This window comes from Peromyscus leucopus, chromosome 8b, assembly GCF_004664715.2.
Source record: "Peromyscus leucopus breed LL Stock chromosome 8b, UCI_PerLeu_2.1, whole genome shotgun sequence".
NCBI classification, from domain to species: Eukaryota; Metazoa; Chordata; class Mammalia; order Rodentia; family Cricetidae; genus Peromyscus; species Peromyscus leucopus.
Genome location: NC_051086.1, coordinates 98987389 through 99058371, shown reverse-complemented (window position 1 = coordinate 99058371; position 70983 = coordinate 98987389). Strand labels below are relative to the sequence as shown.

The following is a 70983-nucleotide window of genomic DNA, read 5'->3' as shown; positions in this document are numbered from 1 at the left end:
TAGCTGCTGAGCCATGTTTCTAGGCCCTTTTTGGATTTTTTTCTATAATAAATATTCCTCTATAGTTTTGAACATTAAAAATAAATTCCCAGTGTCTTCAGAATGGCTTACAAATAAAACTCTAAGCAGGTTCACGCCACCCCAGCTGACCTGAGAGCTGGTCTTCACTCTCTTCTAATTTCTCAGCAACCCCACTTCCTGTGTTCTGAGAGTAGCTGGCCCACACCCCCTCCTCCATGAATACACAGACTTCAATTCTTTTCTTAGGTTGCTGGACTCAGGTCCTCTTTTATAAGACTGCTCACCACACAAGGTCGCTTTCAAGAAGCCACCATGACACCTCCACCTCGGCAGGAGACCTGTCCCTCTGTTCACTGGCTCCTCAGCTCATTATGTAGCCAAGAGTAAGTTTAAACTCCTGATTCCAAGTGCTGGGATTACAGGCACGGGCCACCACAGCACCTGGGTGTCCTTATCTTTGAAATGTGTTATGTCCTCATATAGTTTTGACATTCATGTATAAGCTGGTCTCCAGGTTCCTCTGAGAATGTGTCACCACTTAAAACTACATGTGTATTTACTAACAGGGAGAAGGAAGGGCTGGGTGGAAGGGAAGAGGGAGGGAAGTCACTCACATACACAGAGGATGGTTTTGGTCCACGAGCCCTCTTGATGGCTCCACTGAACTGTGTCCAGAGTCTGCCATTCCCACCCAGCACTTTCCTTCCAGACAGGGGAGAACAGGTTTGGAAGTTGTGTGCTTCAGAAGCATGTTGTGGGCTCTGCTGAGCCAGGTGGTCCAGATCTGCAGGGTCTGATTCAGAGGAAGCGGGGGAGAGCCTCGGACAGGAAGCAAGGGAACTGCACACGAGTGAGTCCAGGTCCGGAAGAGAGTCTGGGTGACAGCAAGAACCAACTCGGGAGCACTGGGCATTGTGTGTGACAACAAAGCAGGACACTGGGCATTGTGTGTGACGACAATGAGGGGACACTGGGCATGGTGTTCCAGGCCTGACACTCAGATGGCCTTGAATGACAGAGTTCCTCCTTTATGTGTAGGAAGCTGTGGCTTCTATCCCAGCACCACATAAAGCTGGGTGTGATGGCACACACCTGTATCACATTTGGAAGGTGAGAGCAGGAAGATCAGGAGTTCAAGGCCACCCTTTGTTATCTGGCAAGTTTGAGGCCAGAACATGAGATCCTGGATCAAAAAATTGAAACAAACCAGATGACAGCGGCGGCGGCGGCGGCGGCGGCGGCGGTGGCACACGCCTTTAATCCCAGCACTCCAGAGGCAGAGCAGGCGGATCTCTGTGAGCTCAGCCTGGTCTAGAGTTCCAGGACAGTCAGGGCAACACAGGGAAATCCTGTCTCAAAAAACAAACAAAAAATTCAAAGTAAAAGATTTGTGTGTCTCCTTGCCTCGCTATCTACCAGTCTGTCCCCACATTTTCTATGCCCACTGCAGGGGGTGGGCAGGCTGCAATCAATGGAAAACTTAGAGAATCAGGACTGCGTGATTGGGCATGACAAAGGAAACTCATGATCGGGAAGTTTTGGGTTCTCTTTCTACATCAAGGGAAAGGCAGGGAGTGGAGTGCTCAGCAAGGGTTTTCTGTCCTTCCCTTGACTCAAGCTCTTCCCCTTCTCAGCTGTAGGGCCCAGAAAATAAGAAATTCACAGAATTGGCTGGCCAGTCAGAGCAAGACACATGTAGTTCTAGCCACAACCACAGGATGGAGACATATGACTGTCTGATTCCTATGTTTGGTCACAGGTGGAATTAGCTTACAAACCAATGCTGGAGGTGGTTCACTGAATTACTGAAGTGCAAAGTCAAAAAACAAAGAAATATGTTCCTTAAGCCTTCCTTCCCTCCCTTCCTCCATCCCTCCCTTTCTTCTTTCTTTCTCTTGGACAAGGTCTATCTATATCAGTGGTTCTCAACCTATGAGTTTATGACCTCCTTGGTAAACCTCAATCTAAAAAAATATTTACATTTCAATTTATAACAGTAGCAAACTTATACTCATGAAGAAGCAACAAAAAAATTTATGGTTGGGGGTCACCACGTGAGGAACTGTATTAAAGGGTCACAGCATTATGAAGGTTGAAAATAATTGGTCTATATAGTTTAGGCTAACCTTGAACTTGCCATCTTGCCTTAAGGTCATGATTTAACACTTTGGATCCGTCATCCTTCTCTCTCCTTTGGACAGATGGATGAAGACTAACTTAGAATACCTTCCACCAGGCTGAGGAGTTAGCTCAATTGGTAAAGGGTTTGGCTTATAAGCATGAAGACCCAAGTTCCATTCCTAGAACTCACATTTTAAAAAAACTGGGCATTTTAGCACCCATTTGTAGTCCCAGTGTTGGGGAGGTGGACACAGGTGGGTCCTGGGGCTTGCTGGACAGCCAGCCTCACCTACTCAAGAAGCAGGTGGATGGTACCTGAGGAATCATGCCTGAAGATGGCCTCTGGCCTCCACACATAAATGCACATATGTGTGTGTTCCCATGTGTGTATACATGCACATAAATACGTAAGTAAAGTTAGCTCCAACACTTGGGAGGCAGAGACAGGCAGATCTCTGAGTTTGGGGCCAGCCTGGTCTACATAGTGAGTTCCAGGTCAGGCAAGGTTACATGGTGAAACCCTGTCTCTCATAGAAAAGAAAAGGAAAAAGAAAGAAAGAAAACCACAAAATGTAGGGTTTGTTCCTGTTAAGTGCTAAGACTCAAGAGCTCTGGAGTAACTTCTCTGGTTAGTATTCTTCGTAAAAACAAGGATTATGATCTTTTGTGACTGCTAAAGCTTTCCACAGTGTGACTAAAGCTCATCCCCAAAGGAGCAAGTGAAACAGATTTTGATGGTACATCTTGGGCCAGGAAAGACGTCACACACCTGTAATCCCAGCACCAGGGTAGCAGGAAGATCAAGCACTCAAGTCCAGCCTGGGCTATAGAGCATTTATATGTGTGTGTGTGTGTGTGTGTGTGTGTGTGTGTGTGTGTGTGTGTGTGTGTGTATGCACACACGTACTATATATATATATATATGTATGTATATATATATATATATATAACAATATAACAAATATAATTATTTTTTTTACTCTTTGCTCTTTAGGGGCCCACCATCTAGCTCCCAAATAAATACATGGAGACTTATTCTTACTCATGAATGCCTGGCCTTAGCTTGACTTGTTTCTAAGCTTTCCTTAACTTAAATTATCCTGTCTACCTTTTGCCTCTGGGCTTTTACCATCCTCTATTCTATATACCTTTCTTTTTTTTCTTACTCTGTGGCTGGCTGTGTGGCTAGGTGACTGGCATCTTCCTCTCCTCCTTTTCTCATGCCTCCCTCTTCTCTTCTATTTATTCTCTCTGCCTGCCAGCCCAACCTGTTTCTCTTTCCTGCCTAACTATTGACCATTTTGCTCTTTATTAGACCAATCAGGTGTTTTAGGCAGGCAAAGTAACACAGCTTTACAGAATTAAACAAATGCAACAATTTTGCATCATTAAGCAAATATTACATAGCATAAATGAATGAAACATCTTAAGTTAAAATACGGTCATTTCTGCACATACCATTTCATTACACTACCAGTGAGTATTCAGCACTCATTCATTGGTGCCAATCTTAGACCTGAAGCCCATGTGAGTTCTGACTGGCTCATTTCAAGTGCCCTTGCTCACCTCCAAATGTGGCACTCTCATTCCCTAGAGCAGGTCCTTGAGCTGGGGCTCTTATCTACTCATAAGTTGGGGTGCACCTCTGAACCCCACCAATGCTCTTCCTATGAGCCACTCTAGATCATTTCCCTAGCTGAGTCTGGGAGTTTCTCTCTCTTCTCCAGTCCTTCTATGTGCACACTGTATTCTCTTACACAATGGCTGCAGGGTTTGAAACCACAGAAGGGAATTTACCTTGTGGCTCTGTTGTCTCCCCTATGAGCCGTGATTGCAGTAGGCTGAGGGGACTGGCTTAGAAAGGCACCTCAGAACGACAAAAACACATCAGTTGGCATTTCAAAATAGTTTCCCATCACAGAGTGTTTTAATTGCACTGTGCGTGCATGCGTGCGTGCATGCGTGCGTATGTGCAGGTGACGGTCTAGGGTTAGCAGATCTTTCTTTCTTGGCTTGTGCTCTGACTGTACCGTATCTTCAGAGTCAATGTGAGAAGAATCAACAGAGATGAGTTGGGTGGTGGAGACAGGTTTTCTGGAAGCACTGGGGACCAAGGACAAAGGACAGCTGACTGAACTCTGTAGAAGTAGTATTTTATGAGTTATGTTTATTTTTTCTGTAATGTAACTTCCAGATGTTATACTTTATACTGTGTGAATATATGTTGTAATGATTGGTTTAGTAAAGAAGCTGACTGGCCAATAGCTGAACAGGATAAGGTTAGGCAGGAGAGCCAAACTGAGAATGATGAGAGGAAGAAGGGTGGAATCAGGAGTCACCAGCAGATGCAGAGAGAAGCAAGATGAGCATGCCATACTGAGAAAAGGTACCAAGCTACATAGCAAAGTGTAGACAAGAAATATGAGTTAATTTAAATGTAAGAGTTAGCTAGTAACAAGCCTGAGCTATTGGTCAAGCATTTATAATTAAGTTTCTGAATAGTTATTTGAGAGTGGAGAGTCAGGACAGAAAAACTCCACCTACATCCAGACTTCGCTATCTGCAAACATATGAAAAGTTATAGGGGACCCCCCCCCCATGAAGGCCAGGCACCCTGTGACTTGTTCCACTTCGGACCCAAGACAGCTCTTAAGAAGCCAAGAGAAAGGCTTTTCCTGAATTGTAAAGAAAAAGAGAAGAGGGCTGGAGAGATGGCTCAGCAGTTAAGAGCACTGACTGCTCTTCCAGAGGACCAAGGTTTGACTCCTAACACAAATGTCAGTTCACAACCATCTGCAACTCCAGTCCCAGAGGATCCTATGCCCTCTTCTGGACTCCCTGGGCACCAGGCATGTGGTTCAGAGACATATACGCACGCAAAATACCCATGTAAATTAATTAATCTTTTTTCAGGCAGTATAAATGGCCTTGCAACTGTCCTTCCTGGAGTCTTACCCACCACTGAGCCTGGTCCGGGAATTCCTGAATTTAGCTAAGGATTTAAAGTAAGACGTAGCTATAAAGTAACTGTGGCTTACTTTAAATGTAGCTCAGTGGTGGAACACTTACCTAGCATAGCCTGTGCAGTAGAATATTATGGGATGGTGCTGACATACTTACATGAGAATGTAAAATGATCTCTGAGGTTGTTGCTGCATGAAAACACTAAGGGACAGGGAGGGGAGCTGGAGATGGGGAGACTGACATCCACGTGACTGGAGGAGCTTGAACGTGTGGACCACATCTATATGTATCCGTGCTAAATGACCTGGTGCAGTCACAAGCCACATAACCACATCTAGTCAATGACAGACCACATATGCAATGTTGGACCTAAAAGAATGTATCGAGATGAACAATTATCCCCTAGTGACGCCAGAGCTGTCTAACATTGCTGCACATGTCATTACTTGTGGGTTTACAGTATGCTATCAACGTACTTACAGCCCTTGGCCAGAATTGGAAAACCATAGCACGTATGGGGCTGGAGATGTGGCTCTGTGGTTAGAGTGTTTGCCTAGCATGCTCCAAGCCCTGGGTTTGGTCCCAATGCTGAAAAAAACCAATAAACCAACAAATCTGGTCAAGGTGGGGGTGTCGCTTGAATTTCTAAAGGTCTTATATAATAAAAAAAACCAATACCAGGGGCTGGAGAGATGGCTCAGAGGTTAAGATCACTGCTTACTCTTCCAAAGGTCCTGAGTTCAATTCCCAGCAACCACATGGTGGCTCAAAACCATCTGTAATGAGATCTGGTGTCCTCTTCTGCCCTGTGGGGATATGTGCAGACAGAACACTGTATACATAATAAATAAAATCTTTAAAAAAAAAAAAAACAATACCAGATATTGGGGTAAATGCTGAAAGGTCAGACAGACAAAGGAATAAGCCACTGCCACCTCTTACCTCTAGGACTCCTCAGCCTGAAAAGCATTAGTTTCTGTCTCCTCCCACCTTATATACCTTTCTGTTCACCATATCACTTCCTTCTTAGTGCTAGGATTAAAGACATGTGACTCCCAAGTGCTGGGATTAAAGGTGTGTGCCACCACTGCCTGGATCTGTTTCTCTCCTAGACTGAGTCAATCTCATGGAGTCCAGGGCAGCCTTGAACTCACAGAGATCCAGATGGATCTCTGCCTCCTGAGTCCTAGGATTAAAGGTGTGTGCCACCACTGCCCAGCCTCTATGTTTAATCTAGTGGCTTGTTCTGTTCTCTGATCTTCAGGTAAATTTATTAGGGTACAGAATATATCAACACATGGGGGGTCATGTGGAGGCAAAGGATCAGAAGGTCAAGGTTATCCTTAGCTCCATAGCAAGTTTGAGGCTAGCCTGTACTATGTGAGATGCTGTCTTAAATGTATACATGTGTATATGTGTTTATATATGTATATATAAATGTGCTTTACATTATTTTAAAGTGTACTGTCTACTTACTAAAAAAAACCTTCCTGCAAAATGGTTATGCAGCAGACTTATATAGTTCTAATTTATCACATCTTTTTTATTTGTGTGTTTGTGTGTGTGTGTGTGTACAGCATGAGGAGCACACACGTGCCACAGCACACATGTGGAGGTCAGAGGGTAACTCTGGAGTCGGTTCTCTCCTTCTATCTTCACGTGGTTCCAGGATCACATTTCCACAGCAGGCGCCTCGCCCGCTGAGCCTCCTCACTGGTCCCATCATGTCCTTTGAGTGCATTACTCTCTCTTGTGCGTAATCTAATCTCACATTGTCTTGTTCACAGTGGCTCTGGGAGCATTTCTCTCTCTCTCTCTCTCTCTCTCTCTCTCTCTCTCTCTCTCTCTCTCTCTCTCTCTCACTCTTTCTCTCTCTCTCTCTCACTCTCTCTCTCTCTCTCTCTCTCTCTCTCTGTGTGTGTGTGTGTGTGTGTGTGTGTGTGTGTGTGTAACAGGAAGTCTACTACATAGGTGTACACACTATAACCATTCACACAACGATGAAACTGACCACAAGCTCGTTTCTCAGAACATGTCCTCACTGTTGAGTGACATAACACTGTAGCTTCCTGTGGTTTGGATGTCCTCTCTCAAACTCACACTGAAATTGGTTTTGCTGTTTCGTTTGCTTCTGGAGACAAGGTCCCACTCTGTAGCCCAGCTGTCCTGCAACTCACTATGTAGCCCAGGATAACCCTGGACCCTCTGTGGTCCTTCTGCCTGGGATTACAGGTGTGAGCCACCACAGTTGGACTCAGGTTGAATTTAATTGACCCCGTGATGGCATTGGGAGGTAGGACCTCACAGGGGTGATTAGAAGTGGATGTGGTGGCACACGCCGGTTGTCCTGTGGTGAGACGGTGCAGCGTGGTGGGAGTGTGTGGCCGAGCTGCACACCCGATGACTATGAGAAGCAGAAAGAACGAGAGGAAGGGGTTGGGTCCCATCTCTTGAAGGTCTACCGCCTTCCAACATTCTACAAGCTGACAGCCAAGCCTTCAATGCCCAGGCCTTGAGGAGACATGGCTTCTCTCTGAGTGCTTCTCTTGCCTCCTCATTGTTGAGGTGAGCTCTTCCTGTGGTCATTTCTGTCCCCGCTCCGTTCAGGGGCTGCACTGGCACCTCTGGCCACAGGGTAAGTAAGCCCTGTAAGTAGGCTCATTGACCAGCAGCATATCTACTCAAGCTCTTCGCTTGTAGTTGCAGTCACAGTTCAGAGGTTAAGAGCACTGGCTGATCTTCCAGAGGTGCAGAGTTCAATTCCCAGCAACCATAGGGTGGCTCAGAACCATCTATAAAGAGATCGGGTGCCCTCTTCTGGCATGGAAGTGTATGTGCATGCAGTCAGAACATCATGCATAATAAATAAATAAATAAATCTTTAAAAACAAAACAAAAACTCTGGGTCAAAATTCCTAAACCAAGGTATTGGCAGGCTGTGTTCCTCCTGCGGCCTCTAGGGGGAGTTCCCTCACTTACCCTTTCCTATTGCCAGAGGTCCCCTGAATTCTTCGGCCCATGGCCCCTACACCCATCTTCCAAGCCAGAGCAGCATCCTCGTGACTTTACATCTCCTATGTCCTCCTTCATATCTCTCTGTCTCTCTCTGTCTCTCTCTGTCTCTCTCTCTGTCTCTCTCTCTCTTTCTCTCTGTCTCTCTGCCAGCTTTGGTTAACAGCGCTAACTAACACTCTCTTTCATACAATTGAATATATCTTGACAATTAAGACTCATACACACACACATACACACATGTGCACACACACACATACAGAGAGAGGGAGGAAGGAAGGGAGGGAGGGAGGGAGAGAGAGAGAGACTCACTTAAAAATCTATATCCCGCCGGGCGTTGGTGGCGCATGCCTTTAATCCCAGCACTCGGGAGGCAGAGCCAGGCGGATCTCTGTGAGTTCGAGGCCAGCCTGGGCTACCAAGTGAGCTCCAGGAAAGGCGCAAAGCTACACAGAGAAACCCTGTCTTGAAAAAACCAAAAAAAAAAAATCTATATCCCATCACCTTTTAACTTACTAAAATGTATTCACAGGTTCTGGGGATTGAGACAAGGACATCTTTGCAGCTCATCATTCGGTTGGCTGCAATTGGCAGGCAGCCTGGATGGATAGGGACACTCCAAATCTCCTCTGTCCTAGTTAGAGTTTCTATTGCTGTGACAAAACACCACGACCAAAAGCAACTTGGAGAGAAAAGGGTTTACTGCAACTTACAGTTCCACATCACAGACTGTCCCTGAGGGAAGTCACAACAGGAACTCACGAGCAGCAGCCGGATGCAGAAGCTGATGCAGAGGCCTCAGAGACATGCTGATCACTGACTTGCTCCTTGCTCAGCCTGCTTTCTCATAGAACCCAGGACCAGCTGCTCAGGGAGGCACCACCCACAGAGAGACGAGCCTCCCACGTCAATCATCAATCAAGAAAATGTACAGAGGCTTGCCCACAGGTGGGAGCATTTTCTCAACTGAAGTCCCCCTCTTCCCAACTGTCTCCGACTCGTGTCAAGCTGACATAAATAAAACTAGCCGGCACGCCCTCCTTGGTGGGGGGTGTGGTCTCCACTACCATGATATGAAGATATTGTGTTGAGCTAAACTGAGCAGGTGAGAAAAGAACTTATTGGGTACAGCAAGAATGCAGAACACGCAAGGTGCCACAGAGCAAGAGAGTAAGGGAAGGCAAGGATTAACAGGAAGGTGGGGGAGATTACAGAAGCTGTGTTGAAGCAATGGTCCTCCCCTGCAAAGATCAGTACTGAAGGCGGAGTCAGCAGGAGGCTGAGCAGGCAGCTTCTGGGCAGAGGCGTGGAGGAGTGGCCTGGTTGTGAGGCTGTGGTTCTTTGTGCAAGATCATCAGGACTTTTGTGCAAGGCTGTGGTTTGGAGAGTCTTTGGGGACAGTTATTGTCATCAAATAAATATACACAATGATCTCCTTCATGGATGTCTTCCCTTGGAAGAGTCCATCAGAATAGATACTGAATTTGAATCCTTGTTGTGCAAGAGGACCAGGTGAGACCTTGAAGTATGATGGTCCTGGGCCTATGCCTGTAATGCCAGCTACTAAGGAAGCTGAGGCAGGAGGATAGCAAGTTCAAGTCCTGCCTGAGTTACAGAGTGAGTTCAAGGCCAACCTGGGCAATTTAGCAAGACCCAGTCTCTAAACAAAACAGTGAAGAGAGGACTGGAGAGCTGAATGGCAGGGTGCCTGGTTAGCATTCTTGAGTCCTTGGGTTCAATCACCAGGACTGCTGAGAGAAGGGGATGGGCATTAGGACATAGATTACTAGATAAATGGGTCATCTCAAGAACAGGTATGCTGGGAGCTGGGTGTGGTGGCACACAGCTTTAATCCCACCACTTGGGAGGCAGAGGCAGATAGAGCTTTGAGTTTGAGACCAGCCTAGTCTACAGAGTGAGTTTCATGTTAGCCAGGGCTACCCAGAGAAACATGTCTCATAAAAAAAAAAAAGGATGGGTTGGAGAGATGGCTCAGTGGTTAAGAGCACTGGTTGCTCTTCCAGAAGTCCTGAGTTCAATTCCCAGCAACCACATGGTGGCTCACAACCATCTGTAATGAGATCTGGTGCTCTCTTCTGTCATGAAGATGTACAGGAAGCCAGAACACTCACACACATAAATAAATAAATCTTTAAAAAAAAAAAAAAAAAAAGAGTAGTTCTGATGGGCCAGTGAGACAGTTCAGTGGCTAAGGGCCCTTGTTGTCAAGGCTGACAGTGTGAATTCACTCCCTGAAACTCTCATGGTAGAAGGAGAGAATTGACTCCTACCAAACTGTCATTGGGTCTCCACATACACACCTTGACACACCTTGGTATGTGAGCACACACACAGACACACACACACACACACACACACACACACACATACACACACACACGTACTCACTCACACACACAAAGAAATAAACACATATAATTAATTTAAAAGGCATGAGTCTTGTTAAAAATGCCGCTCAGTGTCTGCTTTGCATCCCTCTCCCTATGAGAAGCCCTATCCTGCCTGTAGACTCTGCAGAGCCTCCATCAGCAGCAAGAAGGCTCTTATCCAGCGCAGCCTCCTAACTTGGCCCTCCCAGACTTCAAAACATTCAGCCAAGTAAACCTTTTTCCTATAAACTTCCCAGTCTCCAGTATTTTCACTTGATCTTAGCCCAAGGTCAAGAAACAACAGAAAGTAGACTAAGACAATGACCCTGGACTCTGTTAGGGCTTGACATGAGTGACTCCATTTTGATCTGACACCTTCCTGTTACACACACACACACACACACACTCACTCATACACACACATCACACACACACTCACTCACACACTCACACACACACATCACACACACACACACACACACCCCTCACAAAGACAAAAAGTATTCCTAAGAGATGTTGGGGAACACTGTCCTGGACATGACATGGCCACCACCATCTTGAAGGCACAGAGGCTGTAATTGCCCACACTCAGGAGACTTTCAGACATCCCCATCAGTCCCTCACCTGAGATCCCAGCACTCCCTCTTGCATGCTCCCCTTTCTGCCGCACACACGCACGCACGCACGCACGCACGCACGCATGCACATAATTCTGTCCATCTGCATGTGAGGAGGGGCTGGAGTACGCAGGAGACGGAAAGTTAGCTGAAGTTGGGGGGATTCCACAGGTAGAGGTTTGGGGGAGACCTGTACCTATTCTGGAGTGTGACTCTCATTGACACAGCTGTAACTTTTCACCCTTGTGCTGTAAGGGAACCCGGAAAGCTCATTGGTTTATCAAGCTGGACTGGGATGCAATTGTTTCTTTGGGTTGAGCCCCATCTGGGGTGACTAGATGTTTGTTCACATCCCCCCAGGAAAAGCACGTGACAGATGGCACTGCTGAGGTTCATGACTGGACCCGGATTTCCTGTTCTCCACAGAGGGGGTGCTTTCCCATGGGAATGCGAGATGAAGGCCATCCCATCTGACTCTCCTGCTTCCCTCCAAGCCCAGGCTAAAGAAGACATGGAACCCATCAGCTTAGCTTTTGAACTACCAGGGCCATAGACCCTGATAGCCATTTTGTGTGTGTCCATATGTGTGCATGCTGGCACACATGGGACGGTCAGAGGACAATCTCAGGTGTGAGTCCTCAACTTCCACCCTGGTTGAGGTAGGTCTCTTTACAGTTCACACTGCAGCACACCAGACTTGCTGGCCTCCAAGCTTGGAGACCTGCTTCCACCTCCGGTGTTGCCGAAGCAGGACTGGATTACAGGCTCTCTTGGTACACATCCTACTTTTTAATTTTTTTTTTTTTTTACAATTGAAATTATTTGGGGGAGGTGGGATGAGGGGCTCGTGTGCCATGGTGTGGAGATCAGAGGACAGCTTTGTGGAGTAAGTCCTCCCCTTCCATCTTTCCATGAGTTCCAGGGACCAAACTCAGGCTGTCAGATTTGTGTGGCAAGCATTTCACCCCCTGAGACTTCTAGCTGATCACACATTCAGCTTTTTATGTGGTTTCTGGGGATCAAACTCAGATCCTCACACTTGAGTGGCAAGCACTTTTACCCACTGAGCCTGATCCACAGTCCTGGTGGCCAATCTTCAACATAAATTTGAAGCATCTGTTTTTCATGTTTTTTTGGGTTTTTTTGTTTTGTTTTTTGTTTTTGTTCTTTGTTTTTTGTTTTGTTTGTTTGTTTGTTTGAGGCAGGGTTTCTCTGTGTAGCCCTGGCTGTCCTGGATCTCACTCTGTAGACCAGGCTGGCCTCAAACTCAGAGATCCACTTCCCTCTGCCTCCTGAGTGCTGGGATTAAAGGTGTGCACCAGCACCTCCCTGCTGCTTTTCTGTTCTTAAACAGGGAATTGTCTGTTATATCTGTTTACAGGAGACCAAGTCAGAGAGGCATTCCTCCCCTGTCCAAAGCCTTAAGGCAGGGAGGTGAGTGGAGAAGGCCTATGTCCACATCCCTGTAAACCCAAAAGTCCACGTGGGGCAAGGGTTTTGTCCTATGCTTCTCAGTGTCCAGCCTTCTGCCTATCACGGAGCAAGTCACTGAATGCTCTTCAATGAGTGAATGAAATATATTGAGTGATTGGATGAATGAAGGAATGGATGGATGGGTGGGTGGATGGATGGATGGATAGATGGGTGGGTGGGAGGATGGATGGATGAGTGGATAGATGGGTGGGTGGGTGGATGGATGGATGGGTGAATGGATGGATAGATGGGTGGGTGGATGAATGGATGGGTGGGTGGGTGGATGGATGGATGGGTGAATGGATGGATAGATGGGTGGGTGGATGAATGGATGGGTAGGTGAATGGGGTGATGGTTGAATAAATGAGTAAATGGATGGATGAGTGAATGTTGTATGAATGAATGGGCAAATGAATGAGTGAGTGAATGAATGAATGAATGAATGAAAGCTGCCTTTGGGCTGACCTGTCCCAGGCACCAGGGAGAGAAGACAGGAGAAGGAGAAGAAAATGAAGGTAGAGATATGTCCTCTGGCTGGCACTTGGCACTTGGACTTTTCCACAATGAGTGAGTGACTCACACCAGGAAGCAGGGCCCTCCTCTCCCCGCCCATCCCTCCTAGTTGGCAGTCTAGTTTAGTCACTGGACTAAACCTGTGTGCCTGCGCTGTTTGTGGGCCCAGCACTCTATTTTTGGCCACAGCCTCCCCACTTCCCCCTTAAGACTCTTGAGTCCCATCTGCACAATCCAGCGGTCACTGCATTTTCAAGTGGAAAGAGCCATTGGTAGGTTTGGGGCTGAAGCCTGGGACAGAGTTGAGAGCACACCAGTGCTCTGTGAGCTGTATCCAGAGGACCCTGCCCCCCCCCCCAGACCTCCCCGACACTCTGGGACCTGGCTTTGGGCATGCATCCATCTGTGTATGTGTGTTTCTTTCCTTTTTGTGTCTCAGAACATTAGTACAAGAAGTGAGGAAAGTACCTGGGATGACTCATGGGTGTGCATACTACAAGCACACACACACACACACACACACACACACACACATGGAAGATCAGAAGTTCAAGGTCATCCTTGGCTACACAGCAAGTTCAAGACTGGCCTGGCTATAAAGGATCCTGTCATTAAAAAAAAAAAACCAAATAAGTCATGAATAACCATCATCTCTCCACTCTTTGGAGATGACTTACCCTTGAAGTTGCTTCTGGAGCAATGTGAAAAGTTATAAGAAAAATCATTGCAGCAGATATGGCTTTCAAGCCATTGGTGGTGGCTGCAGGCTGGAAACACTCACAGTCACTTTGGATTAGACTTTAAAATTACCCTGGTGGTAAATATCATTGTATGTCCCATTGGGGATCAACGGTTACAACTTACCCTCTCCAACCCAGTGGTGACACATCCTTCCCAAGCCCTTGTACCCCAAAGGCTCCTCTGATTTCAAAGCTGGGCTTTATGATGGGGCTACAGGCATAGAGCAGGCATCATTTAAATAATTTTTTCTTCTCCCTTTAAGAAGATATTTTAAACTTTATTTCATCTTCTAGCTAAGAGTCCAGAGGAACTTGGCCCTGACCTTGGAGCCATGGGCCAGGCTCTTCTCAGAGCTGAGTTTAGTTCTCTGTGAGATGGGGGAGCTGATGTTTAGCGCCTCCATGACTCCCCTTCCTTCATGTTCTCATGGTTCTTCGCTGGTTCTCCACATGCCCCAGCAATCACGGATGTTCCTGCTGGGCAGACACTACAAAGCCAACACAGGTGCCATTCTATATGAACCATGTCACTTCCCAAAGCACCAAGGGATGCAGCATTACTTCTTCCACACCCAGAGGCAGAACAAAATGCAGGCTTAGAGGAGAGAGCCAGTGGGACGAGCCTCTGTCCCCACAGAGCCTTGGTTCCTGCTCATCTTGAGTGAAGCCAGCGAGGCTCATGACATTGATGGCAGCAGCCTGCAGGGAGCTCGAGAACCTGGTGGTCACCACTGAGGGGATCAGGTGACCAAGGAGTCACAGGTGAGAGTGAGCAAGGCCTTTCCTTGGCTTTCGGACCTCGCTATACTCTGCTTCTTGGTTTTGAGACGGCCAAGGGGAAGTCCCATTGGCAGAAGAATCCTGGCTCTGTGAGTCGAATACCACGGATGTATAGTGAAGCTCTTTCTGGGGGAACGTCTGCAGAGAGAGACCCCAGATTCAGGCCAAGAGGGGAAGGGCACACACCCCCCCTCAACTGCCCAGAACTAGACACACCGGCCCACCTTGTCAAGCCACAGTGGGAAGTCCCCATGCTGGGTATATCACGGCCAGCAGAGGTAGCCACAATGGCACAACAGTTCTAAAGCCAAGTTACTGGCTTCGACACTGACTTGTCCAAAGGGGAAAAGGAAGTTAGCTTCCAACCTATTTTGCAGTCATTAGCTACCAGGTGATGGTTGCCAGTCCCCATAGCTGGGAAGACATGAGAACATGTCACATAGTGAAGGAATAGGGTTTTCAGACACACGACACCATCTGAGGAACTAGAGACTGTCGTGGACGGCTGTTCTGTCTATGACCTTGAAGCACCGCCCCTAGAGACGCAGCAGGTAACTGCTCTACCTGCCTATGGCCTTGAAGTACATGTCCCTGGGGCGTGGCCTCACAGTGACCCTTAAGACCTGAGATGCACATAGGCAGGCTCTCTTCTCTCCCGCATGGCTTTGGATACCAGACGGACTCAGGCAGCCGGACAGCGTTCCAGAACCTGTGACTATTCTGTTCTGTGCAGTGAGTTTTCCCCCCTAATAAATTCCTTTGTCCTTTAAACAGACTCTGTGGGTTTCTCGATATATCTGGTGACCGACATGGGGCACGGACCCATGTCTCATGCCCTACCGACTGAGTTAGCGGGGCTTTTTTCTTTAAAAGAGAGGAGAGAGTGGTCATGAAGTCCCTTCTTCCATTTATTTATTTATTTATTTATTTATCTATCTATCTATCTATCTATCTATCTATCTATCTATCTATCTATCCTGGCATGATCAGATTTCGGACGACCTGGGAATTGAACCCGGTTCCTCTGGAACATCACTCAGTGCTCTTAACTGCTGAACCATCTCTCTCCAGCTGCTTAAAATGAGGACATTGGGGTCCCTGCCCACACCTCATGCTCAAAAGACCCTGGCATGGGGCTGAAGAGATGGCTCAGTAGTTGAGAACACTGGCAGTTCTTCCAGAAGACCTGGGTTCAATTCCCAGCACCCACATGGCATCTCACAACTGTCTGTAACTCAGTTCCAGGCGATCTGATACCCTCATACAGACATACATGCAGGCAAAACACCAATGCATGTAAAATAAAACTAAGTGAATCATTTTAAAAATAAGAAAGAAGACACTGGCACAAGTGAGGGATCATAGCTTGGGTGATGCAGAGTGGATGCGGGACAGAACCGTTCCTTATTCCCCTCATAGGGCAGAATCAGCAGCCTGGGTTGGATGGGACCAGAGTAGACACTTTTTCAGAGCAGTGTATGTCACCCATCTCCTGCCACCAAACTATAGCGTCCCTCAGGGCATCCAAGAAGGAAGGGTTCAGTGGGCTCTGAGCCTAGGGTTGGGGGAAAGTCTCCCCCGAAAGCCTTTGATGTTTCTCTCTCTCTCAGCTTCTGTTTGACCCTGTCTGTAAAATGGTGGGTCACACCCAAGGAGGCTGCCTGCCCCACTCTCCTGTTTGAAGGTCACTGAGTCCGAGGCTTGACCACACCCCTAAAGAAGAATTGATACCAAAGAGATGAGGGGACCAACACAAGGAGAAATAACAGGTTCTGATGTGTTGACGTCAAGACCTTAGATACTGGCCACGCCCATAATTCTGCTTCCTACTCCAGCTACAGTGACACGTGACCTTTCCAAGGGCCTCCACAAGTCTCCACCTGCCCTGTCTTCTATACAACCATCCTGAGCGAGGCTGGCTCTCTGTCCTCCCCACCCCTGTGTGCTACCCTTGCACGGCCCAGGATCCTCGTGCAAGGGAGCCAGGCTCTCAACTTACCACTGTGCTGTATTCCACCTCCACCTGACTTGGTAGCGCCGGCTCTTCCCTCAGGGGCAATGTGTGCAGCTGCAGATTCACATACTGGGACTCACTCTCCTCAGCAGCCTGCAGAAGGTCAAGTGTCATCCATGGAGTCCCTCCCTTCCATCCCCCTGCCCTGCTTCTCTGAAGCCGGCTCCCTCCCACCACACTGTGTCAGCCCTGGCCTTTCCCATTCGTCCTCCACCCTCTCCCTGCTCTCTCTAGGATCCCCTCCTCCCCCGCCATCCCCTCATCCAAGTCCACTGTCCTGGCCAGAGGGGAACAGACTGGACAGAACCTGGGACAAAGTTGATCGATAGATCTCCAGGTGATGTCTCTTGTTCTGGGACAACTCCATCTACCTGTAATAGATCTGTCACTTCTACCAGCCCAGGACTCCCTGACAGCCTCCTTATGGCCCCTCCCCACCCAGCCACCCTGGCTCACCTCCTGCCGTAGTTCCCTTGCCTGCCTGAGGTTCTGGGACAGCTCTGGATGTATATCAGCTAGAGATAGAAAGAGAAGGGGGTGAAACTGCAGGAAAAAGTGGGTGGGGAGGAGGGGTGTGCTGTACTCCAAGAAAGGCTTTCCTTGGAGACTTCAGCCATAGGTCTGGGAGTTCTAGAACATTCAGTAGCAGTGGAAGTGCTATAATATTGTTAAGTGTAAAATTACAGGTTTAAGTGGTATGGAGTTTTGTTTTGTTTTTAGGGGGTCTTGCTATGTTGCTCAGGTTGCTCTCAAACTCTCCTAATCCTCCTGCCTCAGTCTCCCAAGTGCTGAGAGTATAGGGATGTGCCATGTTGGCAATGAAGCAAGATCTTTAGGAAATCACACATGGGGCTGGAGAGATGGCTCAGAGATTAAGAGCACTGGCTGTTCTTCCAGGGGACTTGAGTTTGGACAACTGCCTGTAACTCCAGGGATCCATACTCACTTCTGACCTCCAAAGGTTCCATACACATCACACACACACACACACACACACACACACACACACACACACACACACATCACATCACATCACATCACATACAACCCCCCCAACACATATACACATAATTCAAACATGAGATTTGTTTGTTTGTTTGTTTTGGTTTTCAAGGCAAGGTTTCTCTGTGTAGCCCTGGCTGTCCTGGAACTCACTCTGTAGACCAGGCTGGCCTCCAACTCACAGAGATCCACCTGACTCTGCCTCCTGAGTGCTGGGATTAAAGGTGTGTGCCACCGACACCTTTGGAAAAAAACTTAAATCACTTCTACATAGACAAAAGACTAGCTCACACACCTCTGGTGCAGTGGCTGGTTTTCTGGGAGATGGGATTTTGATTTACAATATACCTCAGATAATTTCTTTCTTCTCTGTTGCTTTTTCTTATTTCTCAGGTTTCCTACAGCAAATCCTCTCCTCAGCCCCTCTTTTCTGTTTTGTTTTTTGAGACAGAGCCTTCCCTACATCTTCCTTTGGCTGGCTTTGAACTCACCACATTCCTGTTGCCTCTGCTTCCCAAGTGCAGAGATCACAAGACCTAACACACCGAGTCTCCTACATCTTTCTTAAAGGGGAAGTGATCTGTGGGTCACAGTGTTTCTGGGTGAAAGGGCACCCCATGTGCTGGGACTCACAGGACGGGAGCTGTCCAGGCTGGGAAAGTCCCCTGTGGTTAGCGGAACCATGTGAAGGCTACAGCTCGGGAGGCCCCCCAAGAGGGACTGGAGAGCCGAGCAGTGGTGGTGCACACCTTTAATCCCAGCACTTGGGAGGCAGAGGCAGGTGGATCACTGAGTTCGAGGCCAGCCTGGGCTACAGAGTGAGTTCCACGACAGCCAGGGCTACACAGAGACACTCTGATTTGAGAGACAGAGACAGAGAGAGATACAGAGGGTCTGTAGGTCAGAGTGGCCTCCTTTCTGCTACCACATCCTCACTGAAGGGCTTCAGCAACATGACAGAGATGGCCCTGAGGGCCCTCTGCTGGTAAGGTCACGAAGTCTCTGCACAGGAAGGAAGCCAGCTTCTCCCCTGGAGGAGGCCCGACCCCTTTCCTCCTGTCCTTTTGTCCCTCTGTCCTGTGCTTACTCACGGTTCTGTGTTTGTTGAGAACATTCTTGTTGACACACCCTGTGCTGGTCCTGTCTGTCAATCTGAACTCGGGGAGGGTGGGACCGCGGACTCCCAGGAGCTTCCTGGGTGTCTGTCTGTGTGACTAAAGATCCTAAACCCAGTAGTGACTGGGGACCTTCTCCAGCCACGGCCCAGGCCGGAAGCAGTGCACAGGCCTCATGAGGTGGCGGCCAGGGATGCTGGTGAGAACCATCTAATACAAAAAGAACTGTGACAGCCGAGGTGCATGGGGATACCCAGGAGGGCCTCAAGGAAAAAGTCCAAGGGAAAAAATCTGAGGGTAGCGCTTGGAGACTAGGGAGTAAGCCTGGGGAGGCCAGTGTTAATATTCTGACCCGCCCCTCCACACCGCCCTGAGTCCTGATGTAAAAGCCTCATTTTGGGGAAAGGCCCCTCCCCTTCCTCTCTCTCTTCTGCTCTTCCTCCCACGAGGAGTGTACCCCTCGACCCCTCTCTCTCCCTCTTCCTCTCTCTTCTCTCCCTCTTTCCTATCCTCTCTCTGTCTCTCTATTATAATAAACCATTTCCGTGCCGATGCAGCATCTGGGTCAGGAATGAATGTCCACGGCCACCCCTGCCGCCATGCCCACATGGCGTGGGTCACCCACCAGCCCGCCGCTGCATCTGCCCAGCATGCCAGCATGTTTCCCTGCACACACGGGATACCCTGGCCTGATGGGGTTCCCCACGTGCAATATATCATAACAGCCAGGACTTTCAGCATGCAGAGTAAACCCAGGAGAGAGAGAGAGGCTGAGGCTCCTGCCCCATAACCAAAAGTCACAAGAAACGTGGGCGTGGGGGAGGCACCATGCAGGCAGGGTACACTGTGGAGGCCCAGCAGCCCTGCAGAAAGTCTCTTGAGAGTGTGGGAAGCCACTGAAGGTTTTAAACAGAAGAAGGCCCTGCCCCACGGGGCAACCACTCGGGCCCCAGAGAAAGGCCTCCGGGGAGCTATCTCCCAGGGTGTGTAACCACTACACCCAGGAACACCTCTGGGCCCTTCCTCTAAGGGTCATCTTGAGTGTGTGCCCTGAGGGTGTGTGCTTAATGTGGTGCCTATTTTGAGAACTGGGACAGAGCACTGAGGTGAAAGACTGTGGCCAGAGTCCACCACCCTGGAGTAGGGACAGAAGGACACAGGAAGTTAACTCACCTTTGATCTGATGCTTCCGGAACATCCTCCAGGCCAGCAGAGAGGTCCCCACCAACAGAAACAGCAGAAGAGCTAACACGATCAGCAGCACCCAGAGGCTTTAAGGGGAGGGAGTCAATTATTCAGTGCTGGGCATCGAACCCAGGGCCTCATGCACCCTAGCCAAGTACTCTACCCTGCCCCCAGGTATATCACCAGCCCCTGACTTTGAAAACAGACACATAAAGTCAAGGTTTTAAAAAAGATTGGTGAGATGACTCAGTGGATAAAAGCACTTGCCATGCAAGCCTGAGGTCATGAGTTCAAGCCCCAGAACCCACAGTAGAAGCAGAGAACTGACTCCTGAAAGTTGTACACACATGTACACTTACTCACACATCATAATAACCTTTAAAATTTTATGAAGCTGAGAGTACTGATCCACAACTTTAATCCAGTGCTCAAGAGGCAGAAGTAAGTGGATCTTTATGAGTTCAAGGCCAGCCTGGTCTATACAGGCTAGCCAAGGCTAGGTAGTGAGGCCTTGTCTCAAAAATACATACATATATATGTACATAATACATACATACATACACACACACACACACACACACACACACACACACACACACACACGGGGCTTTTTGTTTTGTTTTTTGGATTTTTGTTTTTGTTTTGATTTTCAAGACAGGGTTTCTCTGTGTAGCCCTAGCTGTCCTGAAACTTGTTCTGTAGACCAGGCTGGCCTCAAACTCGGAGATCTACCTGCCTCTGCCTCCTGAGTGTACCACCACTGATTGGCTGAAAAAAAGAAAAACTTTTTTATAAAGATCAACAGCATAATGATTTCATCTCTCCATCTCCTTGTTACACACACACACACACAGAGCAGGGCTCCCCCTGCCTTGGACATCTGTAGGATAACCTCCAAAAGCAGCATGTATGTGTCCTGCATTTTGCCTTGTCTGGTAGCCACATCATGCCTCCAGGTTGGCAGAAAACTTGTGGGAAGGTTTCCAGGTGTAGGGTAGTGAGGAGAGGCCAAACCTTGGTCCTTGGGTCCTGGGAGAGAGGCCACATGTGTCCCGGGATAGCTTTGAATATGGTCAACACATTTGCAAACCGTGACTTCATATCACAATGTCCAAAGGTTGGACACCCATGCCTGATGCTGGGGATTTTGCTAATAGGAGCACCTTGGTTGTTTGTGAATGATGTTGAGTGATGCTTGTGGGAATGTCCAGACCTCAGTCTATGGACCTCGTACATTTGGCCCTGTGTAGTGATAAATACAGCCCAACACCAAATTATAAATTTACTTCAAGTATGGGGAGGTGGGGTGTTTGGATGTTGTTTTTTTCCCTGATATTTTTGTAACTTGACTGCATGGCTCTTGGGTGTAAACTTTATAAATGATAATGTTGTGTCATAAAGTCTAGATGCGCCTGTACATAGCTAAGAGGTGAGGTTACAGAATGAGGCTGCTCACCAGGAACCAATGTGGGGTCATGGATATGACAGGGGCTCTAACCAGCCTCCAGAGAGGGGAGGGGCTAGAGACAAGTTCATCCATGTGCCAGCGATTCAGCCTGTGGTGCCTACTTCATGAGGCCCCAGTAAAAACCCTGGAAAGCAGATGTGGGGAGCTCTTGGTGGAGACACACAGAGGCCCCTGGGGATGATGCACCCTGACCCTGCCTAAGTAGAGGGTACTGGGACACTTGTTGGGACTCTCCCAGTCTGGCCTTGCTGTCTCTTCATTTGTCTCCTCATGATCTTTATAAAGATAAAAATCATAAAAGTATGATAAAAAACCACTTCCAACAGTGATGACTCCAGTGAATTTCTAAACCCAAGAGGGTCATGGGAGCCTCAACATTTAAAGTTAAAAGTTAGCAGGTGGCCAGAGCCCTTAACCTATAGGATCCCTACTAACTCCAGTCAGATCCGGGATCCATTTGCAATGCCCAGTTAGTGCCTTGTGGCTGTGTCTCAAGACGTGAGCTCTCAGCGACTGCTCCAGCACCATGCCTGCCTGCCCGGTGCCATGTTTCCATCATGATGATCGTGGACTCTAACTCTCTGAAACAGTTAGCCCCAAATAAACGCTTTCTATTATAAGCTGCCTTGGTCATGGTGTATTATCACAGCCATAGGAAAATAGCTAAAACATGTGGTAACATGAAGATTATCACGAGGTATGAAAAAGAACATTCTGTGAAGCACTAAGCCATGTACGATGGAATGTCACCAGCCTTTTTCATGCTCTTCTCCTTCCATCACACTCTGGGTCCTCCTCAGCCTGAGCTCTCCCTGTCCTCAGCACAGGCAGGCCCAGTGTGGTCAGTGACCTATGGCCTCCTACCTGGACTGGAGCCCACGGCACAGGAGGTTCTAGCCAGTGGAGTATGACAGCAGCACATGGCCACAGTGCCTACTTAAGCCCCTCCCAGGAGAAGGGCCACCTCCTTCAAGTCAGGAACCAAAGGTTCTTACCCCAAGCCCTCATGGTTCTGTAAGCCCTTCTCCCGAGGAGACCACATGGCTGGGGTGGCTACCTCCAGGTCAGGGACCAGGGCACCTCACCTCAAGCCCTTGGACTCAGGATCCTCATGGTGACCCTTCATGATGGATCCTTGGGTAGAACACTCAGTGGTCAGGCTGGTAGTCAGGCTGGTAGTCAGGCTGGTGGGCATTGTAGGTGTCCTTGGTGCTGGTTCTGGAGATAAAACCACAGATGAGACCTAGGGAATCTCCTCAGACTCTGCCACTGGCCAATAGCTCGCTTCCTTCCTTCCTTCCTTCTTTCCTTCCTTCCTCCTTCTCACCCTGCTTCCCTCCCTTCCTTCCTCCTTTTCTTTTTTTCTTTACTCTTTGAGACAGGGTCTCCATATGGAGTTTACAGCCCTGGCTGCCCTGAACTTGTGATCCTCTGCCTCCTGAGTGCTGGGATCACAAGCATCCACCACCCTGATGAGCTGTCAATGGGTTGTCTTTGAGCTGATTTCACACCAGAGGGAGGATCAGGATGGGGCCTCCTCCTGGATCAGCTGATCATTTGCACGCACAACACAGCTGCCATCCCCAACCTACCTGAGTCAAAACCACACTCTAGGTCTGCTCTCCTCCAGCCTCAGCCACATGCTGCCAAAGAGAACTAACTGCAAAGCTGGCTTGTCACTAGTGACAGGTCCCTCTGCACACAGCACTGTCCCATAATGACCTGCTCAGCTCCCAACACACCCATGGATTCTCGTTTCCATGGGTCACCACACCGGACACAGACCTCTGTCCTGGCCACACTCTGCTCTTTCTGCCTTCCATCCCCCATGGACCAGCACCTTCTTCCCCTCCAGGATGCCTCCATAACTGTTGTCCTGTCCCTGTCTGCCCCTCATCTCCATCCCGCACCACACACAATGTACTCTCAGGCTCTGAGCTGATCCCCCCCCCCCCGCCCAAAATTCCTGCCACTTTTCAGCTGGCATGGTTCATTAGGAGAACTTACCTGGGAGCTGACCTGGAACCACAGACACCACAACCTTGAAGGAGTCATCAATCCCCAAGGTGGAATCGATTAACCAGGAGGAGCCATTGATAAATGGTATGTCCACCGCACACTTGTAGGTGCCTGCATCCTCCAGGGTGAGGTTCTCCAAGGTCACTGTGAAGGTGAGGTTGTCTGGACGGTCCCTGATGGACACTCGGCCTTTCCCAGCTTCTTTTGAGGCTCTGGTCCTGACAATCACTTTACATGATAGCAGTGACACTCTGCACCAGTATTTGTTGTTAGTCTTGTGTTCCTCCTCGTACTGACACCGCACACTCAGGGACTCCCCCACAGTGCCTGTCACCTTGCTGGGTCCATGCAGAGGGATACAGCCTGGAAAACACAAGCCCCAATTCTGGACCCTCACAGGTGGATGGGTAGTAAGTAGGTCCTCCAAAAGTTCCACCCTCCATCCCTTGACTTCCCATCAGCCAATTACCCCTCAGCACCCTCCCCTTCTGCCCTGCCCCTTCCTTCAACCCTAATCCCCCCCCCAGTCCCTCCCACCCACTAGGGCTTCATGTTGTCAAACATGCCAGTTCTGGGCATCTCAGGACCTGGGAGAATAGCCACTACCACCCCATGTGGTCCCACTGTAGGAATACGAGTCAGGGCAGAAGAGGTGGCCAGCTATATGCCCTGCTCCCTCAATGTCCTCATGACCCTGTGACCAGGAAGAAGAGTTGGGGGTGGTAGGCAGAAAATGGGAGGGTTTGCTCTCTCAGCCTAGGCTTACTTTGCTGATTTTGAGGGTTTTTTTTAAGATTTTATTTTAAGGTTTATTTATTACATTTGTGTGTTTGTGTGTACCTGTGTGAGTACATTTGTGTGTTTATGTGTACCTGTGTGAGTGCATTTGTGTGTTTGTGTGTACCTGTGTGAGTTTCTGTGCACCTCACACATGCATGTAGGAGCCCCCAGAAGCCAGAAGAGGGTGTGAGACACCCAGAAACCAGAGTTACATGTGGTTGTGAGCCACTATGTGGGTTCCGGGAACCAAACCCGGGTCCTCTGAAAGAGCAGTAAGTGGACTTAACCACTGAGCCATCTCTCGCCGATTTTACTTCTATTTTCAGTTATGTGTATGTGTGTTTGTGTGCAGGTTTGTGTACAAAAGTATGGTGCCTGCAGAGACAAGAAGGAGGCATCAAATTCTGCTTGTTCCTGCACCCCCAGTTCTGGAGTTACAGACACAAATCAAGTCCAATTTTCAAGTGAGTGCTGGGGATCCAAACACAGGCGCTCACTTTCTCCACTAAGTCAACCTCCCAGTCCTGACTGCTGTTTACTTAAATTCCCAGCAGTCCTGTTCCTTTCCTGGCCCTCTAGGATGCTTCCCCCTGCCCACCCCCACCCTCACCCCAGTAGATGGCTGGTTTTCCACCTTCCACCTCTGCCCTCAGCATAGCGCTTTCAAATCCCCTTAAATCCTGAAGGAAAAAAAAGAAGAAAATCCAAACAAATGAAAGGAAAAATAGCCAAGATGATTTTTAAATATTTATAAATAAGTGTGTAAACTCAGATAAAACCAATGTTTGTTTGTTTGTTGATTTTTTAATACAAATGATCAATATAGGCCCAAAACCGAACATTTTGTTTGGTTTTACTTTGCCTTTTTTTTTTTTTTTTCCTAGACAAGGTTTTTCTATGCAGTCCTCGCTGGCCTGAAACTCACTGTGTAAATGAGGCTCAAACTCACAGAGACCTGCCTGCCTCTGACTCCAGAGTGCTGGGGTTCGAGATTCCTTTCTTTGGAGGGTGGCCATGTATAGGTGGCCCCTCCCCCAGTGGATAACCCCACATACGCAGAGGCAGTGCTAATGAGACTCAATGGGTATTTAATAATAATAATAATAATAATAATAATAATATGAAGCTGGGATGGACCTGGGGGGAGTTGGAGGGAGGGGTGAGGGCTGGATGTGATCAAACTACATTGTTCACATAGATGAAATTTTCCAAGAATAAAGGAAAGCAGTTTGTGGTGTAGTGGTACACACCTTTGATTCCAGTGCTCTGTTAGTTTCCTCCACGGCAGCCGCCTACCTCTGCCGCCAAAGAGTTAAGGTGCATCATCACCTGTCGCCGGTGCCTTTCTACCGTCAGCTGTGCGACATGTGCGCCCCTTAAAAGTGCCCCCCAGGCACAGCCTGCTCTCCTGCCTCTCTTGCCTTTCTTGTCCCTCGCTCCTCTTCCCTGTTCTCTGCCTGTCTGTCTCTCTGTCTGTCTGCCTGCCTCTCGCATGTCCCCACTCCGACACGGCCTTTCACTCTCCCCTCTCCTCCCTCCCCCAATAAGCCTCTTGCACTGACTCGGTTGCGTGTGGCGTGTTTGCTTAGCGGCATGCCTTGGCGGGGCCTGCCGAAAACTACCCACTTCACCTTCCTTTTTTATCCTTACACTCGGTGGCAGAGGAAGGCAGCCTCGGTGAGTTTAGAGTTAGCCTAGTCTACATAGTAAGTTCCAGAGCTACACAGTGAGACTCTGTCCCAAAAAAGAAAAGAAAAAACATCTTTAAAGAAAAAAAAAAAAGATTATCAGGGCATGGTGGTGCACACCTTTAATCCCAGCACAGGTAGATCTCTGAGTTTGAGACCAGCCTGGTCTACAGAGTTCTAGAACAGCCAGGGATACACAGAGAAACCCTGTCTTAAAAAACCAAAAAAGAAAGGGAAGGGAGGAAGGCAGACAGACAGATTAAATCTCTTCACAGACCTCGCCACCAACACACACCTCTCGGGGCTTCCCAGCTAGCCACCGTCCTCTCACACCAGTGCCACCTCTGTGCCCTCCTCTTCCCTGGTCTAACCCATCTAAAATTCCTCTTGGCGCTCCTCCTGGGCAGCCACCAGCCCTCACAGTGTGTGACTTGTCCCTTGTCCTGACAGCTGGGTGCAGAGTGAGCTCCTGGCCCCTTCCCCCTGAGCACTGTGGACCGTTGGCCGTCCACCCGACACACAGGACGCAGCTGCCCCATTCTGTGTTGTGCACAGAGAAATCCAGGCTCCGGCGCCTTACGTGGCAGCTCCCTGAGGCCTCCCACCCTCCCGGGAAGACAGCCTCCTCACCTGGAAGCCAGAAAAGCATCAGCAGCAGCGTGGGCAGCCACAGAGCTGAGGCCAGTTGGGTCATCTCTCCCACACACGGGTCACCGGCAGCCAGGCCACGGCTGGACCCTCCACCGTTCAGTGCCGTCAGGGACGGTCAGTCTCTGAGCGCCCACTTCTGCTTTTCTTTGTGTCTAACTGTTTTGTTTCTGACTTCTCCTAGTTCTGTTCCTGGAGCTACTGAGAAAATGAAACAATCTGGGGGAGCCAAGGCCAGCTGAGGAAGCCGGGGTGAGGCACAGACCCCATGGCTGCCAGGATGAGTGAGCCCTGTAGCTCTGGGGCTGCTGGCCCCTGCTTGCCTCTGGCTCAGGGAGCAGGGCCAGGCTTCTTTCTGATTGGTGCCTAGTCACTACTCTGTGGGCAGGATGGCAGCCTGGCGGGAGGAAGTCCCTGCTGCCCCTGCCTGGGTGGTACCCACTGTAAGGCCTTTCCGGGAGCTTGGCTCCCATGAACCCCAGCTCTAGGCCTAGAGCCCCAAAAGTTAATAGCTCCAGAGTCCCTGAAGGGTGCCTGGTCTTAGAAATGTGTCTTCTGTTTGACCAGGAGCTCTCCAGGCTGTGACCTTCTTTCCTGGGTAGCCTCATTGAACCTGAGAAGGGACACAGACAGCCTGCAGGTCCCTTTCCCTTGTCCACCGAGACACCACACATGTACACACATGTCTCCTGTGAACTCCCCCAGCTCTTACAGAATGGCCATGAGAGCCCAGGAAACCCTGACCTTAGAGGTTATTAAAGCCACAGACATCCCTGTGCTAATGATGAGGCCCCTAGAGCACCTTCCTTCCAGATCCTTCTGAGTGCCTCATGCTTTCTTCCTTTCCACAACAAATGCCCCCCCCCCCCCCCCCCCCGCGAAGACACTCGCTTGTTACATGCCAGAAGAGTGGAAGACAGAGCCTTCCAGTCCTTGCAGAAACTTCTCTGATGGCCAAGTGCAGTGGCACACCCCTGTTATCCAACTACTGTAGAGGATGAGGCAGGAGGGTCGCTTGATCTCAGAAGTTTGGGGACAGACTGGAGGGACTCAGTCTCAACCACAACAAAAACCATCACCCTGGACAATGGTGATAATATCACCGGTCAACTAAAGATCAGTAAGAAATTGTGTTCTAGATACTTGTCTTAGTCAGTGTTCTGTTGCTGTGAAGAGATGCCATGACCACAGCAACTCTTACAAAGAAAGCATTTAACTGGGGCTTCTTACAGTTTCAGAGGCTTAGTCCCTTGTCATGGTGGGAAGCATGGCAGCGTGCAGGCAGACCTGGTGCTGGAGAAGGAGCTGAGAGTTCTACATCCAGATCTGCAGGCAGCAGGAAGGGACACTGGGACTGGCTTGAGCATTTGAAATCCCAAAATCCACCCCCAGTGACACACTTCCTCCAACAAGGCCACACCTCCTAATCCTTTCAAATAGTGCCACTCCCTGGTGACTAAATATCCAAATCTATGAGCCTATGGGGCCATTCTCATTCAAACCACCACAATATTTTTTAAAAGTAAAAATAAAACATATTAAGCTGGATGTGGTGGAACACACCTTTAATCTCAGCACTTGGAAGGCAGAGGCAGGAGGATCTCTGTGAGTCTGAGGTCAGCCTGGTCTAGAGAGTGAGTTCTAGAATAGCCAGAGCTGTATAATGAGACCCTATCACAAAAAACTAAAATAATAAAAAAAATTGTATTTATGTACATGTGTGTGCCTGCTTTGTGTGTATGTACACCATGTGTGCAGTACTTTTGGAGGCCAGAAGAGGGCACCAGATCCCCTACAATTGGATTTACAGATTTTATTTTGTTGTTCTGTTCTGGTTTGTTTTGTTTAGCTTGCACTTCCAGGTCACAATCCATCACAGAGAAACGCTGCTTACTAGCTTGTTCCCAGGCTCACGTTCAGCTCCCCAGCTCATACAGTCCAAGACCACGTGCCCAGAGATGATACCACCCACAAAAAGATGGGTCAATCAAATCAATCAAAACCAAGATAATCCTTCACAGACATGGCCACCTATCAATCATATCTGGGTAGTCTCCCAATTGTGACTCCCTCAGATGACCACTCTGGGATGTGTCAAGTTGACAGCTGAGGCTAACAAGGACACTAACTATTTATCTTGTTGTACTAAATGTGATAGGAGTCATATTTGGTGGTTTACATAGCCTGATCACTGTAGTATTCACAGAAATGTGGACACCCCCCACCCCACCCACCCACCCCCACCCCCTGTCAAGACGTCCTATGATCCAAAGGCACTGCTGTGGACTTGAACACCCAGGCTAGACAGAGAAAAAGGAGGCTAGGCACTGGTGTGGCTGGTTCGCTTGCATCCGAGTGACCCTGAGCAAAACCCATGGCTTGTAAACTGGCTGTGATGGTACAGACCCATAATCCCAGCTCTTGGGAGGTTGAGGCAGGAGGATCAGATGTTCAAGGTCATTCTTGCTATATATAGAGAGTCTGAGGCTAGCCCAGGCTACATAAGATCCAGACTCAAGAAAGAGGTGGGGGTGCTGGGAAGATGGTGCAGTGGGTAGGAACGCTTGTTGTGCAAGCAAGAGGAGCTGAGTTCAGGTCCCCAGCATCCATGTGAAAATCTGGACATGGTGACACTGTAAGAAATAAACCCTAGCTGGCCGGTGGTGGCAGATGCCTTTAATCCCAGCACTCAGGAGGCAGAGACAGGCGGATCTCTGTGAGTTCCAGGCCAGCCTGGCTAGAGTGAGTTTCAGGAAAGGCACAAAACTACACAGAGAAACTCTGTCTTGAAAAACCACAGAAAGAAAGAAAGAAAGAAAGAAAGAAAGAAAGAAAGAAAGAAAGAAAGAAAGAAAGAAGGAAGGAAGGAAGGAAGGAAGGAAGGAAGGAAGGAAAGAAAGAAAGAAGGAAGGAGGGAGGGAGGGAGGGAGGGAGGGAGGGAAAGAAAGGAAGGAAGGAAGAGAGAGGGAGGGAGGAAGAGGGAGGCAGAGAGAGAGAGAGAGAAAGAAAGAAAGAGAGAAAGAGAGAAAGAGAAAAGAAAGAAAGGAATCCTGATGGTCCATTCTCAGTAGGAGGCCTGCTCAGAGCTCATAAAAAGAAGCCACAGGTATGCAGGCAAAGCTAGGCTCCTCCGCCGGGCGGTGGTGGCGCACGCCTTTAATCCCAGCACTCGGGAGGCAGAGCCAGGCGGATCTCTGTGAGTTCGAGGCCAACCTGGTCTCCAAAGCGAGTTCCAGGAAAAGCGCAAAGCTACACAGAGAAACCCTGTCTCGAAAAATCAAAAAAAAAAAAAAAAAAAAAAAAAAAAAAAAGCTAGGCTCCTCTCCCGCTAGCTGGTGTACAGTGCCTGCTTGTCTCAGAACTCTGAGAGTTGGAAAGTTGCTGGGTGAATGAGCTCAGCATTAGAAAAAAAAAAAAAAGGAGGCAGTCTCAAGCCCCAGGATATTCATTAGACAAGGCTTTGCATCCTGAACCAACAGAGTGGGGAGCTGGGGGAGGGGCTATGCTGGAAGAATGTGACTGTCTAACGTACCAGCCTATGGAAAAGTGGTCTGGAATTGGGAGCCGTCTTGTGCCAAATCAGTGCACCAGCCATCTTTGCCTTTTCTCCATGCTGGCCCCGCTTTGTGCAGAATATTAAAAACTGCCTCACTTCCACTAGTCTCTAATTCATTACAGAGTTGGGGCCTTGTTTCCACAGCATGCATCTGTAACACCAGTGCTGAGGGTGGGGATGATATGGAGACAGGATCGCTGGGACGTGCGGGCCAACAGTTCAGTCGAAAAATGGTGAGTTCCAGGTTCAGTGAGAGACGCTGTCTCAGGGGAATAACATGAAGAGCAAAAGAAGAAGACATTGGACCTCCTCCTCTGGCTTCCACACATGCGAACACAGGTATGCCCACACTCATGCCCACACAGAGATCCCGTGGCTTATGGAAAAGGTCAGCAATGACATCTGTGGGAATGAGTGGTGCAGTAATTGTGAGGACACTTGAATGTGAGTGTCCCTTAATGTCCTAGACTCATCTCCTCTCAAGAGGAAATGACTTCACTTTTAGTGAAAGGCAATGGGAACATTAGATTCAATGGGGAGAAGGATGCATTGTGAAGCATCTCCAGGAGGCTATTTTCCTTGGAACGACGAGAAACCTTGAACTGTTGTAAAGAGGAGCTGGTCTGAGCCCATCCCTGACACAACTATCCCATCAAACAACTCTGACAAGCAGCAGCCCAAAGACACAAAGGAAGACACAGAATGATGGGAAATCACCACAGGACATTGAGGCACCAACGAATCAATGCTCCTTCACAAGTTCCTGATGCCCATCACTGGATCTGATGTGGGAGAAGAACCTGAGGACCACAAGGCTCAGCTCTTCCTTGGGGAGTCCTCCCATCTAGCTCAGAGCCTCTTCTCAGGGTAGACATGAGGTGGATGCCATTGAGGAAGGGTGCTGAGGTGACAGACTGGGGCCATTGACTCCTGCACATTGGATGACCCCCAGAAAAGGTGTGGAAGTGTTTCTGCTCTTTCCCCGGGCTGAATGTGGCTGCCATCTTGGATTTGTGTGGCTGTAATCAACCTGCCCAAGGCCCTCAGGAGATCAGGTCAACTGGCATTCCTTCACAGAGAGAAGGGCAGGCTCAGGAGCCTTCACCCTATCCTTCTTCCTCGGTTATAGAAGAGGGAAATACTTCTCTGGGTCTTTTCCTGCTGCAGCTATTTTAAGTTATTCCAGTTGTCCACAGCTTTTCTTGGGCTTTCTGTGCTGTGGGTGAAACTCCTCCTCAGTGTCTGTAAGTCACCCAGGGGGACTTCCCCGTGGTCTCACCTCTTTGAATCACCCTTTTCTCTGTAAATAACCACAATAAAGTCATGGGTTCACCATGCTGGACTTGACAGAATTCTTTTTTGGGTCCATCAGCGTTCTCTCTGTCTGGGATCAGGTGCTCTCCTGCTCACCTCTTTCTGGGATCAACGATCCTTTCTTTGCATATCTCCAAGGATTCCAGGGATGGCTTTGAGCCTCTGAGTGTCCCAGTGCAAGTCAGAGGCTGGGCCTCAAGCAAGCACTGGGAAACAGGAAGCAGGTCTGTGTGGCTGTTTCCCATGGTAGGAAGAAAAGCTCTGTGGCCACGTGAGTACCTAAGAAAAGCAGAAGGAACGGCCTTCCCTGTACACCCTAATGTGGGAGTGCTTCTGCTGTGACCCCAGTGTATACAACTTGGGATTTGTGACAGATGACACAGAGGCAGATACGGGCTACACACGACAAGCTCTGAAGAAGGGGCTTCCTCCGGATGGCCTTAGGACTGGGAAGTTTGGGTTGCCCTTCAGCTGCCAAGGCCACTCCACACTTTCCGGCCTGGCCTGCCTCTTTTAGACCTCCGGGCCTTCCTTTGTCCCACAATACTGCCCGGGATATTAACCTTGGCTGTCAGATCCTTAAGGAACCCAGGCAACTCGAACCCATGTCCAATGTGTCCCTTGGCCCCCAGCTGGTCATGATGGCCATGATAGGTCCCTCCTAGTCTTAGGGTTTTTTTTATTGCCATGAAGAGACACCACTGTAGTAGGAATCTTAAAAGTACTTATTAATAAAATCAAACCCGAGCCGAGTTATTGGGGTCCATGCTGGTAGATCAGAGAGACAGAACAAGCCACAGCTATCTCACCTCACCGGATCCTCAGCTGGTCTTGTCTCCTCAGACTGGAGGCTTCTGAGTCCTCATCCCAATGGCTTTCAGCTGAATTACTGCTCAAAAGCCTGAATGCTTAACCAGCCACATGCTTAACCAGCCCAAAATGCCTCTAGTTTCTGGTCCTCACGCCTTATATATCTTTTTGTTTTCTACCACCACTCCCTGGGATTAAAGACTGGCTTTCTGGGATTAAAGGCGTGTCACCATGCTTGGCTATTTCCAATGTGGCCTTGAACTCACAGAGATCCAGAGGGATTTCTATCTCTGGAATGCTAGGATTAAAGGTGTGAGTGCCACCATTTTCTAGCCTTTGTATCTAGTGGCTGTCTGTTCTCTGACCCCAGATAAATTTATTAGAATACACAATACCACCACACACCACAACCACAGCAACTCTTACAAAGAAAACATTTTTTTTTTTTTTTGGTTTTTTTCGAGACAGGGTTTCTCTGTGTAGCTTTGCGACTTTCCTGGAGCTCTCTTGGTAGCCCAGGCTGGCCTCGAACTCACAGAGATCCGCCTGGCTCTGCCTCCCGAGTGCTGGGATTAAAGGCGTGCGCCACCACTGCCCGGCAAGAAAACATTTAATTGGGGTGGCTGGCTTACAGTTTCAGAGGTTCCATCCATTATCATCATGACGGGGAGCACGGCAGTGTGCAGGCAGACGTGGTGCTGGCTACATCTTGACCAGAGGCTACAGGAAGTCAACTGACTGTCACAATAAATGAAGCTTGAGAAAAGAGACCTCAAAGCCTGCCCCACAGTGACCCACTTCCTCCAACAAGACCACACCTACTAATAGTGCCACTCCCTTTGGGGGCCATTTTCTTTCAAACCAGCACACTCCTAGTCCTGGATGTTGTGATGACTGGGAGGAAAGGGGCCTGTAGGCCAGCAGATGGTAAGGTTGTATAACTACTCTTTATTTGGTTTCCTTTTTTATGACAAAAGCAACTTGTGGGATTTGTTGGTCTCGTAGTCTGAGGATAAATGGTATCACTGCAGGAAGTCATCAGCTGAGCCCTTGAGAATGGTCCACTTTACCTACGTCACTGATCCTCACAGATCCGGACAGTTAGGTGGTCTCTGCACCTGGAAGTAAATGCAATGGCAACCACTGACCATCCACCTTACATGTGCTCACACATGCATCTAACCTAAGATGCACAAAGATGGCAGTATCTGAGAGAATGGCTATTCCCAAGCCCTGAGCTCAAGTCTCTTCTGAGACATGGAGAGTGGTCAGGACTCCCTCCACAGAATGGGTAGGGAACAAGCAGTAAGAGAGGACCACCTGCCTCAGGGAGATCCCTCAACTGTGACAATGAGGCATCTGGGAAGGGAAGGGAAGGGCAGGGCAGAGCTGGGAGCTGCGGGGTCGGGGGTGGTGGTGTCCTCACTCAGATTTCTCATATGCTCTACTCCTCACTCTGCCCACTTCATGGGTCTTTGGAAAGCTAAAAAGGAAACCAGACGGGTGTGACAGCACATGCCTGTGACCCTAGCACTTAGGAGGCTGATGCAGGAGGATCACAAGTTTGAGGCCAGTCACACGCCTATGTTTATCTCTACTCAAACTCAGACAACTTACTTGCAAGATTCCACATCTGTCATATTAGCCCCAAATTCCCCTGCTGCGACTCCTGGGAAAGGGACCGCACAGGACGTGGGAGACCGTGACTGGAAAGAAGCAGCGGGGAGGGCCTCGGCTGCCATCAGAGGCGCACAGTGGGGGAGCCGGGATTGGGCAATTGAGGGAAGGAAAGTAGAAAGCCTCACAGGAAGTGACCGGCTCCCAAGGCTTCGGCACCATGGCAACCACTGCTATTTCTTCCTTCCTTCTCAACGCAGGGTTAGGCTACCCAGGCTACCCAAGCTTCTTTGTAGAAGACACCAGACAAATGCAAACTCTTTCTTGTCAGTCCTTGTCCCTGATCTGGTTGGAGACAGGGAGGGTGGATACGGGGTGACCCAGTCAGAATCAGTTCAGATCATGTCATTAATATCTGGCTTTGGCCAGTGATTCTAACCTGAATGGCTAGGCGGGTTGCTGACACTCCAGAGATGGCCTAACCACTAAATTCTGAAGTTCTAGCTAATTTTGCCTGTGTGGTATTCAAGGTTGAACCTAGAGTCTCATGCATGCCACAGAAGGGTTCTGTAAGACCTTTGGGCTTTACTTTAAAAGAGAGAGAGAGAGAGAGAGAGAGAGAGAGAGAGAGAGAGAGAGAGAGAGACTCACTAAACTTCCTAGAGAGGCCTCGAACTTTCTATTTCATCTGTCTCAGCTCCCTAAGGAGCTGAGATCACAGACTTGTATTCCCAAGTCCACTGATAACTAATTTACTTTCTTTTATTAGTGGGAGACTTGGTTTTTCATATCCCAAGCTGGCCTTGAACTTGGCTTGTAGCTGAGGATACCTTTGAACTTCTGATCTTCCTGCCTCTACCCTGTGAATGTTGGGATTATAGGCATGCACCACCATGCCCAATTTTATGAGGTGCTGAAGTTCCAACCTAGAGCTTTGTGCATGCTGGGTAAGCGCTCTCCCAACTGAGCTACATCTCCAACCCTATGATTAAATGTTTCAAAACTAAATCCGAAGTCCCTTTTGCATACAAGGCAGGAAAGAGACCCCCTCCCCAGCCCTCCACCACCCAGCTTAGCCCTGTTCTCCTCATTCCTGAGGTGCTGTCCTTTTGGGGACCTTCCCACCCTGACCAGTAGTGAGTGCTCCAAAGAGCTACTTCTCTTCTGCTTACAGAGCTGAAAGAAACCCAGAGATGTGTGGCAGGGGGTGGTGTGAGGGGGGGGGTATGCGTCTCCATGACCACCACCATCATGGCCAGCAGAGTTATGATCCTCGGGAAGTTATAAGGTATTTAGGTACAACATGAATAAGTAGTCAGTGTGGGTTCAAACTTCAGGAGTCTGACCCCAGGTAGTTTATTTTAGGCATATTTAAACACAGCACAATTTGATGAAATTTTTCCTGGTGATAATTAATTCAGTCCTGTGTGCACAATAAAGCTTAAGACGTGACTACATTGAAACTTTGTGAAAAGTACTCGTGACATTTTCCATAAAGATGGGTTCTGTAGATTGACAAGTTCATGATAAGAGTCTAAGGAAGCATCTGGTGTGGTCTTGACCATACAGATAGTGCAAAAGTCACTAGGCTATTAACCACATCTGACCCAGCCGTGGAAAACAGATTATACATCCCTCCCTTGGAAAAGTCAACCTATGTGTTTAACATTATTGGTTTCAGCCCAGAATGAAGGTAGTGGTGCACACCTTTAATCCCAACACTCGGGAGGCAGAGGCAGGCAGATCTCTGAGTTCGAGGCCAGCCTGATCTATGAAGCGAGTTTCAGGACAGCCAGGGTTACACAGAGGAGCATTAAAATAAAATTAAAAAAAAATTGGTTTCCCTAGCACTTATTTGTGAGCACAAGAACCTCGGTACCTCCCACAAGACTGGATAAGACAGAACCAAAGCCATTAAAACCCTCCAGGAAGGAAGAGGACTCCTTATTCTCCAAACAGCCAGGAGGCAGTGCAGTCATCATGGAGGGGCTCCTTCTCGGTGGAACCGAGGGAAATAAATACTGACTCTGCCTGGCCTGGCTGGGCTCCTGTCAGGTCAAGTCCTGCCTGCTCTGACTCTTGCCTGCCTGCCTGCCTCCATCTGGCCCATCTCCCTGTAGCTGTCTGTTTCCAGAACTCTTCCCTGGCAGGAACAAGCTCCTTACAGCTCACCACCAACCAAGTGAAGCAAAGTCCACAAAAGTCCAACTTGAAGAAGCAGAGAGTCTGCTGGGCTTACTTACAAAGCAGAACTGAGAGGTTAGTTACAGGAACCTGTGTGACCCTAAAGCAGCCACATCTCTGGAAAGCATCTCCCCAGCAGACAACTTTCCCATGGCTGCATCGATGGAGCCCCCACTACCCCACCCTCCCCCCATCTCCCCCCCCACCTCCCCCACCTGTTTCAGTTAGCCTTCCACAGTGTACATATGCTAGCTCCTCTAGAGACCACCAGGCCATATCAGCAGTTAACAGCTCAATTTTCTTGTTTGTTTTTGAGACAAGGTTTCTTTGTGTAGCTCTGGTTGCTATGGAGCTCACTCTGTAGACCAGGCTAGCCTCAATATCAGAGATCAGCTTGCCTCTGCCTCCAGAGTTCTGGGACTAAAGGTGTATGCCACGAAGCCCAGCAACAGCTCAATTTTTTAATCTTTTATTTTTTAAGACAATGTCTCGCTATGTAGCCCTAGCTGGCCTGGAACTCACAGCGATGCACCTACCTCTGCTTCCCAAGCACTGGGATTGAAGGCAATCTCCAGCAGAGCTGGCTAAGAGCCTCCTCTCGAGAGTCTCTGACAGTTGACATGGGTGCTCTCAAGAGGGCTGCCGTTAACGCGCAGAGGGCAGCATGCTACAGTCTCGTCCCAGATGAGGACCCTAAAGACTCAGAGGGAAGAGGACGAGAATGAACAGGAACTGGGTCTGAGTGAAATGAAACTGGGGGAGACCAGGTGGCCGAAGCTAAGAACAGGCAGGTGGTGGAGTGTGCACTACCCGGGGAGGTCTATCTGTTCCCCTCTGATTTCCAAGGGAACCAGGACCGGTGACTGAAATTCAGGCTATGATCACCGGCTGTGGAGTCTGTATGGTCCACAGTTCAATGGAAAAGAGGCTTCTGACAAGTGTGGTGGCGCACACCTTTAATCCCAGCACTCGGGGCGGCAGAGGCAGGAGGATCTCTGTGAGTTCGAGGCCAACCTGGTCTACACAGAGACAGCTGCATAGTGAGACCCTGTCTAAAGGGGAAAAAAAAAGAGAAAGAAAGAAAGAAAGGAAGGAAGGAAGGAAGGAAGGAAGGAAGGGAAGGAGGGAGGGAGGGAGGAAGGGAGGAAGGGAGGAAGGGAGGAAGGGAGGAAGGGAGGAAGGGAGGAAGGGAGGAAGGGAGGAAGGGAGGGAGAGAGGGAGAGAGGGAGAAGGTGCTTCCATCTTGGACTCAGAGAGCCAGCCCAGAGAGCCAGCCACAAGCAGTCCCTGTCGCCATCTGCTGGCCACGCCTGGAATTTCTGCTCTCCTGAGCAAGTGGAAACTTCTGTACAAGGAACTGCAGGTGTGTCCAGGTAAGTGTATGACATCAACGCCTCTAGAAGCCCTCCACCCCACCTCCTGCCCAACCAGGGGGCCTCAGACACTGGAAAGAGCTCTTGAAGCTCCCTGACGAAGAGGGTGAGAGCAGACTTAAAAGCCAGACTGGAGGGTGCTGGACACTGAGGCTCTGGCTTTGGGGCTTTGGGGTCTCTCAGGCTCCTGTCTAGCAGCCAGTGAAATCAAGGGTGCTCTGGTCCCCAGCGGGACCAGTATCTCTAAGACCCACCGCTGCTGGCCGTCAGTCTTGTAGGGTGAGCAGAGTGCTGTGCTGTCCCTTGCCTGCTGGACTGCTCCAGAGGGGGGAGGGGCTGGGCTGCAGGTGCAGCGCAGAGGGAGCTCCTGCTCCTCTTCGGGGGCCTGAGAAGGAAATGCAAGGACATGGGTCACACTGCCCTACCTCCACTCCTGGCAAGACATGATTTGGTCATTCACTGTAAACTGGGTTCTGCAATGCCTAGTACCCCAAGGCTGCCAGTCGGAAATACTCGGGAGGCAGAGGTAGGCGGATCTCTGTGAGTTTGAGGCCAGCTTGGGCTACAGAGTGAGATCCAGGAAAGGCTCCAAAGCTATGAAAGAGAAACCATGTCTCAAAATAAACAAACGAGAGAGAGAGAGAGAGAGAGAGAAGAGAGAGAAATTGAGAATGTGTTTTGGGGACTGGAGAGATGGCTCAGCAGTTAAGAGCACTGGCTGGTCTTCCAGAGGACACCAGTTCCATTCCCAGCACACACGTGGCAGCTCACAACTGTCTGTGACTCCAATTCCAGGGGATCTGACACCCTCACATACACATACATGCAGTCAAAACACCAATGCACATGAAATAAAATAAATAAACCTTCAAGAAAAAAAAAGAATGTGTTTTGGCTGCAGGGTAAGGGGCCCAAGGAGGCGACTTTAAATGCCGCTAAGCTTTCCCACTTTCAGAAATGAGAGGTTCCACTTCAGAATGGAGAAGTGACCAGCTGGGCAGGGCTCTGTGTGGTGAAGTACAGTCCCACTTCCCAGTCCCTCTGACCACATTCGCTTACATTGGCAGGAACCCAAATCCAGGTGCACGCCTGGATTCTTTGGGGAGCTTTTTCTTATGATATAATGTATTTTATTTTATTTTTATGTGCTTTGTGTTTTTGCCATGGGTGTCGAGGTCCCCTGAAACTGGTATGAGCTGCCATGTGGGTGCTGGGAATTGAACTCAAGTCCTCTGGAAGAGCAGTCAGTGCTCTTACCCTCTGAACCATCTCTCCAGCACCCCTTTTTTGGGGGGGAGCTTTTAAAGAGTATCCATGCCCAGCCAGGCATGCTGGTTCAGGCCTGTAATTTTAGCAGCACTCAGGAGGCTGAGACAGGAGAATCACGAGTCCAAGGTCTGCTGAGGTCTCACAGCAGGTTCTAGGCGAAATGGGCTACAGAAAAGGAAGGAAGGAAGGAAGGGAGGGAGGGAGGGAGGGAGGGAGGAAGGGAGGGAGGAAGAAAGGAAGGAGGAACGAACGAACGAGGGAACGAGCGAACGAATGAACGAACGATCGGATCACCAGAAGTGTCTCCAGAGAAAATAGAGGTCCCTATAGAGAAGACTTCACAGGTCAAAAAAGGCTGAGCTTGTGAAACCCAGTGTCCCAGCTACACCTGGAAACTACAGGCAGAGCCAAGAGACTAGTTCTGAAAATGAATGAACCAAGAAATGAATGAATGCTCCAAGGGATGAAAGGAATAGCCTAGGGTTTGGGGGGGCGGTGTCGAGACAGGGTCTCACTATGTATTGATGCCTAGCCTGGAACTCGTTTTGTAGACCAGGCTGGTCTCACACTCACATAGGTGCACCTGACTTTACCTCCTGAGTGCAGGGATTAAAAAACGTGCACCACCACACCTGGAGTAGCCTAGGTTTTGAATCCGACCCTGTCTCAAATAAGCTGTGTGACGTTAGCTGATTCTCTAACCCTTCTGAGCCTCAGCTTTTCCTCCTACAAACTGGAATAAGGATGCTATCAATTTATAGGCTCCAAGGTCCAGAAGGGCTTGTAGTTATTGCTATGTCCATTGTCATTATTTAATTAGTTAGTATGTGTGGTATGTTCAAATGTATGTGAATGTACACGTGTGTGCAGGTGCGTGTGCATGTGTGAGTGTCCAGGTGGAGTCCAGAGGTCAACCCTAGTGGCGGTTCCTCGGCGTTGTCCACCTTTAGGACTTTTGGGGGGAGTGAAGGGGGTATCACAGGGTCTAGAAACTGAGGCTCATCAATTAGATTAGGGTGGCTTGCCAGATAACCTCCAGGGGTCCTGTCTGCTTCCCCAGAACTGGATTACAGGCACCCCATGCCCGACATTTTTTTGTTTTGTTTTGTTTTGGTTTGGTTTTATTTTGTTTTTTTGAGGCAGGGTTTCTTTGTGTAGCCTTCAATGTCCTGGAACTCGATCTGTAGACCAGGCTGGCCTCGAACTCACAGAGATCCACCCTACCTCTGCCTCCAGAGTGCTGGGATTAAGGCATGGGACAACACCATGACCAGCTACCATGCCCAGCTTTTTATGGGGATGGAACTCGGGCCCTCAGTTGGTGAGTACTTTACCAACTGAGTCATCTCTCTAACCCCCTCTCTGGCCTTTAGGACATGCGCCCCCCCCCCCATGTTTACAGAGGTATGTCACAGTGTATGCTCCATCCTGAAAGGAAAAGTATCGGCTCAGGACACCCAAAACCAAGTTCTCAGCACAAAGGAGATTTATTTGCCCCAGAGGGACAAAGGGCAGGGATATGGGACAAAGACGGGATAGAGGGAGAGGGAGAGGGGAACAAGGGAGGGGAGAAAGGGGACAAAGGACAGAGGGAAGGGCTATTTGTCCCAGAAGGACGAAGGACTGCCTCTGGATGGAGAGGAGACAGACGTGGCCCATACACAAGTGGCGGGTTATAAAGGTAAAATGGGAAACCCAACTGTAGGATGAGGTATTTAATTTTGATTGGTCAGGTTAATTAGGTGAGCCAAAAGGGGCTTTTGATTGCTGGACTTCAATACTTTGATAGCTAGGCCATGACGGCCTCAGGAGGAGGAATTGGCCAAATAAAGGGATGGACTTTGGGGACCCGCTTTAGGAATGTAATCTCAAGGTTTTTAGCAAGGCAGAGGGAACTGGGGAGGACAAGGCCTGCCAGAGCTACAGGCTCCAGTGGCGAGTGTCCGTGACATCTTACAAGTCTAAAGTGGGCGGAGCCTCCTCCTTACCCTCACCCTATTGCCTCATCTGACCCCACCCTTGACCCTGAGTCAAAGAGCAGCACCAGCACACACGTCTGCAGGTCCACCGGTCTGGCTGGCCTCGGAGACGCCACCGGACTTGCTGTCTCCACCAGGTGGCACTTGACACACAGGCCTTGTTTATTTGTTTAACAAATATTTCATGGCCGCCCTTGTTATGCCAGGCTCTGGGCCCAAAGATAGGGTCGTGGAGATAAAAATGCAACAACTTCTCCTTTCCGGGAGTAGGAAACATGTAAACAAAGACAAGGAAGAGAAGATTCCCTTAAAAGGTGAAAATTACTGTTCAAATCAGAACCCCAGTGATCTCCAGAGACACTGATACTGTTTTCCTATCAGACACAGAGGAGTGGCAGGCCAGTGACCCAGAGGGGCTAGACCCCAGCTCTGTGCTTTCTCCCTACTGGATCTCTGTCCCCTTGAGACATTCTAGAGGACAATGAACAGTGAGCTCTTGAAAATTTCAGAGGGGATGCTGAGGATGTTGCTAGATGATAAAATCTTTGCCTAGGGTGCACAAAGCCCTGGGTTCCATCTCCAGCACCATTACATACACCAGCAATGGTGGTGCACACTTCGAATCCCAGCACTCAGGAGGTGGAAGCAAAAAAGGTCAGGAGTTCAAGGTCATCCCTTCATCCTTGGCTACATTGTGAGTTCCAGGCCAGCCTGAGACGCACGAGAACCCATCTCAAAAATTAAAAATAAATAAATAATAAATTTCAGGATGTCCCTACATGGGATGTGTCTGGAGGGGGCAGGTTACAGGCTTTGGTTGTCTGGCCCTTTACCCCACAACTGAATCCCACGCCCATCCCCAAAGCCTTTGTAAAAGCCAGTACTCAGCTGATGTGCTTTTGTTTTGCTTTGTTTTGGGGGGGGGGAAGGAAGGGAGGAAGGGGCCGGGGGACAAGAACCTGCAGAGGTCAGAAGAGCAGAAGAGAGCATCAGGTCACCTGGAGCTGGAATCAGAGACAGCTATGAGCATCCTGATGTGGGTGCTGAGACCCAAGCTCCTCCGGACATCTCTTCAGCCAGCCTTCTCTGCTCTGTCCTTATCTTTGAAACAGAGCCTCATTCCTACTTCGTCCTCCGCAAGGGCGGCAAGTGCTGTTAACCACTGAGCCATTCTTTTCTCCAGCCCCAAGCACCTATGATGCCCTTCCATCTGACCGAGTTCAGTTCCCAGCACCTACAGTGGGCGGTTTACAACCGCCAGTAACTCCAGTCCCAGGGAATCCAAAGCCTGGGCTCCAAGGGCACCGCAGGCACGTGTGCATACTCACAAGCACATACATACACACATGATTAAAAGTAATTAAAAAAACTTTAAAAAAAATGGTGACTTGGGGGCTGGAGAGATGGCTCAGTGGGTAAGAGCACTGGCTGTTCTTCCGGAGGACCCGGGTTCAATTCCCAGCAACCCTGTGGCAGCTCACAATTGTCTGTAACTCCAGTTCCAGGGGATCTGACACCCGCATGCCAATGTACATAAAATTAAATTGATTTTATTTTTAAAATGGTGACTTGGAGCTGGCGGTGGAACCCTTGCCTCCCACGCACAAGGCCTTGAACTCTGCCCCCAGCACTGTAGTGAATTAGGGAATTAAGTTCCTGGTTTATTTTCACAGTAAAAGAGAAAGGGAGGGAGGGAGGGAGGGAAAGAGCAAGGCAGTGAAAGCCTCTCCCGACTCTGCCCTAACCCTCACCCTCACACATGTGAACTTGAATCTCATTTTCCCAACCTTCCATTCCAGAGTCCTTTTATGCAAATAAAGGTATCTGAATATGGGGGTGGGGTAGGGGGCTACTAAAACCATCTGCTTTGAATCTGAGATTGGGATCTCCTAACAGTTCTTTGCATGTAGGGTAGGCTCTGTATGTACCAATAGCATCCTGCCTCCACGATTCTGCTAGCCTCTCCTATAGGGCTCTGGTACAGAGCCTGGAGGGGATCTGCCTGGGCTACAACCCCCAACTCTGTGTGTGTGTGTGTGTGTGTGTGTGTGTGTGTGTGTGTGTGTGTGTGTGTGTGTTGGGTGATATTCTATTTATCCTCCTGAGGGTCACAAGACAGCGGGTATGCTTAGCCAAGTGTGGCCTGGCCCCCTGCTGTGACCTGTGGCTGAACACCTGCTGCCCAGACTCTCCCTGACCTTGGGCGCCGACTGTGGGTCTTTCTGGCGGCCCAGATACCCTGATCCAGTGCACAGCAAACACTGTGTGTGACTGGCGTTCCTGTCCCAAGACAACTCAATTCACCAGACAGGACGGAGGGAGCTGGCAATCACTTGTTGCCTGTGTTGTAGCCAAAGGTCAGGGTTCCCAGGCTGCCCATCAGCAGAGAAGAAGCACAGAAATAGAACAGAATCCCAGGGTTCCTGTGTGGCTGGCTCAGAGGCCCTCTGTGACTCCCCAGGGGACCAGACCTCGGCCCCAGGGTTGGGCAGTCCTAACCAACATTTGCCACATCTCCAAGCGGTTTTGGTTGTCACAACCTGGGGCTTGGTGGTGATCCTGACAGCCAGTGGATAGAGAACCCCACTCAGCATCCTACCGCACACAGCCCCCACCAAAAGAATCGTCTTCCTTCCCAAATGTCAGTAGCGCCAGGCTGAGGAGCCTGTCCACTGAAGCCCAGCCAGCACAGTGGAGGGGCTGCCTGCCCAGACTGGCTGGTCCAGGCGTTGGTCCTTTGCAGACAGGGACCTGCTTCCTTGAGCTAGGCTGAGACCTACAGGATTCTGGGCTGGTGGAGCAGATGGGACGGAGGCTTCTGAACCATCACAACGCCAGGCTCTGAGGATGGGAAACGTGGGGGCACCCCAACAACCCCACACTCCTTTTCCCATCCCCACCCCCATCCTCACCCAGGGCTGGGCAGGCACAGGGACAGCTAGGGACAGCTGGCGCTTGCTGGCACTCAAGGGGATCCGATTGCAGGGCATCAGGGTGGGGCTTAGATGGGAGTAGGAGGCAGTCTCTGATTGGCTGGGGACTAAAGGGGCGGGCCCTAGAAGAAGAGTGACAGTGGGGCTCCAGATGTTCAGGCCACTTCCCCGCCTCCCGACACCCCAAGAAACTAGGAGAGAATGGGGCACTTTGCAGTGGGAGAGAGAGGCAGAGGATCTCCTGAGCCCAGCACCCTGGAGATCCAGCAGGGTGCTGGGCTCAGGAGATCTGAACCTCCCCATTGGGATTCAGGGTAAAACCTTCCCAGGTCTGGACCCCTTGCGCCCTCAAGTGCCCTTGGAGGATGTTGTGAGTTTCTGCCTCTTTGTGGACATACCAGGGAGCATCTCCTCCGTGCCCTGGCTTCCGGGGAGCTATCAGGCAGACAGCTGGCCAGGATGCGCCTCCTACCCCCATCAGCTCCTGTGTGAGGCCCAGCCCTGCAGTGACCTTCCATCTGCCTGGTTCTTCTGCAGACCCTGGGCAGGGGCTGCTGTGGCAGCCCAACTCCAAGACCAACAGAGCCGCGTCAGGCCACGCCATGACGATGATGTCCTGTGGCCCAGAGAGTTACTACCCTCTGGAGTGGCCACTTGAAGCCTCCACGTCTTCAGAGCTCAGATTTCGCCTAGAAAAGGAGGAGAGGGACCATGGCTACTCCTCTCGGTGCCCCTATAGGTACTTGGGGGACAGTTGTCTGGTCCCAGTCCTCCAGGCTGGCTCCTTGTATTTCTTGTGCAACTAGGCCACCCACCAGGGCTTTTCCCCTTACACACCAGGAAACTGAAAAGACAGACTAACATATACCCCCAAACCATCTATTGCACCCACTCTGGGGACCCGGTGCAAGTCCTAGAACAGCAAATGATCCAGTCTAAGGCCTGCTACTCCGGGGAGGACACACTGAGTGTTTCACTTTGACTGTGATTTTCGTGAGTACTCTTTTGTAAATCTGAAAGGTCATCACTCCTGTTTTACAGATGAAAGGAGTCTGGGCCAAGGTCAAATGAATTGTGTAAGGCCATGTTAGTAAGAGCCCTTTGATTCCTATACCATGCATAGAAATCTCCACTCTGCAGAATCACTTCCTGCTACAAGGGTAATTGAGTCTCAGAGACCACCTCTTTGAGACTGCTAGTACCCCCCCCCCTCAATTACTGACACCCCAATGGGACCCACCCACCCCCACCTCTGCCCATTAACAGCTACCTTTCCTCAATGAGGATGAGGTCAGAGCCACATGGGGCCCAAGGAGGATGAGGTCAGAGCACTCTGGCTGCTGCAGACGCTAAATAATTCATGGTGCTGCTGTAAGTGGGGGCTGTAGCTTCCTGGAGGACCCAGCATGGAGACAGCAGACAGGAAGTCTGTTTAGTAGCCCCCTGAGCACAACCTTGGCATGTCCTCTGCGGAGCTAGAGAAAGTGCTGGTCTTGATGAGAATGTTCATGTGGTGAGAGCCGGCAAGACACCTAGACTTGCCACTGCCATCTCTTCTGTGCTCATGAACTAGCACAATGGGCCACGAGAGCAAGTTGGGTGTGGCCATGACAGGGCCCCTTGGCCTGGGGCAGCTGTGATCATCCCCCAGCATGCCTTTCTGTGAACAAAGCATTTTATGAAGATGAAGTGGGGGTGGGGGTGGTGAGAGGCAGGCAGGCCAGCTGACAGACGCCCCAGAATGCCTTAGAAACATACAGGAACACAGAGGCGTTAAGCCCTCGCAAAGAAAGGGCAGTCATTTAATTCCGAGTAGTTACAAAATTGAACCCCCATTGACACCCACTGTAGGATTTAACAGTGTTGGCATGACATCTACCAAGGGACTGGCCTGTGAAGGATGAACTTGAACCAGACCTCAGCCTTCTCGTTGTCTCCCACTCAAGGCTTGAGTGTGATACGGCGCTGCTAACTAGGAGGTCCCCAAACCTCCTAAAAATGGAGTTCTCACTGGAACCGGAACTGGAAGATGCAGGGTAAGTACGTACCATGGGTACTTCCTGCACCCAGGCAGAGCTGCATCTCCCAGAAGCCCATGACCCCTCAGCTGCAGCTGCAGCAAGGACTTGGGCTATAAACACAACCACAGCCAGCAGACGCCTAGGCATCTGGTGCTTTTGGAGTTCTAAAAGACGCACTTAGGACAGCAAATAATCCCTTCCTCGATGTGGCAGATCTCAGAGCTCTAGATCAAGGGCAGTGTGAGGTGCATGGATTTCCCCCTTCCTTTGTGTGTGTGTGTGGGGGGGGGGGGGTTGAATAGTGTATTACTCATAGATGGAAAATCCTCATTCAACAGAGAGGTCAAGCCAGGAGTCACATTTGGAGGTGTAGTCCCACTCCGTGGGGACCTACTACCCAATGATAAAAGGCACAGGCTGCTAGGGGACTGCATGGAAGCCATGGACTAAGCGTGAGGCACCTTCATGGGAAACCTCTACCTCAGCACTACGTAGAGCTGTACTAAAGGCCAGGTTCCAGGGCACACTTGGGGAGGGCCTGGAGGAGGCTCTGTCTGGTACCCAAGGGTAGAACAAAGGATGATGCTGTGGAGATCTTGTCCCCAGAGTCTGGTACTATGATCATCTCAGTCATGGGTGCCAGCAGCTCGCAGGCCCGGAAATGACCCTCTCTGACGTGGGTGGCCTTCGGGTTCCTCAGGTGCATGTCCTAAGGCCAAGGACACTAGAGGTTCCTCTAGTGATAAAAAGCAGCAGGGCTTGTCCAGGCGTCCCAAGGACATCTGCTGCCCAAGCTGAGGTAGAAACTATCTTCCCACAAGCAATCTCCAGTCCTGGACCCCACGTCCGACATAGGAAAGGTTCAAGTCACCCTGAGAATGCAGCCCTGACTCCCACCCACTGTCTCCTAAGGGTGCTCCCAGGCCCCAACCACGTATGTCCAAGTAGTCCCAGCAAGTACCTCCAGAACCCACGAGATCCAGGTAATTCCACCGCTGCACCTGTCTTAGGAGCCATCCTGGGAGCCGACACAGAAGCCAAAAGCAGACTGGGAAGATGCGGCCAGGGGGTTAACCAAGGTACATAAATAATGCAAAGCTCTAAGCAACACAGGGGCCCGCCAGCTCTTCGACTCTTATGCGGGGCTCTCTGTGCGGCAGTGCTGGACAACAGGAAAGCTTGCCCAGTTGGGACAAGTGTTGTAATCCCCATCCCCAGTGCTGATGGGCAGTGGGGAGGGCAGGGCAGGCAGAAAGAATGGTCTTGCCCTGGTGAGGGGACCCAGCTCACTGAAGGTAGGGTAGACGCCATCCAGGCACAAAGGTGCCGGGACCCGGGACCCTCAGGTCATGAGAAACAACCTGCCCAAGCTGGGCTCTGCTCCTCGCTTGTGACCTTCCACAGTCTAGAAGATGGGAGAAGACTGTGAGTAGGGCAAGGGATGACTTCTGTGTGGCTTGCCTCTAGAGACTCAGAGATGCATCTGACGGGCATTGTGTGACAGACACACTGATGGATTACCAACATGGCCAAGAAGGTCCAGAGTCAAAACAGTGGCATCACACACCTGGTGTTCACAGCGGGGCAACAACCACCTGGAGAACCACATGGGGACACAGACTCCGTGACTTGGGGGAGGTGTGAAGGCAGGAGATAGGAGTCAGCCGTTAGCTCCCTGTAGCCGCAGTCACATGGGGACCGGGAGGCTAGGATGGGCAAGAGGGCAGATGATCCTATGAGCCCCAGTCACAGGCGTCAGGTCTATCCTCAGGTCCCCACTCAGTCCAATGCTTCCGATTGGTAGCCTCTGGTCCCTCCCAGCTCCAAGGACAAAGGTGGGTAAACTGCTGAGCCCTGCTCAGCTGGGTGCAGAGCAATGAGGGTATCCGGATGAGGTGTGGTCCAGGGAAGAGGGCATCTACCATCTCGTTTTGCTTTTCGGGGACTGATCCTAAAGTAACCAGAAAGAACAAGAGTCAAACGGGACGGACTCCGCTGCTCACAGTCCAAGTACTGGATTGTACTAAAAAAAAAAAAGGCTCAGCCTGCCGGGAGTGAGCAGTCTAAACATAGAAGTTTGGGAGAAGTCTGGAGTTTTCTGCCAACAACCTTTCTCTCCCTTTCAACAAAAAAATGAAATTTTCCCCCCTTACAACTGGTGTCGGAAAATAGCTTCTGGCTAATCGAGGACAAACATTCCCAAGCCTGGGATGGGCAGGCTCTCAAGTCTTGTTGAAGGACCTGAAGCTGACCTCCAAGGGTCAGAACATCATCCCATGCAGAAGGGACAGAGGCAGTTCAGAGCCCAGGACACTGGTCTGGCTTATCCCAGGGAGAGCCAAGGATGAAAGCAGGGACAGTCAGTCTGTCCAGTCTTGGTTCAGTCACCTAGAGGCTCTGTGGCCTGACTGAGTCACTTTGCTTATAAAAGGGGTTGGGACATCTACCCCTAAGAGCCTACAGAACCCTGAAGAGACAGCATTCTGAGATTTCGGCTCTGGAAATGAAGGGAAAGATTTGTCCCCATCCTGCCCCAACCCCCCCACCACCACATCCTGCCCCACCAGCCATAAAGATGAGCCTGAGCAGTTGGGGAAAAGATTTTACTGTCCCCCAAATTCTAGTACTAGGATGCTGTGACCCCTGAACTAACCAGGACATGGCCTGGCCTGCCTGTCTTTGTGAACTCACATTATAAACAGCTCAGCCCCAACTCTGAACCATTCCGCTCATGCTCTGAAGCATGATCTCAGACCTTGGAGCAGAATGGTCATGGGTCTCACCCTCGAAGTCACTTCCTATGGAGAGGCCAAGATGAGCTGACCCCCTCTGCACCCCTAGAACTGCCCACTGGTGGGTCTGCCTCTCCTGCTCTGTCTCTGAAAACACCCATGGGAGAAGACGAAACCCTCGGGAAAGCTGCTGCCCAGGTTGGACACTCCCAGGTATGGGTCCAGACAAGAAGGACCCAGATGCTCATTCTGATGGCAGTTAATGGCAGACACACTAGAGAGCCCTGTCCCGGAGGAGGCACCAGCCCCTTAGCACAGGAGACACTAGAAGAAGCATCAGCCCCAAGAGCTGGATGTGAGGAGGAGAGAGAGTGCCCTCACTGATGCGCCATAGAGGAAGGAAAGAGTCACAGGAGGTGAGAACCCAGTCAGAAACCACAAGCCCAGAGCAAGAGTTAATAAAGCAACGTGTTTATTAGGCACCCTTGCTCCTCACAGAGGAGCAGGATCCAGCCCAAGGCATCCTCTCTGAGCTCTCTGGAGGCTGCAGGTGTCACCGGAGAGTGTAGGCATGGGACCAGCCACCACCCCAAGCAGAACACTATTTGGATAGAGCAGATCGCCAGAGGTGGCCCTGGCATGAAACAGGGCAGGCACCTGGACTCCACAAATACTGAGAGGGAGGGGGCCCCCCACGACACCCACCCAAACATTGGCAGATCAGGGGACCTGACCCTGAGGCAAAAGCTACCCTGAGCCAGTGAGGGAGAAGGGAGCCACAGAGCACGGTGCCCCTAGTGGTCCCCCACCCAAGCCAGGTCCTGAGTGCCCTCTCCAAATCCACCCACTTGCGCCTGGCCACAGCTGCTGCCTTAGTCCCACACGTAGGGATTTCTAAAGACCTGAGAGATCTTGCTGTCTTTCGGTGGTGTGGCCACCTGGTGGCTCTGGACCACGTACATGTCTTCAGCTCGCAGGGTTGAGTTGGCACTGCCCATCACCTGGCTGTTGGCGGTGGCCCGTGGGAGGATGACGTCATAAGCGCCTTCGGACTGGAAGGAAGAACAGGAGGTCTCACAGTCGGGGGAATTGGTAGCCAGGTTCCGCCAGGGCAAAGGCACACACACTCAGCTTCCTGCAGGGCTGTGCCTGCCGGCTCCCACCTCTTGACCCTCTCCAGACCCCCCCACCCCCCGCTACGCCTGGGCCCTGCTGGCAGGATAAGATGGATGACTCTACCTCTGGAAATAGAGGACTGGCCTTCTGAGCACTTCGGGGTGTCCGGAAGGAGACCCTGCCTCTGAGTTCCTGCTCCTAGTTCCTTGGGGAAACCTCTGATGAGCTGCATTAAGCTGTTACTGCATGACTGGTACCACTCACAAGCTCCCTTTCTCCAAGTGTCTTACCTGAGTCCCCAAAATGTCACTACAATACTCAGTACCCTTCTGGTAGGTCCTGGTCCATATAATTCTGGCTTAGGGATCCAGCCCTAAATATTCTGCCTGGAAGGAATGTGAACCCCTGGGGTGGTCCCGGCTGCCTTATCACCATGTAAGAGAGATGTTACCACTAAAGCTCCAAGGCTCCCAGGACCCCAAACCAGCAGATATGGGTGACCCTCCCACCTGTGGGGGGGATTCCCACTTCCAGGAACATCCAACCACTCACTCCCTGCCATCTAGGACACTTAGATCTGGGAGCTTCAACACGGGAACGCACCAAGATTAACAGGACTGTTTGTCAAGCCCTCCGCCTAGCCGAGCTCCAACTCCTAGCTGGTCCCCACCCTGAGATGGGTTGACAAATGTTTAACTGCAGGGACGGGAAAGCCTGAAGTTCCCTGTAGATCTGCCTTGGGGAGTGACTCCCTTTTAGGTGGAACCCAAGCTACAGGGTGACCTCAATAACCCCCACCCCCAGGTTACCAACAACAGAAGTCACAATAGCCTGTTCCACCTCAGACCCAATCTGCATTTTAAGCAAGTTCTCAATCACTGCTCACTTTGGTGGTCTGAGGACCATGGTGTGAGAACTCAGCAGAAATAACAGTTCCGTCCAGCTCACCCTCCAAACCGGGAGAAAGGCTGGGGTGGTTCCTGTGGACAAGGTTCAGAGGCTGGGAGCAGAGAGGTAGCCTCTGATCATGGTGAGAATGGAAACTACTCAGATCTGCTCCAGGTTGCAGCTTCACACTTGGTGAGAGAAAAAGAGCTGGGACTGGAAGTCTCAGACACACCAGCCATTCCCTGCTCCCAGCCTAGGGAGTGGGGAAGGGATGGGAACAGAACCCTGCTGACCTCCTGGCTTCCTGTTCCCAGAATCCTGCCAAGGCAGGTCGCTGACCTCTCTGGCAACCACTGCCAGCAGGGAGGAACATATATGGAGTTGGAATCTAATCCACCTCCTTCCTGTTCCCACCGCCCCCCTAACTAATGGAGCACTGGTTCCCAGAGCCCAGGGGAGGTATATGGTCAAGACTAGCTAGCCAGGCATAGGGTCTCATATAGCCCAGGCTAGTGGTGCAAGCTGTAGCCAAAGATAGCCCTTGATCGAGAGCCATTGAACTTCATGCTTCTGTCTCCCAACTACTAGGGTTACAGGTATGTGCCACCCGGCTGTGGGCGGTACCCAGTGATGCAGGGCAGGTCCCACTGCGGTGTACTAGAGCCCTGGGTTGGCAGGGCTGATGTCCCAGGAGAAATTCGCCATACCCCAATGCCTCTGTCCATCCATACACTCATTGCCTGTACAGCTTCTCTCCCAGCAAATGAGGCTGAGCTCTGTGGCTTTCATCCAGGCCCCTGGAACCTGAGGGATCCACTCACCGGGCCTTTGTGCATCAGGGCCATCTCAGTGGGCTGGTACACACTCGTCAGCAGCTGCCCATTGTAGCCACTGTAAGGTGACACGGGTCTCTTGGCTGTGGGTGAAAAAGAAGCTCAAATTTGAAGATTTCTGGACTGTTGTCTCCTGCTTTGACCCACAGCCCAAGCAACTCTTCTGGGCATAGGGAAATGGGGTCCCTAGGGCCCTCTCGTAACACCCGACCCAGGAGTGGTGACCTGATAGTGAGCTGTGGACCTGGGCCCCCTCCCTCCCACGCCTGGTGCTCTTTTGTTTAGATGTACAAAAGACTGCTGTTTGGATCCCTGTGTTGGTGGACACACACACACACACACACACACACACACACACACACACACACACCACTCGTCCCCCGCCCCCTCCCCATAGCTCAGGAAAAGCACGCTGTCAGCAACCTTCACATCCTATCCGCCCTCAGGGCCAGAGGCCAGGAGGGGCACATGAGCCTTTGGCTGCTCTCCAAGACGGCCAGCCTCTAGTTCCTGCCTCTACCACTATGGACCCGCTGCCAGGCACAAGGGGAAATACAGCTGAGACCCCGCAGCTTTTTATGTGTTCATGTCCTCACAGGGCATGGGTGGCTGCTGGTGCCACCTTGTAGCCATGCAGGGTCCAGCCAGGGAGACTTGGTGCTCAGTCCATCCTGGGCCCCCTGGCAAGTACCCAGAGAGATTTGTAGCTGCTGCCTACACCTTCTGCTGTGGGTTTCCCATCTGATCCACCCTGCTGGGCACCTCTGGGGTATCTTGGAGCTGCTGATTAGGCTTGGGGCCCAGGAACAGGCCTTCCCAAGATGGCCAGGTATACAGGATTCAGCTGACTTCTGCTGGGCTCAGGGACCACAGCCTGTGCAGGATTCTTAAGTGCTGAGCTTCTGCTATTGATTTTTCCATTTTGGAAAAAAAAAAAATGAAATAAATAAAAACACAGAGCCCAGGAGTTATCTCCACGAGAAGAAAAAGACTAAGAACTCTCCGGCCAGACAAAGGTGTACTGCGTTAGGAGCAGCGTGGGGGACAGGCCGGCCGCTCCTCCCAGCACCTCCCCAGGTCTTCTGTCTCTCTGGCTTCCTTAGTGACCCCTTCCCTGCACATTCAGTGGTCCACTCTGTGTGCCAGAAGCCACCCCAGTGTGGGGACAGCAGTCATCTCCAGGGAGTAAGATCACAGACTATGTGTCCACAAGAGCAAGAGTCACCAATTTCCACAAGGCAGGAAGCATGAGGGCCACACAGTGCGCACAGAAGACCCTAGGGTTTGTTTCTAGAATGTCCATTGCCTCTAACTGAACTTCTGTTGGAGATCCCAGGGCCGACATGTGATAATCAGGCTCTGTCTAAAACCCCCAAATATCTTACACACAGTTGGGGTCCAGCAGAGTGCTGGTCATGCCTGAGGGGCTGCAGCTTATGAGTCACAAACCCACAAGGTCTTAGCACAGAGTCCAGCAAAAGCAGGTATCCCATAAATGCTAATATTCCTTACAGTAAACAAAAGTGCTGCTGAGGTCACTGTGGGTCATCAGAAATGGTTGTTTGTGGTGCTGGAGACGAAACCAGGGGCCTTGGGTCTGCTACACAAATGTTCTACCACTGAGCTACACGCTCCATCCCTGAATGCAGGGGCTTCAAGCAGAAAACTGCAGACATTCACAAGACCTTCCATTTTTCTCAATGGCTCCCTGCCCTGAAGGAAAAGACATGGCGTAAAGGATGGCTCAGCCAGGTAAGGGCGTTTGCCACCAAGCCTGGCAAACTGAGACTGTTCCCCAGAAGCCTTATGGTAGGAAAGAAAAGACTGACTGAATAAATAAAAACAGAAGCTGGAAATGCTGACGCATACCCATGATCCCAACAACTGGGAGAAGGAAGGACCCATTTGAGACCCAGCTTCAGCTACATAGTGAGTTCAAGCTCAGCCTCAGCTACATGAGACCCTGTCTAGTCTTACACACAGACACACCTGGACACACACACACACACACACAAGGATATACACAAACTTCTTGCCACACCTGAGGCTGGCTCGTCCATGGAAAATGCTTTGTTCTCCACAAACATGCTCTGGCCCGTCTGCTCTTTCAGGATGGTCTCGTAGCCCACGCCGCGGGTAGGGTACATGTCCCCCTGGTAGCTCTGTTCTGGGCTGGGTTTGGTCACCTGGGAGACCTCGGGGATGACATAGAAGAGGACAAAAGTCCAGGCATTGGCAGCGAGGGCAATGGCCAGGGTGGGGTCATCCCAGGTGGGGCTATGGTGCTGCTTATTGCCATAGGTGTACATGACAATCCACACCACCCAGATGGCAATGGAGAGGGACGTGGTAAGCAGCACAAAGACCCCGTGCTTCCGCCAGCGCTTAAAGCGGCCACACAAGGTGGGCCAGGCTCCTAGGAAGGATCCCAGCAGTAGCAGCATTACGTAGATGAGTGCCATGACAAAGTCCATGTTGGCGATGGCACAGGGGAGGTCATGGTCCAGTCCGGCACTGCCACTGCCATTGCCCAGAGGGCCAACCTGGCCACCTCCCCGTACCAGGGTGATGATCAGCCACTCGGTTGTTGATGATGACCTCTACAAGGGTGAGAAGCAGGGCCACAGTGAAGATCACCCAGCCCGGGGCCCATGGTTCTTCCGGGCCAGGAAGTTAAGGGCAAAGACATGGGCTATCAGGCAGGAGAAAGCAGATGGCAAACAGGACCCCAAAGAGGAAGCGTCGAGAGGCGCAGGTGGAGAAATCAGGCTTTACCACGCAGGCAAACACGAGGCAGAAGAGGCCCAGGGTGCCCAGCAGGAAGAACACCTGGGTCCCCAGGAGGCTCCGCTTCTTCGTGTCCTGCACAAATGGCAGGCTGGCCACAAGGATGATGGTGAGCACAAATGTTGTGATGACGCCTGCCCCGGCCACGCCTCCAGGACGATGCCCCAAGCCCCAGAGCGGTCACAAAGGTTGTAGTAGATCGGATCCAGGTCCGGGCTGCAGCCAGGTGGGGCATGGCTCTGGGCCCAGGCCCCGGGAAAGAGCAAAGGCAGTCCTAGACACATCAGCAAGGTGTTGTGGATGGCCATCCTGGCTCCCAGGCCAGGCTTCCGCTGGTCCCTAGAGACAGGAATAGGCAAAATCAGTTCTCCAAAGTCAGACATCGATGAGGGTGGTATTGCTTCCACCATCCTGAACAAGAGTTGTTCGGAACACATGACGCTTTTTTGTATTTTTAATTTTAAAAAGATTATATATTTTGGGGCTGGAAAGATGGGTCAGTGGTTAAGAGCACTGGCTGCTCTTCTAGAGGACCTGAGTTCAATTCCCAGCAAACTACATGGTGGTTCACAACATCTACAATGAGATCTGGTGCCTTCTTCCAGCATGCAGGCATAAATGCAGGCAGAACACTGTGTACATAACAAATAAAATACATCTTTTAGAAAATTATAATTTTATGTGTATGGTGTTTTGCTTACATGTATGCCTGTGCACCTGTGGGTGCCTGGTGCCTGTGGAGGCCAGAAGACTGTATTGGGTTGCCCAGTTAGAATTGAAGTTTGAGATGGTTGTGAGTCACCATGTGGGTGCTGGAGAACTGAACATGGGTTCTTTAGAAGAGTAGCAAATGTTCTTAACACGAATTCATGAAGGTTTATCAACTGAGCCAACAAATGAGGCTCATCTGTCATTCCTGATCCTTTGTTTGTTTGTTTGTTTGTTTGTTTGTTTGAGACCAAGGCTTCTGTATAGCAGTCCTGGAAGTTGCTTTGTAGATCAGGCTGGCCTTGAACTCATAGAGATTCGCCTGCCTCCTGAGTGCTGGGATTAAAGACGTGAGTCACCACACCCAGCTGTCATCCCTATTCCTAACCATGGAAAAGAGGAAATTTCTTTTCTTAACTGCTAGAGAGATGGCTCAGTGGTTAAGAACACTGGGTGAGGACCCAGGTTTGAATCCCAGCATCTACATGACGGCTCACAACAGTCTATGACTCCAGTCCTAGGGTGTAGCACAAATCCTAATTGGCCTTAATAATAAAAACCTGGAGTCAGATATAGGGCAAATGCTGAAAGATCAGAAAGACACAGGAGCAAGCCACAGCCACCACCTCTTACCTTGCCAACTCCTCAGCCTGAAAGAGACGAGCTCCTGCCTCCTGCCTCCTTATATTCCTCTCTCCAGCAAGCAATATCACTTCCTGTCTCCACCTCCCTAGTGCTGGGATTAAAGGCATGAGATCCCAAGTGTGTGTGCCACCACTGGCTCTGTTCTTCTTTTAGACTGGATCCATCTTGTGTAGGCCAGGGTGGCCTTGAATTCCTGATCTTCCTGCTTCCTCCTCCCAAGTGCTGGGATTAAAGGTGTGTGCCACCACTGCCTGGCTTCTATGGTTATCTAGTGGCTAGCTGCACTCTGACCTCCAGGCAAGCTTTATTTGACAGAACACAAAGTATCACCACACCAGAGATCTGAGTCTGGTCTCCTCAGGCACTGCACAGACAAGGTGCACAGATATATATATGCAGACAAAAACACTCATACACAGCCGGCGGTGTGGGTGGCGCACGCCTTTAATCCCAGCACTCGGGAGGCAGAGCCAAGCTGATATCTGAGTTCGAGGCCAGCCTGTGCTACCAAGTGAGTTCCAGGAAAGGCGCAAAGCTACACAGAGAAACCCTGTCTCGAAACAGTCTACGACTCCAGCCCTAGGGTGAGTCATACACATAAAATAAAAATAAACCTTGGCGTGGGGACCACCAATGAACTTTCAATGCCTCCTTAACCTATCAAAACCTGGGTTTAAATATTCTTTGATCATAGTACCACTTAGCATTGTTCTTTCTGCCTTGGGACTTCCAGGTAAGACACTGTGCCCCTCAACTAAGTCCTGGAAATGACAAAGTCCAGGCACTATGAGACTATTCTTGTTTGTCAACTTGGCGACATCTGGAATGAACTAAAAACCCAATGGCTGGGCCATACCTGTTAGGGATTCTTTCTTAATTAAACCATTTGTGGTGGAAGACCCACTTTAATCTGGGCCACACTTTCTGCTGGAGCCTACATGAAGGACATGGAAGAAGCAGGTTCCCTCTTTGCCTGCTTGCCCTCCTCTCACTGGCAAGACCAGTCCTTCACTGCATTAGAGCACACTTCTTCAGGACTCACGCATAAACTGAAGACCAGCTGAGACATCCAGCCTCAAGGACTGAACAACTAATGATTCTTGGACCATCTGTTGACAGACAGCCATTGTTGACTAGCTAGACCACAGCCTGTAAGCCTATGTATACACTCATTCTATAAGTTCTATTCTCCAGAGAACCCTGATAAGCCACTCAGCCATGCATTCTCCGTTCAATGCACGTAACAAGCACCTGCAGCAGGAATAACCTACAGCTCGAAAGAAAATAGTTGAAAATTAGTTTCTCAATTCTTCTAGTTTGCTTTCTGTTGCTTTGTAAGAGAAAAGGGTTGGCTGGGCAGCAGGCTTTAAAAGAGCAATGGGAGCCAGGTGTGGTGCACACCTTTAATCTCAGCATTAGGGAGGCAGAGCCAGGCGGATCTCTCTGAGTTCGAGACAGCCTGGACAGCCTGGACAGTCTGCGAGATCCAGGAGATGTAAGGAGTATGTCCTTAATTATGTCACTAGCCTGCGACGGTGTGGTGTGCCCTCTGTGCCCTCTCTTTTCCGTATTGCCTCTCTTCCGTATTCTCTCTCTCTCTCTCCCTCTCTCTCTCTCTCTCCCAATAAAGCACCAGAAAGGTAACCATGGCTCGTGATTCTTCTGCCACCGCAGCATCCAGTAGTCAGCATGGTTGTGGCAGCGAGCCATGAGTGCCGCCGATTAACCAACAGGAGAGGCACCAAAACTACACAGAGAAATCCTGTCTCAAAAAAAAAAAAAAAAAAAAAAGAGGAAGGGTTTATTTGGCTTACAGGTCACAGTCCATCATCAGGGGAAGCCACGGCAGAAACCTGAGACAGGAAATAAAGCAGAGCCATGGGGAATGCTGCTCACTGGCTTGTTTTCCTTAATTTGTCACAGACCCTTTTCTTACTTACTTACTGTTTGTTTATTTATGAGATAGTCTTGCTATGTAGCCCAGGCTGGCTGGAACTCACCACATAACCCGAGCTAACTCTGACTCAGGCATAGGTTACCAAGACTGGCTTCTGGTTTTTTTTTACTTTTAGTGCTAACTTTCCTCTTCAGACTCTAGAGTTCATTATCTAGTTCAGTACTAAAGACAAGGATAACATAAATGGATTCAGGCTGGAGAGATGACTTAGAGGTTAATAGCACTGGCTGCTCTTCTAGAGGATCCAGGTTGGATTCCAACACCTACATGGTGGCTCACATCCATGTGTACTCCAGTGCCAGGGAACGTGACACCTTCTTCTGGCTCTGTCAGCATCCACTATGTAGATGGTGCACACACATTCAGACAAAACATTCAACACACAAAATAAAAATAAAGTAAATCTCTTAAAAAGAAAGCAAACATTGAGCCTGTATGATAATGAGTATTCAGAGATGGGTAATGCCTAGCGAGCGCTCACCAACCTAAGACAGAGCACCTGTGTGGCCTGGCAGGTGTCCTCCATGACAGGTAAGGTGACCTGCTGACGTCCCACGCAACCCAAGTCAGAAGCTCATTTTTTAATAAAAGGGGACCTGTAGGCCCTGGCCCCCGTTTTGGGTAACTGTTGCCTTGCTTGCAGACCTTGACCTTGATATTCTCCCTATGCTAATACCCTGCAGGGTTCCACCCTCCTGAATGCTTAAGGGAAGTTCCTTGTCTGTGTGTCCTGCATAATGCAGGCTAACAGCTTAGATGCAAGATTGTAAAACATCAGCAGCTCAGGGTTCTCCCATTGTGCTATAAACCTGTATTTAAGACCTCTTCCCTCCTTCAATAAACAGCATTTGGCACTAAATAAAAAAATAAATTAAAAAAAAAAAAAAAAAAAAACAAGCAAGAGCTGGGCGTGGTGGTGCACACCTTTAATCCCAACACTCCAGAGAAAGAGGCAAGAGGATCCTGTAGAAGGCCAGCCTAGTGTACACAGTGAGCTCCAGGCCAGCACTACACAAAACCTGCCGCACAAAAGCACATAAACACACACACACACACACACACACACACACACACACACACACACACACACAAGAACCAGGCAAAGAAAACAAGACCCCAAAGGGATTGATCTTTATGGAAGACTTTAAGACACTGTATGTAGTGAAATGGGGGAAATGGCTATTTATTGACAGCAGAAAGGGAACAGATCATCATCCACTTGCTCACTGTAGCCGTACCAAATGTTGCAGATTTGTGCCAAAGAAGAAAACCAAAGGTGCTGCCCAGAACAGTCTCCTGTGTGAACTGAAGGGTGTCACGGGTTAAGAGAAATTCAAGATCAACTCTTTGAGACTAGGGTGGTGGAACTGTCCCTGACATGTGTAGAAACTTCTAGTGCCATCCTTAGCCCCGGTCCCCGCCCCACCCCAAAAGAGACATACTTTGTGAGATTTCCATTCAAAGCTTTAATTGACGTAGAAATTGTAGTAGTTTGAATAAGAATAGCCCTTAGGCACCTGTATTTGAATGCTTGTTCCCTGTTGGTGGAACAGGGAAGGATTAGGAAGCATGGCCTGGTGTGTCACTGGGGGTGGGATTTAAGTTTTCAAAAGACCAGGCCATTCTAAATCAGCTCTCGGGGCCTCTTGAAGATAAGGATGTGAGCTCTCAGCTACTGCTCCAGCACCATAGCCTGCCTGCTGCAATGATCCCCATCATGATCTTGGACTCCAGTTCTCTGAAACTGTAAAGAAATCCCCAATAAACTCTTTCTTCTATAAGTAGCTTTTGGTCCTAGAAAAACAGAGATCTAACATAGGACGTTCAAACGCTCTAAAAGAAACCATTAACAAAGCCCCAAATTCCCTGACATGTAGATCCTCTGTGTATGGTCACCCTACATGTTCAAGAAACTAGTTGTAGCTGGACAGGCATGGTGGTGCATACCGTTAGTCCTAACACTTGAGGGGAAGAAGTAAGTGGGTTTTTATGAGTTTTGAGGACAGCTCGTCTACATAGTTAGTTTTAGGCCAGCAAAACTACATGGAGAGCAAGGAGGGGAAACAAACAACAGAAGCAGGGTGGTAGCACACGCCTCTAATCCCTGCACTTGGAGGCAGAGGCAGGCAAATCTCTGTGCGTTCAAAGTCAGCCTGGTCCAGGACAGCAGGACTACACAGAGAAACTCTGTCTTGAAAAACCAAAATAAATAAATAAACAAATTTTACATAGATAAATAAATAAAAGGAGTATCTCTCCTACCTAACCAGGGCGAAGGTCCTGAAGCCAGCAATCAAACTTTCCTTGGATGACAGCGTCCACTAGTGGCCAGCAAAGGCATGGCACTACGTATGTTACTAAATGCTTTCTCCACCAACGCCCAACTATTTATTTATTATTCGGTTTGAGATAAGGTCTTGATACTCATCCCTGGCTGGTCTCAAAGGTGTGGCAATCCTCCTGCCTCAGCCTTCTAAGTACTGGGAACATAGGCTTGAGCCACCACTCCTGGCTAATTTCTAATATACACACAAAATGCCAAGTCTCATTTGATAGAAAACTTCCATCCATGACCGATAAATGCAAAGTCACTAGATCAGAGGAAAATGACCCACGCTGTGATGGTTAATAGTGACAGTTGACTTGGCACGATCTACGAGTCAGCCTGGGCATCCCTGTGAGAATTTATCTTCATTAGGTTAATTGAGGTGAAAATGTGGGCAGTGCCATTCCTTGGGCTGGTGTGTCCCAGGAGAAAGCGGAGAGTTAGGAGAAAGCGGAGAGTTAGCCAAGCGGGGACATTCCTAGCTCTCAGCTTCCTGACTGCAGATACAATGTGACCAACCAACTCGAGTTCCTGCTGCCATGACCAAAACAAACAAACCCCTCCTCCTCCTCAAGTATTCTCCTTCTCGTTATTTTGTCACAACAGGAAAAGTAACCAATACACAAATTTAGATACATTGACATAATAAAGATAATCAATTTCCATGTTTACTTGCCCCATTCCCTTTTTACCTTAAAAAAAGGTATGTGTATGGGTGTTTTGCCTGCACATATGCCTATGCGGTGCCATGGGAGGCAAGAAGAGGCAGCAGCCGGCTTCACAGGTGGTTGTGAGCAGTCATGTTGGTGCTGGAAGTGAATGGGTCCTCTGGAAAAGTAGCTCGTGCTTTTAACCACCAAACCATTACAGTAACCCCTTTCCCCCTTTGCCTTTCTATTTATTCATTCGTTTATTTTGAGTCTCAAGTGATAGCCCAGAATAGCCTCAAATATGTGGCAATCCCTCTGCCTCAACCTCAGAGTGCTGGAATTACTGTACTTTAAGCCATCCCAGCTTTTGCCCCTTGAAAAAGTTGCAGGCACAGCATGGTGGCACACACTGTAATCCCAGCACTTGGAGAGGGAGGCAAGGAGGGTAAAGAGTACAGATTCTTGGCTACACAGTAAGCCAGATATCAGTCTGAGCCACAAAAAATCCTGTCTCAAAAAAAAAAAAAAAAAAAGGAAGAAAGAAAGGCAGGGAAGGGGACAACGCCGGAGATATGGCTCAGTAGTTAAGAGCACTTTCTACTCTTAGAGAGGACCTGGGATAGGTTTCCACATAGCAGCTCACAATCACCTGTAACTCCAGTTCCTGGGGTCCAACGCCCCTTCTGGCCTCCACTGCTCTTACATGCACACGGTGTACATACACTCCCACAGGCATGTATATAAAAAATAAGTAAGTAAAATAAAAATCCATGTGGAGGTGGGGCGGCTGGAGAGATGGCTCAGAGGTTAAGAGCACTGGTTGCTCTTCCTGAGGACCTGAGTTCAATTCCCAGCAACCACATGGTGGCTCACAACCATCTATAATGAGATCTGGTGCCCTCTTCTGGCAAGTGCATACATAATAAAAAAAAGAAAGGAGAGAGAGAGAGAGAGAGAGAGAGAGAGAGAGAGAGAGAGAGAGAGAGAGAGAAAGAAAGAAAGAAATAGAATATATATATTTTTTTAAAATCCATGTAGCTTAAGCCATCTCAGTTATTTCCTAGCTTTTCCTAGGCTACCATCTACCTTTAAACTCCTAAAAACTAACATGCATGCTTAAACAAGTTTATAGTTGTTTTCCTAAATAAGTACCATTGTAAAAAGCTAGTTGTTCTCCATTTCTAATGCAAAAGTTCACTTCCCCTGCACTGAGACTCTGCATATTGGTAAATCAATAAAGTGTCACTGGTATTTACAAGTACTGGGAAGGGAAGAACCATCAGAGTTAATGGGTAAGGAGTCATACCCAGCCACCCGAGAGATAATTCACTGGTAACAATATTATAGGATCCTAAATGTCCAATGTTTCAGCAAACAGACAATAGCTAGAATTTGGGGTACAGTTAGAAATTTAGAATGAAACACTGAGAACAACCAAGAAGCATGTGCCCCGTGGAGGGTTTCTCACTCTACTTTCCTGGGCCAGATCCTAGTTTAAAGCAAGCAATCAGGACAAGGGTACTGCTTGGTGTACAAACGCTTGCCTACTTATGTGAGGACCCTGGGTTCAATCCCAACACTGGGGTAGGGATATAGAATAGGTAATGATTCTGAGTCTGCCAGTATTTACTACATCTAGGGAGACAAAGCCCGATTGCTTTTAGAGTTCTGGAAAATGCAAAGATGGACAAACAGTCATTCGCCTGATGCTAGCTAAGGTCTAATAAGAGATATGATAGGTATGCAAAAAATGACACAGATGAATATGCTACACATGGGACATAATTTCCCTGTATGAGGTGCTCCAGGAAGACGGAGAGCAAGGGAGCAATAAGAGAGGAAACAAGGGGAGACGACTGGTCTAAAGCACTTCCCTGGGAATTAGGGGTGTGGCTCAGTGGCCATGCATGAGGCCTTCACTTTGATTCCCCAACACCTCCAAAAAAGGGGGAGATGGGTCAGTCAGCCAGTGCTTGCTGTGTAAGCATGAAGACCTAAGTTTGGATCCCTACCTCCTACGCAGAGAACACAGCACAGAGGCATGCACCTGTAATCCCAGCTCGGGAGGTGGAGACAGGAGGATTGCTGGGGTTTACTGGCCAGCCAGTCTAGCTGAATTATCTCAACAAATAAGGTGGACCCACGCAGGGACACGTTCAGAGCCAGAGGATGGGAGGAGGACTGGGAAATGCTCTTACAGACACGAGACGGCCACTGTACCCATGAACTCACCGGAGCTATTATTACCCACACAAGGTCAAATCAGCAAGATCGGTCAATATTCCAACAGGCTCGGTGGATTTATTAACAAAAAAGGGGAAGAACACGAAGCGGGGAGAGGAATGTACTAGAGGTGCCTACAGGGAATGGGAGGCAGGAGTTGGGGATTCTTGGGGGAACAGGGAGTCCATGTGATCAAGATGTACTGTTTACATGTATGAAATTGTCAAAGAATAATTAAAGATATGTATGTATATTTGTATTTTCAAGACTGGATCATACTATGTAGATCTGGCTGTCCTGAAACTCATTATGTAGACCAGGCTGGCCTCGGCTAATTCACAAAGATCCACCTTCCTCTGCCTCCCAAGTGCTGGAATTAAAGGTGTGTGTGACTATTACATCTGGTTAAAGATATTAAAAAGTAAAATAATGGATAGGCAAGATGGTTCAGTGGTAACGGCGCTTGCCACCTAGCCTGCCAGCCTTCGTTTAATCCTCGGGACCTGGCACTGACTCCTGTAAGTTGTCCTCTGGCCTCTAAGGTGGAGAGCAATCGAGGAAGACTCCTAATGTCAACCTTACCTCCATATGCATTCACACACACACACATACGGACACGGACACGGACACGGACACACCACGGACGGGGACACACACACACGGACACACACGGACACATGGACACACACACGGACACACACATGAACAATCTGAAAAGACTACACAAAGCATTTTACTCAGTATTTAGCAAAAATGCATCAAGAATACTAATAGTAGGGGCCTGGAGAGATGTCTCAGTGGTTAAGAACATTGGCTGCTCTTCCAAAGGACATAGTTTTGATTCCCAGCACCACATGGCAGCTCACAACTGTAACTCCAGTTCCAGGGGACCTAACACCCTCTTCTGGTCTCCTTGGTACCAGGCACATACGTGGTGCGCAGATATACATGCATGAAGAAGAACATCCATACACATAAGTTAGTATTTCTTAAAAAGAATGCTAATAGCGGTAAATTAAATAAAAAATAAACTGAAGTATGTCCTGGACATTGCCACAAGACACAGACTAAAAGGAGTTGAAAAGGTAAAGGGTCAAGGAAAGAAAAAAAAAAAAGATGACAGACATCTGTATCCCAAGTTCGGTCCCCAAATTTGAGCAAGAGAAAGAAAACAAAGTTCCAGTGAGTGGTGAGCATGTGTACAGGAGGCTGGGGCTGGTTACAAACAGGGGCAAGAGTTGAGGGACTTGTTCAGGGCAGTGAGGAGTCACTGTAGGCTGACCATGATGGGGGCATCTCCAGGTTTGTGCTCTCAGAGATGCGTCTGGCACCAAAGCACAAAGCAATCAATTAATTGAAACCATTTCATCCAGTTTAAGGAGCAAGGCCAAAGGTAGCACCATAATGGCCAGATCTGAGAGATTCTTGCCACCCTCCACCATACTCCCCTCAGCACCCCTCCCACCCCCACACACACAGATCTAAGGACAAAGGAGATGTAGGAGGAGAGGGTGCCACAGGTCACATTACAGGTTTACATCTGATAACAGCCAGGTCATCCCAAGACTGAGGATGTAGGTCATGTGAGCACATTCCAGTACAAGGTCCTGGCTTCCTTCCCCAGGGAAGAAGAGGAAGAAGGCGGAGTAGAAACACACGCCTCTGCTCGGCTAGTCCCCAGCACCCCCACAGACACCGGGGCCAGGATTAGGGAATGGTTACAATCCTGTACTATTTCCTCTTGCCTTTGCTACAGGATGACCAGTTTCCGCCTTGACCTGATCCTTCAAATCTCACCTCTGTCACTAAATCTCCAGTGTGGAAAATTGGGCTGCCCTGAAATGTACCATTTCCACCCTAAATTTTTTCTGCTTCCACAGAAAACAGAAAAAGGGCAGATGGGAGATGGAAACATAGTCAGGCGGGAAAATTGGGACAGCTGGGCTGGACTCTCTCTCCTGTGTAAGACAGAGGCCTTTGGGGCAAGCAAGACAGTTGAAGACAGCCTGATGGGTGCACATCTTTAATCCCAGCACTTGGGAGGCAGAGGCAGCAGATCTCTGAGTTCAAGGCCAGCCTGGTCTATTAGTGTGTTCTAGGATGGCCAGAGCTACATAGTGAGACCTGTCTCTAAAAAAGCCCCCAAAAACAACAAAAAGATAGTTGAAGAAAGCACATTAGGACACAGACCAGTCTTTCAGTCCAGGAGTACATATTCAGCCAGTTTAATTTGATTTTTTATGAGTACGAATGTTTTATCTGAATGTCTATATATGCACCACATATGTGTTTGTGCCACAGAGTTCAATAAAAGGCATCAGATCCACTGGAACTGAAGTTACAGATGGTTTTCAACTGCCATGTGGGTGTTGGGAACTGAACCCAGGTCCTCTGCAAGAGCAGCCAGTGCTCTTATCCACCGAGCAGATTCTGTAGCCACCTACTGCTTTTTAAGATGGTGGCTAAAAGGTAGACAGGAGAGGCCAGCTCTGCCTAGGGGCTCTGAAATAGCACTCTGTATATCCAACACCTGCTGTGGGCCGTCACACACCCTGCTTTCAGACTCAACCTCTTGAGGCCTGACCTTTTGAATCATATGACCCACCTCCCTAAGTCAGTGGTTCTCAACCCAACAATCCTTAATACAGTTCCTCATGTTGTGACCCCCAACCATAGAATTATTTTCATTGCTACTTCATAACTATAATTTTGCTACTGTTTCGAATCATAATGTAAACATCTGTTTTCTGATCTTAGGTGACCTCTATGAAAGGGTCGTTTGACTCCCCTGGGTTGAGAACCACTGCTCTAAGTCTTCAGGGGCTGGCAAGGTACTTGGTATTATTCTCTGTAGTTTCTACTCCTTGAACACAGTAACCGTGTGAAACCCGTCTGTTAAAGGACACAGTACTCATCTTTGCCAGGAATGGGACAGGGCCTCCTGCCCTAGAAGCCTTAACAGCCCACAGCCAAGGCTCCACTTCAGATTATTTTCTGGATAAAAAGGCTTTTAACTTCATCTCCTGGAATCAGTCATACAATTTTTTTCAAGATAGGGTTTCTCTGTTTAGCTGTGGCTATCCTGGAACTTGCTTTGTAGGCCAGGATGGCCTCAAACTCACAGCAACCCACCTGCCTCTGCCTATCGAGTGCTGGGATCCAAGTTGTGTGTCACCTTGGCCACAATTTTTTTTTTTTTTTTTTTTTTGGTTTTTGACACAGGATTTCTCTGTGTAGCTTTGGAGCCTGGCCTAGAACTTACTCTGTAGCCCAGGCTGGCCTCAAACTCACAGAGATCTGCCTGCCTCTGTGTCCGTCTCCCTAGTAACTGGGATTAAAAGCATGCATAACCACACCACCAGGCTCCATACAATATTTTTATTTACCTCGGAAATCAGCCTTTCTCCAGGGCCAGCTTCCTACCCAGCCCCAACTCTGGTGGAAGGCAGTGCACTGAGTTCCCAAATCCTCTTTCTCCTTTCTGTCTTCAGGTGAAGCAGAGAAGCCTTGGCAAGGCTGGTGGGCTGAGACTCTGCCAGCCCTGACTGGTTTTAAGCACTTAGGAGGCAGTAGACCTCCACCTTCTCACCTTTCCAGAAGAACATCCCCTTGATCTCCCCCATCAACATCCACACTCACACTCACCCACACACACCCCACGTGGCAAAGAAGGCTGCTTGGTAGGAACAAGGCTACAGAGTTAGACACGAGCCAAAGGCCATGACCACCTACACCCCATTCGATGGAGCAAAAGGGCTCAGCCAGGGACACCTCAAAGCATCCCTCTTCCTCCTGGCTGCGTCCCCTCAGTAGCTGACCTGGAAAGATTTAGCCAGCCTTCCTCAATCCTCTCATCCACCACTTCCTCCTGTTTTCTCAGTCTCGGACAAGTCCTATTGTCTCAGCCCTCTGACCAGAAGGCTGGTCAACGAATCCGGTAAGAATGGACCTAGGGAGATGCTAATGTATGGAAGGACTCACAGCCAGCCCGTTTACTGTCCCCCCCCCCTTTCATAACCAAGAGTGGGTAACTGGACCAAATAACCTAGCATGCGGAGTCCTAGAAGCCTTCTAAGCAGTCAAGGGTCTGCTTTCCACTTTGGAATGTGCCCTACCCCCACACCTAACACCACTCCCCTCCCAGCCACATAACAGACAATGTTGGGGGAGGGGGCTCTCCGGAGTACAAAGCCACGCTTCTATAAATCCTCATGTCTGTACTTCAGGATCAAGATCATGAAGTCCTAAGTGATTTAGAACTTTGTACGTGTAAAAGTGTGGGCGTGAGGTGGAAGCGGAAAGCGCTCTGGAAAAACCAGGGGCGAGTAAGGGGTGGGATCCAGAGCTTAGGCCTCCACAAGGAGAGGCGCCGCAGGCCTCTGAAATTCCAAACTTCCCGCGGAGAGACCCGGAGCCCTCGCCTCCCGATTCCAACCAGACTACTAGGTCTCCGCTCGCGCGCCCCTGGAAGTCTGAACCGAAAGAGCAAGGAGCCAGGCTCGGTTCCTCCCATTCCCTCGGGTCACAGAAACCTGCCTTCCCCACGCACCGCAGCAAAATGAGGAAAAGGACGCCAACCTACAGTCACCGTCAACCGTGGCCTCCCACAGCGTGAGTAGGTAGAGGGACACCTCTCGGACACTCGGATCGTGGAGTCCTTCCTTGGCCGTCCACCTCCGGACGCAGCACCCGGCTTTCTGACCCATTAAGTCCCCAGCTGGCTGGGGTTTGGAAACTTTCTGCGAACTTGCGGAGTGGGTGCAATCGTCGCCCGCCCCTCGGGTTCCCACCCCGAGCCTGGCCCTCGCCCTCCCAGCCAGCTGGACCCAGATCTTCCGCCTGCCGATGGCGAGGGCGGAGCGCCGAGGCAGCAGCTCTTACCTGGGACTCGCAGCCAGCCCGCTTCGCGTCGCGCTGAGAGCCAACTTTGCCCCAGGCAGAGCGCCGGCAGCGTAGGAGGACTCAAGAAGGGCGCAGGGCCAGAGCCTGCTCCGGTGGGACTAACCAGGCCTGGGCAGAGGTGTAGGGCCTTCCTTCCGGGACCCGGACTGAGCTGGTGCGCTCGATGGCTCGCTCTCCCGCCCTTCTCCCCCGGTGCAGCGCTCCCCTCTCTCGGCCAGGGTGGGCCGGCTGCATCACCGTGACATCACCTCCATTCCGGCGCTCCTTCGGCGCCAGCAGCGCTCCAGTACTAGCAATCCGCATCCCCAGTAACAAAGCGCGCCTGGCCCTGCCCCCTCGGACTCACCTCCAGGCTCGGCCGCTGAGCACTTCCGAGCTGGAAGGAGATCCGAGTTTCTGGCCAAGCTGGAGTGGGTTGTTGCTGTTTACTGCCACGCCCCGCACGCCGGGCGCGCGCGCACTTGCGCGTACTCACTTTCTGGACTCGCCTTTCTCTCCCGAAAGCTTCGGTGCAACCCAGCACACTTCTTGTTTCATCTCCAGCGATCGCACGCACTCACAGACGCTCAGTGGCCACCTTGGCGAGTTTCCCCGTGACAGACACCCAGCCTTTGTCACTTTCGTCCTGGCTTCCCATGAGACACATGCCTGCACAGTTCGCTGCCCCGCTGGAGCGAGCCACACTCAGACGTAAAGTCCGTCTTTGTCACGCCTTCGCGCCCCCTCCCCTCTCGAGCTTGCACACGTGGACACAGCACACACTGAGCCCCCCTCTTTCATGCGTGATCCTCCCGGAGAGCCCAGTCCCAAGATCATGAGGATGCCACGGCGTATGCCCCTAACTCTGGACTGAGCCCAGAACCCCTGAAGTTATTGGCCAGCGTCTTCGTCGGCCTGACTACTCGCGCCGGAGTTTCTCTCATCGCGGTTCCCCTCCCCGCTCCCGGTCCCTGTGTGACCTGTCCTAATTAGCCTTCTCAGTTTTCCCGAGGTACAGTGTTCAACGCTATCCTGTGGTCCCTGCGCTCCTGACCACTTTGTTCCTGACTCCGAGTCCGCCACTCCTGAAGTCAGGGGACCTTTCCACGAATTCGGATTCCCCTGAACCCCACCCCACCCTGCCAGGGTGGATCCACCAGTTACCACCTTTCTTCTCCAGCCCCAGGAATCCGCTGAAAAGAAACCGCAGAAATAGGGAAGCGAATCCAGCAGAGGCCTCTCTGGCCCAGTAAACAAGAGATTTTTTTTTTTTTCCGGCCACTTTCCCTGGGGCTTGAGATCCTCGGGAGTGGGCTGCGCTGTCCTTGGAGCACTGAGTGGTCTGATTGGGTTGCGCTGTATCCCGGAAGGACAAATCGCAAGAGCAAGAGGTTGTTGGGCCTGACAGAGGCCCTGGGGACGCGGGAGAGGGCAGGGCGTCGGTCTCAGGTGCGGGTTCTCGTGACGCCGAGTTGCCTGGGGATCGCCAGGAGCGCGGTCGGAGCAGCCGGTGGCGGCAGGCGGCAGGGCGTGTTTGCTAAACCCTGAGCGCCCTCGGGGAGGGGAGGCAGCTGGTCACAGGCGAGGGGATAGCCAGGTAGAGGAGGGCAGGGAGCTGGTGACCCGTACCTCCCCGGCTGGCTGTGTGTTTGCGTGCCTCCATCTATGACAACCTGGAGTCTAAACTCAATGAATCACCCGGAGTTGCCGGAGCGATAAACCTCAGGCCGGTTCCTCCCCTCGCACACAGCTCTGCTCTTTTCTGACTCTGGGAGGAATGTTTGCTTAGGAGGGGGCGGTGGGGACTGTGGGGCCCAGGATTTCTAGAACCCTGAATCCTTTTCTGTGCCTTGCCGAATCTCCGTCGTCTGGGGCAAAGCCTGAACTATTTCATGGGTGGCTGCTGCAGGGTACCTTCTCCCACCCCAAGGTTAGGGATCTAGTGAATGGCGCAGGCAGTTGGTGCCCACGCTAGCTAGAAAGGCAAACATTACTGGTTAGACCTAAGTGAGCGGAATGAGTCGCCCTGGCCTCTGCCTGCTTTTCATTAACTAGGCGACTGATGCCTAACTCTGCTGAGATGGCTCATTGGCATCTGTGAGACGCCAGCTAAGGGGGGGGCTGGGGAGGGGAGACGGGGGGGCTGGGGAGGGGAGACGGGGGGGGGGACACGGACGACAGGGAGCCAGGAAAGGAAGTGGTCCAAGACTGGTGGCAGGACCCTGCAAACCATCTCCATTTTCCTTCTCTCTTCTCTTTCCCTACAGCCTCCAAAACTGTGACTATTTTGCCAAGCATAGCAGCTCACACCTGTAATTCTAACACTTGGAGGTAGAGGCAGGAGGATCAGGAACTCAAGGTCATCCCAAGACCACCCTGGACTACACAAGATTCTGTCTCAAAACAAAGCCACCACTCTTAGCCACCACCACCACCACCAGTAGGGTATCTAGCATCTGGTCACCCACTGGGCGTCATTTAAAAAGGGACTGGCCCTGCAGTGGCCGAGCCCTGCCCTCAGCCAGCCTTGAGAGGCGGCTGTCGGGCAGTAGAAATGAGGCCAGTATCTGAAACTCTGTGCTCTTCCCTGTTCGCCCAGGCACCCTTCTGGAACAAGATCTGCCTTCAAAGGACAAAGCAAGTCCCTCGGGGCAGATGATTCCCACCTCTGTTTCTCCAAGATTCCTATTGCGCTCTGCTTAGGTCTTAAGAGAAAGAGTTGGGAGCCCTGCCAGTGAGTCAGTCCTGCTGGGCTGCTGCTTGAGACCAGGAGTACTTTAAAGTTCCTTAGATCGCAGCAGCTCTCGGACCCAGCCACAGGAACAGCTGTGCCCCCTGATGCCTCTCACCCTGATTTAACCCAATAGCCACTCTGTTTTCACAAAGTATAACAGCCGCCAAAATGCCCCGTTGCAGGAACTGCCCACCTGCTCCCGAAAGCATGCCTGGAGTTGTGAGGTTGGCAAGGAGCACAGCGCTGTCCTCACCTTCTTTTCTCTCTAGATACTCGAGTTCCTGCTGAAAGACAGACTGACGCCATCTTTATTCACTTGGCCTATCTTTGAGCTGCCAGGGGGCCCCTCAATCTCAGAGTCTTAGAAGTGCCACCCGCTAGCTGTATGACTCTGACCCCTCACTTTCCTCTTTGGTAAAACGAGAGTGATAACCCCACCCTCCAAATACAACATGTCTAGAATGTCCATCCCCCGCCCCACGCGCCTGGCACTTACAGATGGGTCTGAGGCCAGACTCTTTTTCCCTGTGTGACGATGGTCCAGCCCTCGGAGCCACAGATCTCTCCACAAAAAGTCAGCTAATTGTTCCGAAACCACACACTGGAAGAAGTTGCTTCTCCAGCGTCCTTTCAATTCCATTCACCATCGCTAGAGAAGGCCTGCCAGTCTGTGTCCTGCTGAGCTCTGGTTTGTGCTCTTTCTGTCTTCAAGCTTTGTCTCTTCTACCCCACCTCTGTCTGAACAAAAGTTTTTAAAACTCGGCTGGGCTGGTGGCACATGCCTTTAATCCCCACTCGGGAGGCAGAGGCTGGCGGATCTCTGTGAGTTCGGCCAGCCTGGACTACCAAGTGAGTTCCAGGAAAAGGTGCAAAGCTACAAGAGAAACCCTGTCTCGA

At 50.2% G+C, this 70983-nt stretch overlaps 2 protein-coding genes across 3 annotated transcripts; both read right to left on the bottom strand.

Moving 5' to 3' along the window:
• Positions 1 to 14085: 14085 nt before the first annotated feature.
• On the bottom strand, positions 14086 to 26944 carry LOC114686954 (CMRF35-like molecule 8). Of its 2 annotated transcripts, none has more exons than XM_037200801.1 (7): positions 26533 to 26944; positions 23423 to 23797; positions 22501 to 22633; positions 19936 to 20033; positions 17102 to 17160; positions 16631 to 16738; positions 14086 to 14328 (listed from the first exon to the last, which is right to left on the bottom strand). In XM_037200801.1, the coding sequence occupies exons 1-7, from the start codon at positions 26594 to 26596 to the stop codon at positions 14314 to 14316; spliced, it is 852 nt and encodes a 283-aa protein (XP_037056696.1). In that variant the 5' UTR covers positions 26597 to 26944; the 3' UTR covers positions 14086 to 14313. The 2 variants fall into 2 exon arrangements, with proteins under 2 accessions (XP_037056696.1, XP_028717484.1); XM_028861651.2 differs by having other exon boundaries at positions 14086 to 14769; positions 26533 to 26943.
• An 18410-nt stretch (positions 26945 to 45354) lies between these two features.
• On the bottom strand, positions 45355 to 54300 carry LOC114686959 (G-protein coupled receptor family C group 5 member C-like). The gene is given in 8 exon segments (XM_037200895.1): positions 45355 to 47557; positions 49241 to 49390; positions 51164 to 51258; positions 53217 to 53760; positions 53762 to 53820; positions 53823 to 53883; positions 53885 to 54111; positions 54114 to 54300. Coding segments are annotated over 8 exon segments (1326 nt in total). The 5' UTR covers positions 54271 to 54300; the 3' UTR covers positions 45355 to 47524.
• Between the last annotated feature and the right edge of the window lie 16683 nt (positions 54301 to 70983).

Excerpts from the sequence above, each read along its gene's own strand:
- LOC114686954 (XM_028861651.2), bottom strand. The coding sequence starts at position 26,596 with ATGACCCAACTGGCCTCAGCTCTGTGGCTGCCCACGCTGCTGCTGATG. Across the intron at positions 23,798-26,532 it reads GATGCTTTTCTGGCTTCCAG|GCTGTATCCCTCTGCATGGA; the intron begins GTGAGGAGGCTG and ends TGTGTTTTCCAG. Across the intron at positions 14,770-16,630 it reads AGGTGGAATACAGCACAGTG|ACGTTCCCCCAGAAAGAGCT; the intron begins GTAAGTTGAGAG and ends CTCTCTCTGCAG.